Source organism: Microcebus murinus, chromosome 3 (genome assembly GCF_040939455.1).
Source record: "Microcebus murinus isolate Inina chromosome 3, M.murinus_Inina_mat1.0, whole genome shotgun sequence".
Classification (NCBI taxonomy): Eukaryota; Metazoa; Chordata; class Mammalia; order Primates; family Cheirogaleidae; genus Microcebus; species Microcebus murinus.
Window position 1 is genome coordinate 59,564,436 of NC_134106.1, and position 72,089 is coordinate 59,636,524.

Below are 72,089 nucleotides of genomic sequence, written 5' to 3' on the forward strand. Positions count from 1 at the left end.
ATATATTTTATTTCCTTTTCTTCTTTTGTTGCATTAGCTAGGACTTCCAGTATGATGTTGGAAAGGAGTGATGAAAGGGGACACCCTTGCTTTCTTTCTGATTTTAGTGGAAAAGTTTCCAGTTTCTCACCATTACATATGATGTTAGCCATGAGTTTTTTTGATAGATATCCTTTATCAAGTTGAGAAAGTTACCTTCTATTTTTAGTTTACTGAGATTTTTTATCACAAAGAGATGTTGAACTTTGTCAAATACTTTTTCTGCATATATTGATATAATCATATGATTTTTTTTTTGTTTTTTAGCTTGTTCATATAATGAGTTACATTAACTGCTTTTCAAGTGTTAAATGAGCCTTGCATACATAGGATAAATCTCATTCGATTGTGGTTTGTAATTCTTTTTATATATTGTTGGATTCTTTGCTAATATTTTGTTGAGGATTTTTTTCAGCTATATTCATGAGAGTCAGTGGACAATAGTTTTCTTATAATATCTTTGTCTGGTTTTGGTATTAGGGTAACGTTGGCAACATAGAAGGAGTTAGGAAGTATTCCTCTGCTTTTAACTTCTGACAGATTTTAAAGAATTGATATAATTTCCTCCTTAATTGTTTGGTAAAATTTACCAGTGAACCTATCTGTTTCAGGAGGTTAGTAATTATTGATTCAATGTATTGGATAGATAGAGTGTTTTCAGACGGTCTATTTCTTCTTGTGTGAGCTTGGAAGACTGTGTCTTTCAAGAAATTGGTCCAATTCATCTAGGTTATCAAATTTGTGAGCATAAAATTATTAATAGTATTCCTTTATTATTCTTTTAATGGCCATGGGATTGAATCTGTAGTGATGTTCCTTTTTTCATTTCTAAATATTAATAATTTGTATCCTCTCTCTGTTTTGTTTTTTTCTTTTTTACTAATCTTTTCAAGGAGCCAATTTTTGGTTTCCTTGTTTTTCTCTATTGGTTTCCTCTTTTCAGTTTCATTGATTTCTGCTCTTAATTTTTATTTTATTTTATTCTGTTTATTTTGGATTTAATTTGCTCTTCTTTTTCTAGTCTCCTAAGGTGGAAACTTAAATGATTGATTTTAGATTTTTCTTGTTTTCCAATACATGCATTCAATGTTATAAATTTCTCAGTAAGCATTTCTTTTGCTGCATCACACTAATTTTGATAAGTTATATTTTCATTTTCATTCAATTCAAAATTTTTTATTTCTCTTGAGATTTCTTCTTTGACTGATGTCTTATTTAGAAATGTATTGTTTAATCTCCATGTATTTTGGGATTTTTCCAGTTTCCAATCTTTCTGTTACTTATTTATAGCTTCATTTCACTAGGGTCTGAGAGCAGATAGTATATGATTGCTTTTTTTTTTTTAATCTGTTAAGTATATTTTATGGGCTAGAATGTGATCTATTTTGGTTACTATTCCATATGAGCTTGAGAAGAATGTGTATTCTGTGATTGTTGGATGAAGTAGTCAATAGTTGTCAATTATATCCAGGTGATTGGTGATGTTGTTGAGTTCAACTATGTCCTTCCTGATTTTCTGCCTGCTGGATCTGTGCATTTCTGATAGGAGGGTATTGAAATCTCCAACCAAAATAGTGGATTTATCTATTTCTCCCTGCAGTTCTATCAGCTTTTGCCTTGTGTGGTTTGATGTTCTGTTATTAGATGTATACATGTTAAGGATTATTACATCTTCTTGCAGAGTTGAACCTTTTATCATTTTTATGCCCTTTTCTTTTAATCTCTGAAAACTCTTCTTGTTGTGAGGTCTTCTCTGTCTGAAAGTGAAATAGCTACTTCTGTTTTCTTTTGATTATATTGGTATGGTATATTTTTCTCCATCTATTTACTTTTAATCTATATGTGTCTTTATATTTAAAGTGAGTTTCTTGTAGAAAACATAAAATCAGGTCTTGTTTTTTGATCTACCCTGACAATTTCTATCTTTTAATTGGTGCAGTTAGACCATTAATGCTCAAAGTACTTATTGGTATAATTGAATTAATATATGCCATATTTGTGACTGTTTTCTATTTTTTGCCCTTGTTCTTTGTTCCTATTTTGTCTTCTACTGTTTTTCTGCCTTTTCTAGCTTTAATTGGTCATTTTATATGATTTCATTTTCTCTCCCTTCTTAGAATTATCAGTTATATTTCTTTTTTTACTTTTTTTTAGTGGTTGCATTGCTATAAAAAAATGCCTTACACTGGATAATATGTAAACAACAGAAATTTGTTGCTTATAGTTCTGGAGACTGGGAAGTCCAAGATCAAGGCACCAGCAAATTCAGCATCTTGTGAGGGCTTGCTCGCTCCTTCAAAGAGGCACCTTCTGTCTGTGTCTTCATATGGCATAAGAGTAGAAAGTGTAAACATGCCCCCTTCAGTCTCTTTTATAAGGGCACTAATCCCATTCATGAGGATGGAGACCTCATGACTTAATTACTTTCCAAAAGGCCCACCTCTTAATACTATCACATTGGGGATTAAGTTTCAACGTATGAATTTTGGAGAACACATTCAGATCATAGTGACAACTGATCCAAGCTTACTTTCAAATAACAATATATTTCTTCACAGGTAGTATGAGTACCTTACAATCACAAAGTAATCCTAATTCCTCCCTTCCATATCATTCTCATTTATGCCATTTATTTCACCTATATGTAAGCATACATAAGCACATATATGTACATGTAATTAAATACATTGTTGCTATTGTAATTTTGAAAAAATTAATTATCTGTTAGATCAATGAAGAACAAGAACAAGAAAAATAAAAGTTTTTATTCTACCTTCACTTATTCCTTTTTGATGCTCTTCCTTTCTTTATGAAGAGCCAAGTTTCTGACTGACCTATATTATTTTCCTTCTCTCTAAAGAACTTTTTAAAAACATATCTTATAAGCCAGGTCTGTTGGCAACAAATTCCAGTTTTTGTTTGTCTGAGAAAGTACTTCTCTTTCATTTTTGAAGAATAATTTTGCAGGGTGCAGAATTCTAAGTTGGTAGAGTTTTTTTCTCTCAACATTAAATATTTCATTCCACTCTCATCTTGCTTACATGGTTTCTGAGGAGAAGTCAGATGTAATTTTTATTCTTACTCCTCTGTAGGTAAGATGCTTTATTTTCTCTCACTTCTTTCAGGATTTTTTTTAAATCTTTTATTTCCTATAGCTTGAAAATAATATGCCTATGTGTAGTTTGGGGGTCATTTATCCTGATTGGTGTTCTCTGAGCTTCCTGGACCTGTGGTTTATTTTCTGACATTAATTTGGGAAAATTCTCAGTGATTATTGCTTTAAATATTTCTTCTTTTCCTTTCTCTTTCTTCTCCTTCAGGCATTACTGTTACCCATATGTTACGCCTTTTGTAGTTGTCCCACAGTCCTTGGATACTCTGTTCTGGTTTTTTCAGTTTGTTCTCTTTGCTTTTCAGTTTTGGAGGTTGCTATTTATACATTTTCTAACTCAGAGATTCTTTTCTCAGCTATGTCCCGTCTACTACGAAGCCCACCAAAGACATTCTTCATTGCTGTCACAGTGTATTTGATCTCTAGCATTTCTTTTTGGTTCTTTCTTTCCATCTCTCTGCTTGCATTGCCCATCTGTTCTTCTATACTGTCTACTTTATCTGTTAGAGCCCTTAGTATTTTAATCATTGTTATTTTAAATTCCCAGTTTGGTAATCCCAACATCTCTGTCTGCCATGTCTGATTCTGAGGCTTGCTCTGTCTCTTCAAAACATGTGGTTCTTGTACGCTTTGTAATTTTTTTCTTGATAACTGGACATGATGCACCAGGTAAAAGGAACTGCTATAAATAGGCCTTTTGTAATGTGGTGGTAAGGTGTGGGAGGGGGGGAAGCATTCAACAGCCCTATGATTAGGTCTCAGTCTTCTACTGAGCTTCTGAGTTTCACAAGAGCTTCTTTGTCCCCTCTACACTCCCTTAGGTGGGACAGGATGGCTAGAATGGGCTGGAGTTGCCCCAGGTCAGCTAGGCTCTGCTAAAACCCTGGCAGGTTAGGCTGGTTAAATAGTTTCTCCTGAGGGCAGACCTTGCTAAGAACAGAATGCTCTGGAGTATTTCCGAATGGTTCCTTTTTTCCTCCTCTTGCCAGAAGCACAGAAGGATTTTTGCAACTGTGTGTGTGATATTTACTATGAGAACGAACCTGGTTGAGCTCTTGGAGGTAAAACTCCCAGAATTGTGGGAGCCCCCCATGACCGAGTCTCCCTGGAGTTTTTAACTCTGAGCCTCCAGCAATTCATCAATTATAATTCAGGTTTTGGTACCCTGGTACAAGTTCTCTTTGTGGTGTTTGCTTGAGTCTGCTCCAGGTCAAGAAAAGGAGACAAATTCTATAAAATAATTTAAGGAGGTTTATTCTGAGCCAAATTTGAGGACCATGGCCCAGAGCCACACCCAAGAGCCTTGAGCAAGTGGACTTACTGTGGTTGGGTTGCAGTTTGATTTTTATATATTTTTAGGGAAACAGGAATTACAGATAGAATAATAAATCAATACATGGAGGGAATACATTGGCTTGGCCCCAAAAAGGCAGGACATCTCTAAGTAGGGGCTTGCAAGTCATAGGTGGGTTTAGGGATTCTTTAGCTGACAATTGGCTGAAAGAGTTAGGTTTTGTTCAAAAGACCCAGAATCAGCTGAAAGGAATGTTTTAGGACCTTCTGTCTTTTGTGTGATGTTATACCAGAATCAGGTTGGGAAGTAAACAGCATCATAAAAACCTGTTTACTGAGTTTTTATCATTTGTAGGCGTGACTCACCAGGACCCCTTAGAAAGGAATTGGGGGGGGGGGCAAAGAAAAAGATCAGAGTTCAGTCTTCATCCGTAAGCTGTGACTTCTTGTATAGGCCTGTCTGTCTTTCTGATCTTGGGCGCAGTGGTTTGCTCCGTGTCCTCATCTCTCTTACAGACTCAAGAAGAGCAGTTGATTTTTCAGTCTGTCCAGGATTTTGCTTTTTGTTAGGAGAGAGTGGTGACTTCCAACCTCCTCACGTATGAGTCCTTACACGGTGTCTAGTTCACAGCAAGGACTCACTGGAGATGGCAGGTGGGAGGCATTTGAGGCCTCTCGGGTAAAGCATTTCTGGCATCTGGAATGCTCCATGGGAGCGAGGGAGCTCACTTCTCCCTCCTATCTCAGTCTGCACGTCTGTAAAATGAGAGAGTTGGAGTAGGGGGTCTCTGAGAGGCCTCCAGGAGGGCCGCCCCTGGCTCTGCACAAGACATCCTTCTGCAGGCAGTGTCGAGACTGGGCAGTGGAGTCCCATGGGGAAGGCTGAGAGCTGAGAGCAGGAGAAGCCAGGGAGTTCTCTCTGTTTCTAGCTGTTCCCTGGAAAGGGTTTCTGGGTGAAGAGAAATCAAGTGAAAAGGGGACCAGAAGTGATGAGCATTGAATTCTGTTTACTTTTTCCGACTAGTGTACCACTCTCTCACTGCCAGGAGGGGACCTTACACCCAAACCTCTGTTGGCCACTGAATGGCAGCCGAGGGCTTCCTATTCACAGCCCAAATAAAATCTGAACACTTTGCTGTACCAACGAGGTCCCGCGTGACCTGGTCCTGGCCATTCTCCCTAACCTCGCTCCCCAGCCCCAGCACCTGCCTTTGCTCTCTGTGTCCCGCTCCCCTGGTCTTCTACTTCCTGCAGGCCCCACTCGCCACTCACGAGGGCCCTTCCCCATGCTGATCCCTCAGCCGAGCACCCTACAGCCTCTGGCCAATGTCTGCCCACCCTTCAGGTCCCAGCTAACAGGTGGGGTCGCCAGGACCCCAACCACCACTGCTCCACCCCACAGATCCGGGTCACTGTCTAAGTAAGAAGATCCTTACTTAGCACTTCAAGGCTGACCACCCTCCAAGCCCCTCTTCCTCCCTCACCATTCTCTGCCCACCCCAGGCTCATCCTCACTGGGCACAGGGGAACGGGCCACTCCACATGGCTTCAGCTGGCCAGGACCTCACACTGAAGCCGGCAGGGCCTAGGTTGGTGCAGAATAAACAGTCCTAATCTAGGCAGGCGTCACTTTACCCAAGAACTGGGTTTAGACACAGAATTCTGTGAATCTGATTTCCCCAGACCCAGGCTCCTCCCCGAGCTGCTGCCTCTACTCCCCTGGCGGGGCCTCTGGACACGGCCCAGGACTATGCCACCCTCGGGGTCTTTTGCCTCCCACAGTTCTCAGGCCCCCCAGCTCATAATCTCTCCTCCAAGATGTAAAAATATGTTTCAAGGCACTAACTAGGGAGGTCATTACTTCAAAGACCCTCTTGGCAAATTCTTTTATTGGCCCCAGTTTAAAAAGCCAGAGTCTTCTTATAATGGGGCTTCTTAAAGCAAGGGCCCACCTGTGAAAATACTGCCCTCTTTAGGGATTGAGCCGGGCAGGGAAGGCCAGGCACCAGGCCCTACACTGCTCCCAGAGGAAGGGTGGAAAGGAGGTTCAGAAGAGTTTAAGAAATGGTCTTTTCCTAAAGAGAGGGAAACTCCTCCTGGCCAAAAACTCCAGATGGGAATTAACGCTTTCAGGGTCTCACTGAGGCTACCAGCCCTGACAACTCCCTAGGAGGAATTCAGTGTACTAATGAGACTTTGGCCCAGCCAAAAACATTCATGCCTCAGCTCCCAGACCTCCGAGCAGAGCCTTGCCTCCCACCTCCCGGTGAGGGAGTAGCAGAGCGGAAGTCCCTGGATCTCCTGCCCCCAGATGTACAAGGCTCCCTACTTCTGGCCCATGTGACCTCAGCCCCTCCTCTGGTTGACATGGGGGAGCTGTCTGCTGTAAGCCTCTGCCCTCCCTCTGGGCTCCATTCTCAAGGAGGGTCACACAGGCATCCCCTCCTGCCTTCTCTGGGATTTCTCTCTTGCAATTAGCAGCCCCGCCCCCATTATTCAATCTCTCGCTCTCCATCTGCCCCTCCCACCCGCATTTTCACTGCTCAAGTGTCTGCATGTCAGAACCCTATAGCTCCAGCTCCTGGCCTAGCTCCCTCCTCCCTCCATCCACAGCCCACTTCTTGAAAGCACACACACCGGCTGTCTTCCCTTCCTTACCCCTAACTTACTCCTCAATCCATGGGAGTGTGGCTTCTGTACCCACCACTCTCCTGAAATTGCTCTCTCCAAGGACCCCAAAGGCCTCTCCTTATGGCTAATGCCAATTTCAGCAGCGTATAGTCATGTGTCTCCAACCAGAAGTGCTGCTCTTCCTTGCCTTCTCAGCACAGCACTCCCAGAGCTGCTCCTACCCTCTGGCCCCACCTTCTCATTCTCCATTCTGGGCCCTCCTCACAAGTCTATTTTTGACAGTCCTCCCTTTTTCTCATTACTCTACACTCTTTCCCTGACGATCTCATCCTGTCCATCCATGGCCTCAGTGACTCGAGAACGTTTATCTACAGCCCAGATCCCTCTCCTGAGCTTTGGACTTGCACATTCATTCCTTCATTCACTCACTCACTCACTCACTCAACAGACTGAGCGTTTGCTGTGTGCCGAGCACTGTTCTCAGGAACAAAACAGACCTAGTCTCTGCTTTTGGGGAACTTAACAATGTAGCAGAAACAAACAGTATACAAGAAAACGAGATCATTCCATGCAACATAAGTCCATTGTGACTGGGGGCCAAGGAGGCTGCGCTGGTCAAGTTTAAAGCACAGACACTGTGAGCATTAAGAAATAGGGGTATATGGTAGGAATAAGACATTACCCAATTGTGGGGAGAGCTAGGGAAGCCAAGGTCCTGAATGTGGATTTGGAGGATCAGAAGGAAGTCACTCATCAGGCCCCCTGAAGCCAATGTGCCCAGCCAGGAGTGGGGGCTGAGGAAGGTCAGTGGATATGTTCCTGGAAGACTGTTTCCTCCACCGCTGGAGGTGGGTAGGGCTGAAAGTACAGAAGGATTGCTCAGAGACCTGCCGGCTCTCACCTGGATCGCTGCAGAGTTCCCTAATTGGCCTGCCTGATGCTATTCTTTTCCTCTTCCAATGTCTCCTTCATAGTGCAGCCTGAGCAGTCTTCCTAAAATGCAGGCCTGCCCGTGTCTCTCCCTTTCTTAAAGTCCTTCTCCTCCTATTACCTGCAAGATACCTTTCAGACTCCTTCGCAAGGCTTCTGGGGGGACAGGCCCATCATGACCCTGCCTCCCACCCAACGTCCCCTCTTCTTCCCCCTCCAACACCACCTGTCCTTTCCTGTGCTCACCTCAGCAATCCCAGATCCTCGGCAGAAAAACTTAGATTCTCATGCTCTCACTTCCTGCCAGACCTCAGGACACTCTTTGTCCCCTTGTATTCTTCTGCTGACCAATTCTTACCCACCCCGCAGGGCGAGTCCCACCTCACACACATGTGGGCCAAGATCCCAAATTTCCCTCCCTGGGCTCTTATCTCACTGCTGGGCACCTGCAGGTTGGCTTGCCCATGTTTCTCACTTCATTGTCACAGCCAGTGCCTGGGGCATTGTAGACACTTGATAAATATTTGCTGGATTAACAAAAGTTTACAAGAGCTGTGCAATAAAATATAAATATGATTACATAATGCTCATGTAAAAAGTAGAATACAAATTTTTGTGTACAGTAAGATTGAGATTTGTAAAACAAATAGAAGAAAGATGTATGCATAGTAAAATAAAAGGGAGGGATGGAAGGAACTACATGTAACTGTTAATAAAGGTTTATATCTGGCTGGTGGGACTATGAGTGGCTTTTATTCTTTCTACATTTCAGTTTCATACTTTTTTTTAAGTTAAAAAAATTTTAACCATTAAAAATTTTTTTAAAAGCAATAAATTGCTCTCTTACCACCCAATCCTATTTTTATATTCACATTCCTTCCTAACCACATTTGTTCTATACTTCCGAGAATGAAGATCTCTGTCTTAGACACAGAAAGCCAAATTTTTGCTGTCAGTAGGAGTTGACTGACCTGTCTTCTCTCTGTCATCTGTTCCCAGATACCATCTGCCAGAAAATATGTTCCCATCCTTCCTTATTCTTCCTGCTTTGTATGACAAAAAGTAATAATGAGGCTTTAAGTTGTATCAGAATAGCATACTCATGGATATTTGTGGAGACATATGGCCCAGGTATGGACTTCCAAATCCTGCTTTCAATGACAAGACTTCTCCCAAATCCCCAGAGGGAATGTAAGCACAGAAGATAAAATAAGGCAAAGAAGCCCTTTGTTCTCAGGGGGGACTTTGCCCCAAGCCTAGTGCAGAACTGAGCCAGGTGTCCCTTGGCCACACTGGTTATATTCTTCTCTCCGAATGAAGCCAGTCTCAGCTCCTGGCTCTCTTGCTAAGTGAGGAAGGGCAATCCTGATCACTCCAGGACAGGGAAGAAAGTGTTGGCCCTAAGACCCAGAGCAGCAGAAATCCAGGGGAGCACCCCAGCAGTGGGAGCAGCTACCAGATTAATCCAACTTGCTGGCCCAGTAAAAGTCAGTAACTAGCCAGAGACTGAAACCAGAAGAGAAAGCACACCACTCCTCTGGCTTGGAGGACCAAGCTTTGACCCTGAGCATCTTCATTATGGGAGGAAGAAGAGAGGAGAAAATGAGAGAGCAGCCTGGTCCTCCCACTAGAGACCAACACTTAAGTTGACTTTTTGCATGTTTCCCAAGCCTGAGCTCATTCTGGAATCTGGCTTTCTTTAGATCTACCAGAGATCTTTCTCTGATCTTACCAGAGAATACCCTTGGGAGCTTTGTATGAAACTATTTGAAATAACTTCTAAATACTTCTTCTCTCTCTTAGGTCACCTTCCTGTTATCATTTTTGTTGCCTCAGGCCATGTTAAGACATTTGAACTTGACCTTGTAGGAAAAGGGTGAGCCTTGAAAGTTGCCAACCAGTAAGCAGAGTTTGGTGGTTTACTGACCTGAAAAGAACGCTCTAGCATCAATATAAAGAGTGGGCAAGGTGGGATGAGAATTGTGGCAGGGAGAGTTCTAAGAGGTCATTATAGTAGTTCAGTGAGAGATGGCAAAAGCCGGAACCAGCGCCTTTGAGGAGGTGGGTCCAAAGGAGTAGGGGAAGTTTTGAGAGCCATTTCCAAGATAGAGTTGATAGGGTTAGAGGAGGGTGGTTAGAGCAGAGGAGGAGTTAAGATTGTATCCAAAGTTTATAGCTTGGGAAATAAATTACATAATGATAATTCTACTCAAGATGTGTAACACAGAAGGAGAAATAAGTACTTGAGGAGACAACAATGAGTTTGGGATGCCTGAGAGGCATCCAAGTAGAAATTTTCAATATACATTTGAAGATATGGACCTGGAACTTGGGGTAGAGATTGGGGATATAGATGACACATGTATGGATATTGATAGAGATACAAATACAGATACAGATAGAGGTGTACATATAGATGTAGATGTGAGTATAGATACAGATATTAATATAGATATATACGAAAGATAGACATAGACAGATCTAGATATATCTTAACACACATAATAAAATCCCAAACCAGGATGATAGCCAGAATTTTTTGATGTGGCCACTTAAGCATATCTGATAAAAACATGTAAGCAGTTAAAAATGATTTCAAATATTAGAGTCTCAGCATCTGCAACAATAGGAGTTCCACTGGAAGAAACATAAAAGACCAGACTGTGTGGGGAAATGATGACTGATTTCAGAGTTGTTGAGTTTGAAAGAATGGTGAGACATACAACTAGAACTGCTAAGCAAACAGACATAGGACCAGAGCTCAGGGTAAGTCAGCCTGGATATGTAGAATTTGGAATCACAAAAGCATAACATGTGAGAGCTGGGAGGAATTTTAGACCCCATCTAATCCAATATCCTCCTTTTGTAGATGAAGAAATCAAGACCCGAGTAGATTAAAGGTGCTCCTTGAGTTCATACAGCTGTTGCTAACAGAACCAGAAGTAGAACCCAAGTATCTCTATTCCCAGTCCAGACCTGTGAAGAGGTGGGTGTTGAGAGTATGAGGATGGATTAGACAACTTTCCGAGGGAGGTGTGTACAGAGCTGTCATGTCCTCAAATCATGGTGGCCCTGGGAGGTCTGAATGGTTAGAACACTTGGTTCGAAGTGACAGAAATTTATTTCAAAGCAACTCAAAGCATTAAAGGGGAAATTTGTTGACTGATGTAATCAACCTATAGCAAGAATAGGGATGGAACTGGCCTCAGGGATAGAGGGGTCAAGGGAACAAATACCATCTGGACTGTTTTCTTCATGCAGCTCTCTTATCTCTGTGTGAGCTCAATTCTCTCAAACTGGCTTTCATGCAAAACAAGGGACATGGTCACAGGCAGTCTCTAGACTCTTCTTATAGCTTTTGTCCTAAGAAGGAAAGGATTTGACTGGCTAGCTGGCATCATATCCCAATACTTGACCAAACTGTTATGATCCAGAACCCATCACATGCCATGGCTAAGAAATTATTTTTTTACTGGAAGAAAGAAGTTGGGAAAAGGTGCTGGGAAGAAAGTAGCAAAAGCCCCTCTAACATACTCAATGAAAGCTTTGAACACAGCTGAGAAAGCATGAACTTTAAATGATAAGTAGCATAACAGTATTGAAAAAGGGAAGGCTCAGAGAACAAGTTAGATTAAGATTCTTGGAACCAAGCCAGATGTCTATCTGCAAAAGATGATGAAGGAGGGTGGGAAAATAGGAAAGGATTAGGTGAACAGAGTGGGAGAAAGGAGAGAAGATAGATAATTAGTATGTGAGGCACCACTTGGAATACAGTTCACACTAATCCCAGAGAAGAGCCAGAAAGGGCTGATTGTTCCCTCCAGGGTAGGAGAATCTGGAGAGGGGGCCCTGAATGCCTAAATGGGCAATCAAAAGGATGAGTAAGCTAGGGAGAGGATACAGAAGAAAGATCTATGTATTAGTTTCTCCAGGAAATAGCAGTAATGGTAGGACCCATGAAATACGTGAATCATTCTTTGACAGGGTTACTAGATGCTATGGTTTGAATATATCCCCACCAAAATTCAGGTGTTGTCAATGTTACAGCATTAAGAGGTGGGGTTTTTAAGAGGTGCTTAGGTTATGAGGGCTTCTCCCTCACAAATGGAATTAGGTGTCCTTATAAATGGGCTTGAAGGGGCTGCCTTCCACAATGTGAAGTTACAGCAAGAAGGCTCTCACCAGACACCAGATGCTTTTGCCTTGATCTTGGACTTCCCAGCCTGCAGAATTGTAAGAAAATAAATTTCTATTCTTTATGAATAACACAATCTCATGGATTCTGTTATGGCAGCATAAAATGAACTAAAACACAAGGCTAGTAATTAGGAATGTGAAGAAAATACAAAGTTGCAAAAATAACAGTAACCCATAATCATCACAATTACCAGAGGTAATACGATTGAATTTCAAACATTGCTTTACATAAATGCTTGTATTTCTATAACAATATTTGTATTGACTTCATATAATTTTATTCTATGTAAGTATCATAATTTTTTAACCAATTCTCTAATAGCCATTTAGGCAATATTCAATTTCTTATAATTTTCTATAGCTAAACCTTTATGTACATAACACTTAAGACTTAGAAAAAATTTTTGGACATGCAATTTCTTAGAAAACAGTATGCATACTATATGCTCCCAAATTTCCCTTCAGAAAGATTAAACCAATTTACATTCCTGTTGGAATGTAAATATGTTGTGCCCTAGTTCTTTGTTCTTTTGCTAGCAGCATTCCTTTCCAGCTATTACTGCTAAAAATGACATGCTTGTCTAGTATTGAAAATATACCTTAAGAGTCCCTTTTCAAATGTTTAGGAACCAGATGAGGAGTAAAGGTAAAATATTATGTTTTTCAGGTTTTTATTGGGTTGTTTTTCTTTTTATCAATAGGTTCTAAGCCTTTTGGCTCCCTGAGCAGCACCATGGCGGTCGGCAAGAACAAGCGCCTTACGAAAGACAGCAAAAAGGGAGCCAAGAAGAAAGTGGTTGATCCATTTTCTGAAAAAGATTGGTATGATGTGAAGGCACCTGCTATGTTCAATATAAGAAATATTGGGAAAACACTAGTCACCAAGACTCAAGGAACGAAAATTGTCTCCGAAGGCCTCAAGGGTCGTGTGTTTGAAGTGAGCCTTGCTGATCTGCAAAATGATGAAGTTGCATTTAGAAAATTCAAGCTGATTACTGAAGATGTTCAGGGCAAAAACTGTCTGACTAATTTTCATGGCATGGACCTTATCTGTGACAAAATGTGTTCCATGGTTAAAAAATGGCAGACTATGATCGAAGCACGTTGATGTCAAGACTACCGATGGTTATTTGCTTCGTCTGTTCTGTGTTGGTTTTACTAAAAAACACAACAATCAGATACAGAAGACCTCTTATGCTCAGCACCGACAGGTCCGCCAAATCCGGAAGAAGATGATGGAAATCATGACCAGAGAGGTGCAGACAAATGACTTGAAAGAAGTAGTCAATAAATTGATTCCAGACAGCATTGGAAAAGACATAGAAAAGGCTTGCCAATCTATTTATCCTCTCCATGAGTTCTGGAAAAGCTACTGGTGATGAGACAGGCGCTAAAGTTGAACGAGCTGATGGATATGAACCACCAGTCCAAGAATCTGTTTAAAATTCAGACTTTTAATAATGACAAATAAAGTGTCCTATTTGTGATGGTTTGTTTCTGAACATTCTTTTTAAATAGTCTGACAGCAATCGGGAATCAGATATTCTGATTTGATAGCTGGTAAACTTTTCTGACTTGTTGTGTGGATTTTATTAAGTAGTTGAAAAGAGGATACTGTTTACCATTTTAAGCTGTAGTGATCTGGAAGTGTTATATAAATGGTTAATGAAAGGAAACTATTATATGTCTTAAAAATTTTAATGATTCTCATTATTTGGAAGGCTTATTAAAACATTGTTGGGCCCTGACCTCAGAATTTCTAATTTAGTGGTTCTAGGTGAGGCCTGAAGGTTTGCATTTCTAGTAAGTTTACAGGTGATGCTGATTGTCCAAAGATACTTTGAGAACCAGTGTCTCAAATTGAGTAATAGGCAAGAACCCATTGGCTTTTTGATTTTTTTTTTTTTTTTCCTTCGAGACAGAGTCTCACTTTGTTGCCCAGGCATCAGCCTAGCTCACAGCAACCTCAAACTCCTGGGCTCAAGCGATCCTACTGCTTCAGCCTCCAGAGTAGCTGGGACTACAGGCATGCGCCACCATACTCAGCTAATTTTTTCTATATATATTAGTTGGCCAATTAATTTCTTTCTATTTATAGTAGAGACGGGGTCTCGCTCTTGCTTAGGCTGGTTTCGAACTCCTGACCTTGAGCAATCCGCCTCCTCGGCCTCCCAGAGTGCTAGGATTACAGGCGTGAGCCACCACGCCCGACCTGATTTGTTTTTTTAAAATCCAAATACTATCTTCTGCCTCCAGCTATATATATAATAAAGTGAACAAATAAATTAGATGTAACTATAAAAAAAATAGGTTCTAAGAATTCTTTATATATTCTAGATACAAATCATTTGTCAGACATATTTATTGCAAATATTTATCCACCAGGCTGTGACTTATTTTTTCATTTTCTTAATGGTATTTTTAAAAGAGCAGAGTTTTTTATTTTAATGAAGTTTAATTTTTCAATTTTTCTTTTTATGGTTCATGCTTTTGTGTCCAAACTAAGAGCTATTTGTATACCCTAAAGTCATGAAAATTTTCTCCTACGATTTCTCCCACAAGTTGTATAGTTTTAGTTTTTATACATAGGTCCATGATCCATTTTGAGTAATGTTATATGTATGGTGTGAAGTAAGGATCAAGGTTCATTTTTTTTTCCACGTGAACATCCAGCTGATCCAGCATCATTTGTTGTAAAGACTATCATTTTCCCCACTGAATTAGCTTATCCTCTTTGTTGTAAAGCAACTAGCCATATATGTGCGGGCCTATTACAGAACTCTTTATTCTATTCCATCAATCTATATGCCAATATTATAGCATCTTAATATAGGAGGAGGAGGACGACGAGGAGAAGAAGAAGAAGAAGAAGAAGAAGAAGAAGAAGAAGAAGAGGAAGAGGAAGAGGAAGAGGAAGAGGAAGAGGAAGAAGAAGAAGAAGAAAAGTGACATTAAAACTGTAGTAAGTTTCAGTATAAAATTGTAGTAAGTCTTATAGTAAGTCACTACCTATTAATTTTTTAACTTTTTGAATTAATAGCTTTTCTAAAATTGGTTTTTAGGTTTTTTTGGTTTAACAATGAAAGCATTTAGGATTACAAATTTGCCTCCATAAATAAAGCTTTGGGGGCACCTTTGTCATATAGGATGAATTTGTACTACCAGGCATTAAAATGTATTTTAAAACTAAAATAATTGAAACTTATGTTAATAGTCTAAAAAAGGATATTTTAGTATAAGAAAAAATTTTGAAAATAACAGATTAAAAGAAAATAATAATAATTCGATAAAGTCCTACCCTTTGCAGCACTGGGCCTACCTTCCAGGATGCCTAAGACCCACCTAGCAGTGTTGTATATTTTCCCATGAACCTATTCAGGTGGCTGGTCACTGCTGGCCTCAGTTGCTCTAAAACACTCTGTTGGTAATGGTCTCCACTACCTCGCACTGCTCCTCTTCATCCCTACCAGGTGTAGTGCCAAGCTCTGAAGCTTAAACTGCTCCTTATTTCTCTGAACTATATTGCCAGTGGCGCCAGTGGTCCCTAGGGGGTCTCCTGTCTGCCTCTCACTGTCTTCCCTTCCCACAGGTGCTTTTCCCAATGATTCACCCTGGCAACTAATGTACCTCAATCCAAACTGTATTGTGATAGCTCAAAATCTCTTCCAGGGAAAGAAGAATGCTGCTTCCCAAGACAGTTTTGATACTGTGAAATATATATTTGGTCTTTGTCCTCATGACCTGGCACACCTCTCCTGAAACGCTTGGCATCTCCAGAGTGACGGTGACTTTTGTATGCTAACGAGATGACTGGTAGCTTGGGGACTCTAAATAGCTTCAAGATGGGGGCTGCTCACAGGAAATACCAAGGCATGATTTGAGGGTTGGGACTTTCAGCCCCATCTCCCAACTTCTGGGGAATGAAGAGAGGCCGAAGGTTTAGGTGATCACCAATGGCCAATGATGTAATCAATTATGCCCCCATAATGACGCCTACATTAAAAACCCAAAAGGCAGGGTTTGGAGAGCTTCTGGGTAGCTGAACACGTGGAGGGTGGCACACCCACAGAGGGCATGGAAGCTCTGAATGTCTTCCCAGATACCTCGCCCTCTGCATCTTTTTCATCTGGTTGTTCATCTATATCCTTTGTAATACCTTTTATAATAAATGGATACATATAAATAAAGTGCTTTGCTAAGTTCTGTGAGCCACTCTAGCAAATTAATCAAACCTGAAAAGGGAGTTGTGGGAACCCTATTTATAGCAGGTCACAACCTAGGGCTTGTAACTTGCATCTCAGATGAAGAACAGTCTTGTTGGACTGAGCGCTTAACCGGTGGGATCTGACACTATCTACAGGTAGACAGTCTCAGAAATAAATTAAATTATAGGACACCCACCTGGTCCACTGAAGAATTTCTTGGTGTGTGTCTGGAGAAACCTCACATCTGGTGTCAGAAGTATTGTGTTGAGTGATATGTGAGAGTAGAGAGAAAAGAATGATTTTTTTCCCTCATAATGGTGCTCCTGGGTATAGAAGGGCAGAAGGTGGGAAAGGTATGTCTTACATCAGGATCACGTGGGCTCCTGAAACACTACACAGTTTTGTGAAAGTGGCTTACTTCTTAAGCAGTTTGAGCCTTTCAGAATTTTGTTGCTCTTTTAAAAATACATAGTGTTATAAAAGTATGTACCCCAGTGTAAAACACTTGGAAAATGCAGAAAAGTAAAGAAAGACATAAAAATTATCTGTAATTTCACTACTCATATGAACACTGTTAATAGTTATCTATGCATATTTTAACTTAATTAAGAATCAAACTGTTTCTAGAGTTTTATATCCTGCTATGATAAGTTAGTACTATTGGGGAATATTGTTTTATTTTATTTAATTTTTTTGAAAACTCTTATTTTAATGTCGGTGTACTTTCTATTGAATACCATAATATAACCATCAACTATTGTTGATTATCTGAACTATTTTCACTTTGCTATTGTAAACAATGTGTTCTACTCATCCTTAAACACATTTGCATCATTTATTATTTCTTTATAATAAATTCTGACAAGTGGAATTACTGATTTAAAGAGTATAAATCTTTAGAAGACTCTTAATACACAGAGGACAAATGTCTTTCCAGAATATTTTTATCAGTTCACACTCCCACTAGCTGTGAACAACAGTGTCATACCACACTCTTGCAAGCACTGATAAGTAATTTGCATATTTTGATTACCAGTGGTTAAAAATTTTTAAATGTGTTATTAACTTTTTTCCCTGCAAATCTTCTCATAACTTTGTTTCCGAGATCTTAACGTGTTAGGAACGTTATCTTTTTGCCACACTTGTTGTAGATATTGTTCAATGTTCTGAATTGTCAATGGACATTTGAAAATAGTACATATTCTTTTTATCTAGGATGAAAATTTTGCATTATTATGTAAACTGTTTAGATGGATAATGGTTGATTTAAAATGCTTCAAGAGGCTGGGTGCTGTGGCTCAAACCTATAATCCTAGCACACTGGGAGCCCAGTGAAGGAGGATCCTTTTAGGTCAGGAGTTCAAGACCAGCCTGAGCAAGAGTGAGATCCTGTCTCCACAAAAAATAGAAAAAATTAGCATGTGGTGGCACGTGCCTGTAGTCCCAGCTACTCAGGGAGCTGAGGCAGGAGGATCACTTGAGCCCAGGAGTTTGAGGTTGCAATGAGCACACCACTGCACTCTCCCTGGCAAGACAGAGCAAGACTTTGTCAAAAAAAAAAAATTCCTCAAGAGATTTTGCTTTTATGAATCTCTTCCTACAGATCTACTGGGTTTTGCTCTGTGCCTTTTCATGCTATAGGAGTATTAAGCATAGATCTTGTCCTAGAAGGAAACAGATGGCTCACCCTAAGTGAGTAATTTGAGGAGAGAGACTATTTGCAAAAGTGTAGTTCTGGTGCAGGGAAACCACAAGTGGTAGCGTAGTATCGTGGGGATAGAAAAAGTAGGGGACCATCACTTTCTTTAGGCTAGAAGGGAAGAGGAGTGAGGCAGATATGGGAACCTAGAAACAGAGAGGCCACATGGAAGAGCTTCTCTATGGGGACTGTAACCTCAGGGAAGGGACAGCTAACCTGTGTCATCCCTGCATGAAGGCTGCTGAGGAGCTAAGCACCCCAGCCCCACCTTCCAACCTCCCCTCAACCTCATGCTGCTGCTCCCCACTGGCCAAACCCAAGCGGAAGCAGAGCTGTCAATGTGGCCCCCATGGGTCAGCCCTCTGGGCCCAGAGCAGTGAGGAAATGTCGGAAGGCTGGATCTGAAGGGAACATGGAAGGTGTTGAGCACAAAGACTCCACACTGTTGGGCAGTCCCTATGCAGTTCAACTGTCACCAGTAGAAGCCAACCATTTGTGATCCTCTTGTCTTTAACTCTGCTTTTTCTGACTTCTTATTTATGTTTTTCCAATATAATTCAGCCTATGCATCTTTTAATAGTACAGATGAATTTGATTTTATTACCCACATAGCTTGCAGTTATGTTTGAAAATTTCAACTGTGAGCTAAGAGTAAGGGAAAAATGCATAGACACTGGGCAGAGGGCGCATATTGTCCTCTAATATCCAGTTCCCTTTCCTCTATAGTAATACAACCCACAATGATCATCTGGGCACATGGCTGCTCAGAATAAAGACCACATTTCCCAGACTTTCTTACTAGATTGGCCATGGGACTAAGATCTGGCCAATAGGAAGTGAAGGAAAGTGACATAGGTAATATTGGTCATTTCCCTGAAGGATGGAGCTCGAGCCTTCATTCCCTTCCCTCCACCTTGCTTTGTGGAGCATGGATGTAGTGGAGAATCATCCTGGACCATGGGGATGGTAGAGCAGGGGGGTCCCTGGGCAACCTGGACTGTCTATCTCCAGAAACTAAATAACAAAGAGATAAACCTCTCCTTTAAGTCACTATTATTTTGGGTGTTATGCCAAACCAAGCCTAACTGCCAACTAGTACAGATATCGAGGGGCAGAATTTCAGCCATCTATTTAAATGGGAAAAGAGAATAGAGATTAACATTTTTTGAGCACCCACTACATGCTTTCACCTATATTATTGTATTTAATCCTTTCAATAAGCCCGCAAAATGAGTACTATTATCCCCATTGTTACTCTTGAAACTGAGGCTCAGTTAGCTTAGGAAACTTACTCATAGTCACCAGCTATAACCTGACTGGATTGAGGTTTGAACCAGGGCGTATCTGCCTAACTCCAAAGTCCAGTTTCCCTTCACGTCCCCCTGATCCCCTGAAGACGAGTGAACAGAAAAGAGACTCCCAACTGGGCCAAGAGAAAGCTTATGTTCACGCCTTAGTCACCTCAGTCTCTAGAACCAGTGTGCTTTTTTGGAAACAAATAGATAAATCATAACACCTTCTCATCTTAGCAACTGTTGTTTACAACTCGAATTAATTCTTCAGCTCTGAGGAATAGCCAGGGGCCCTAGGTTCAGGGGATTTATGAGTAATAGGAAATGCAAGAACTCTAGCCTCCTACTGTCAAAGAGAGAGGCTTAGAAAGACTAAGACAAATCATGCACAAAGTTAAACATTTATGACTCATATATCATTGCCAGCACCATACTAAAACCTCTGTTGATCCAAAACACCTAACATTCCCCGCTGTGGTTCCTATTTCTCTTATTTGCATATTGGTGGTCAGGCAACAGGAGAAAAGAATTATAGAAGCTTTGAGTGGTTTTTATATTTCTCAAGGATTGTAAAAAACAAATTGGGTTAAGAAATGTGTCCAGTGCCTGGATATCATTGGGTTGCCATTATTATTTAATGAGAGCTCCACAGTTGTACTTTCCTGGGCTCTCTTTCAGATGTCTGCTTTGGACCAGCACTTTGTGGGGTGCACTCTGAAGTTAGCCCATCTCTAAAAATCATCAAGTTGTCACTGCTATTTTTTAGCACAAGCTCACATTATTCATGCCAAGGTGCAAATTCATGTGCTACTGAAGCTTCCAGTCTTTGGAGGAACAGAACCTGGCTGGGTACTATGGGAAAATGGAAGAGAATGACCCTTCATCTATTTGCCATTTGTCAATCCCCCAAACAACTCTGAATGGTGGCATTGTGTTCAGGTTTCTCTTTAAATTAGCTAATTGACTTTCTCTTACAAGGTATAGGTGTGAGGTGGGTCCAGATTCATTTTTTGCATATGAATGTCAAATTGTTATAACACCATTAGTCAAAAAGACTATCTTTTTTTTATTGAAGTACTTTTCCACCTTTGTCAAAAATCAATTGACCAACCTTACACTACATACAAAAATCAACTCAAAATGAACCAAAGACCTATATAAAAAATAAAACTATAGAAATCATAGAAAACAACCTAGGTGTAAATCTTTATGACCTTAGTTTCTTAGATATGATAATAAAAACTTGAGCAATAGAAGGAAAAATAGATAAATAGGACTTTAACAAAATAAAACTTTTGTACATCAAAGGACACCATCAGGAAAATGAAAATACGACATACAGAATGGGTGAAGATATCTGCAAATTATATCTTTAATAAGCATCTAGTATTCAGAAAAAATTAAAAATTCTCACAACCCGAAAACAAAAAGACAAACAGCCTAATTAAAAATTGGCAGATGACCTGAAATTTCTCTTAGGAAGATATATAAATGACCAATAAACTCATAAAAGGATGCTCAGCATCATTAGTTATTAGGGCAAGACAAATCAAAACCACAATGAGATATTATTTCACACTCACCAGGATGGCTATAATTTAAAAAGTCCTAAAATAACAAGTATTAGTGAAGATGTGAAGAGATGGTAATTCTTATTCACTACAAGTGGGAATGTAAAATGTATAAAAAATGTACACAAAATATCAAGGCAGCACTGCTCACAATAGTCAAAAGGTAGAAACAACCCATATTGCTATCAACTGATAAATGGATAAACAAAATATGGTATATACATACAAGGGCATGTTATTCAGGCATAAAAGAAAATGAAGTACTGATACATGCTACAACATGAATAAATATTGAAAACATTATGCTAAGTGACAGAAGTCAGACACAAAAGCCAAATATTGTATGATTCCATTTGTATGAAATATCCAGAATAGGTAAATCCATAGAGACAGAAGTCAGATTAGTGGCTGCCAGAGGATCAGGAGAGAGGGAAATGCGAAGTGACTGCTTGATGGGTACAATGTTTCTTTTGGGTATGATAAAAAATGTTCTGGAACTAGATAGTGGTGATGGTTGCAAACTTTGTGAAAATACTAAATGCTAATGAACTGTACACTTTAAAATTTTTAACTTTGTTATTAATTTTTTTTCTTTCATTGCTTATGCTTTTAGTATCACATCTAAGACTCTTTCATCAAATCTAAGGTCATAAAAATTTGCCTCTATGTTCTATTCTAAAATACTATAGTTTTAGCTCTTAGTCTTTGATCCATTTTAAGTTAATATTTATATATAGTATGAAATTTATTAAAAATTTTTAGAACTAGCTTGTGTATATCTACAAAAATATCTTGGTACAATCTTGACTGGAATTGCATTAAATACATAAATCAACTTGGAGGAAATTGGCATCTTTGTTGAGTCTCTAAATCCATGAACATAGTATGTCTCTCCATTTTTACTAGTTCTTTTTTTTTCTTTCATCAGTGTTTTGTAGTTTTCACAGTTGGAGCCTATTTTGTAGGCTTCATACAGCACTGTATTTTAGAGCTATTGGAAGTGCTATTTTTTAAAATTCCAAGTTCTAACAATTTATTTTCATTGCTAGTATATATGGAATATAAATAATTTTTTTGTGTTGACCTTATATCCTCCATTCTTGCTAACTCACCTGTTAGTTCTGATAGTTTTTCTTCAGATTCCTTGGGAGTTTCTACATCATATGTGAATAGAGAGACTTTTATTTCTTTCTTTTCAGTCATATAACTTATCTCTTTTTGTTGCCATATTGCACTGGCTAGGACTTCTACTGCAATATAGAGTGGGAATGGTGAGAGTGAATCTTCTTGCCTTGTCCCTAGGAAAACAAGGGGGAAAGCATTCAGTCTTTCAGCATTAAGTGTGATGTTAGCTGTATGGTTTGTGTAAATTCCCTTTATCGTATGTCCACTTCTATTTCTACTTTGTTGAGAGGTTTTATTATGAAATGATGTTGAGTTTTATCAAATGCTTTTTCTGCATCAATCGATATGATCATAATGTTTTTTCTTATTTAGACTGTTAATATGGTAAATTACATTGACTGCTTTTCAAATAGTATTGAACCAATCAGCATTCCCTGGGGTAAACTTCATTTGATCATGCTGTTTTTCCTATACATTGCTGGACTCAGTTTGCTAGCATTTTGTTAAAGATTTTTGCATCTATGTTCATGAGGAATATTGATCTATAGTTTCCTTTTTTCATGCTCTTGTATTTAATTTGTCTGGTTTTAGTATCATGGTACTGCTAACCACATAAAATAAGTTGGAAAGTATTCCTTGCTCTTCTAATTTCTAGAATTGATTGTTTAAAATTGCTATTATTTCTCCTTTAAATGTTTAGTAGAATTAACTAGTGAAATTATTTGGGCTTGAAGATTTCCTTTTGAAAAGAGTTTTAACTAAAATTTATTTAATAGTTATGGAACTTTTCAGATCATCTACTTAATCTTGGTTGAATTTTGGTGATTTTTATTTTTCAAAGATTTTGCTCATTTCATTAAAGTTGTTGAATATGTGTATTTAGAGTTGTTTATTTCCTTATCATCCTTTTAATGATGGCAAATTCTATAGTGTTATACCCTTTTCAGCACTGATCTAGGTAATTTGTATGTGCTTTCTTTTTTTTTTCTGTCAGTCTTGCTGATAACAATAATTTTATAAATATTATTGATCTTTCAAAAATCAGATTCTAGCTTGATTAATTTGTTTTTCTTTTTCAAATTGGTCTGCTCTGATCTTTATTATATCTTTATTTCTGCTTATACTAAGCTTATTTTGCTCTTATTTCTTGAGTTTCTTAAATGTGTGGGATTAGATTATTGATTTGAGAACTTTCTTCTTTTAAAATATAAGCATATAAGACAATGAATTTCCTTCTAAAGACTGCTTTAGCTACCTTTCACAAATTTTTAGGTTGTATTTCAATTTTTGTTCATTTCAAAATATTTTCTAATATTCCTTGAGATTTTTTTATTTAACCTATGTATTATATAGAAGTATGTTGTTTAATTTCCATGTATTTAGAAATTTTCCTTTTATATTTCTGGTTGATTTCTAGTTAATTTTATATTGCCAGACAACATACTTTGCAATTTCAACTCCTTAAATTTGTTAAGGTTTATTATACGATCTAGGATAGGTAAATGTTAGCAAGTATTCCATGAGCATTTGAAAAGAATATGAACTCTGCTATTGTTGGGTAGAGTGTTTTATAAATGCTAATTAAATACAGTCAGTTGATAGTGTTGTTCAGTCCTTTTATGTTCTTACTGGTTTTCTATGTACTAGTTTTCTCAATTTCTCAGAGAACATCAAAACTCCTAACTATAATTTCTTTTTTTTTTTGAGACAGAGTCTCACTCTGTTGCCCAGGCTAGAGTGCCGTGGCATCAGCCTAGCTCACAGCAACTTCAGAAGCAATCCTTCTGCCTCAGCCTCTCGAGTAGCTGTGACTACAGGCATGTGTCACTATGCCTGGCTAATTTTTTCTATGTATTTTTAGTTGTCTGGCTAATTTCTTTCTATTTTTAGTTGAGACGGGGTCTCGCTCTTGCTCAGGCTGGTCTCGACCTCCTGATCTCAAGTGATCCTCCTGCCTTGGCTTCCCAGAGTGCTAGGATTAAAAGCGTGAGCCACCGCACCCAGCCAATAACTATAATTTTTTATTTATCCATTTCTCTTTTCAGTTACATTAGTTTTCGCTTTATGTATTTTGAAGCTCTCTTAAGTGTATATGCATTTAGAATTGTTATGTCTCCTTGATGAATCAAATATTTTATCATCATACAGGGCCACTCTTAATCCCCGGTAACTTTCTTTGCTCTGAAGACTACTACACCTGGTATTATTAAAGCCACTTTACCTACCTTTGATTGATGTTTTAGTAGTATGTCTTTTCCATCTTTCTACTTTTAAGCTACTTATATTATTATACTTGAAGTGAATATTTTCTATACCCTGTATACTTTTAAATTCATTTTTACAATCTCTTGTTTTAATTGATGCATTTAGTCTAATTATAGTTAATTTAATTATTTATCTATTGGGATTTAACATTTATTACTTGTTTTCTGTTTATTCTCTCATTTTTTGTCCTTCTGCTTCCTTTTCCTGCCTTCTTTTGAGTTATTTGAACTTTAAAAAATATTCTACTTTAATGCACCTATTGTGGTTTGAATATATCTTTTTGTGCTGTTTATTTAGTGGTTGTTATAGGGTTCCAATAAACATGCTTAACTTTTTACAATGTCCTCAAAATCAATATTTTACTATTTCAAGTGGAATGTAAAACATTATCACTATATAGGACCCTTTACCCTTACCCTTTATGTTTTAGTTATTTTATTACCTCTACATACACTAAAAACCCTATTAGGTAGAAAAGCACAATAACTAAAATTGAAAACTTAATAGATATGTTTACAAGTAGCTTGAGCCAAGCTGAAAAGAGGATTAGTACACTGAAAGATATGTACGTAGAAAGGTCTGGATTGAATCATGGAGAGAAAAAAAAGAATAGAAAATACTGAAAAGAGCATAAGGAACATATGAAAAGATATGACATGCATGTAATTAGAGACCCAGAAGGAGAGGAGAAAGAGATGGAGCAGAAGCAATATTTGAAGAAAACAGATGAAAGAGTAAAGACTCACTATGAACTCCAAGAATGATAACTGCAAAGAAAAAACACACCTATGCACTTCGTAGTAAAACTGCTAAGAATGAAAATCAAAGAAAAAAATCTTAAAAGCTCCAGACTAGAAAGACTCATTACCTTCAGGGAAGTAAATATATGCATTAATCTAAGTGAATATTGACTCTACATAACAGTATAATAAAGTTTTGTGGAGTATAAAACAGATGTGAAATTAGAACACATGGGAACAATAAGACAAAGCCAGAAGGGGAGGTCCATAGGGCCCTTACATTGCCTGAAATAGATGAATAATATATAGGTGATCTCTAGTGGTAATATATGTGGTAATCTTCTATAAACTTGATGATTTTCTATCTACTAAAATAATAATAAAAGAATGTATACAAAATAAACTAATAAAGAGAAATGAAAATTTAAAAAATACTTGTTTAACGTAAAAGCAGGCAATACAGTTAAGCAAACAAAAGCAGAACAAACACTATGAATAAAAAGTGAATAGTGATATGGTAGATATACACCTCAATATATCAGTAATTAGATTAGATGTAAATGAACTAAGAACTTTAATCAAAAGTTAGAGATTGTAAGACTAACTTAAAACAACAACAGCAGCTGCAAGAATATGTCTCATAAGAAACAGACCTTAAGATAAGAACAAAAGAATATTGAAAGTAAAGGGATGAAAAATGATATACTATGCAAGCTAACCAAAAGAAAGTTGGTGTAACTATATTAATAACAAAAAAGTAGGCTTTAGGGCAAAAACCACTATTAGATAGATATTTCATAACCACTAGAGTGTCAGTATAGCAGCAAGATATGCCAATTCCAAATCTGTAAACATCTAATAATTAGCCTTGAAAAATATAAAGCAGAAATTGACAAAACCTCCATGGGAAATAACTGTGAGTTCTAAATTTTAACATACCTCTCTCAGTAACTAATGGAACAAAAAGACAAAAATTAGTAAGAATTCTGAAAATTTGAAAAATGTGATTAACAATATAACTAATTGATGATGGAGTTCATTGTACTCAACAATTGCAGAATTCACATTTTTTAAAGATCATATAGAATATTTTCCCAAAAAGCTGGGCCATAAAGTAGGCTTCGACAACTTTCAAAAAATGGAATAAAATAGATTACATTCTCAGCCACAGTGGAATTTAGTTAAAACTCAGTAACAAAAAAAGAAAAGTCGAAAAAGTCCCTAAATGTTAAGAAATTAAGACATATGTATCTAAATAACTCATGGACTAAAAAAGAAGTAACAGTGAAAATTAGAAAAAAATTAACTAGGCAATGAAGATACAATACAACAGAATCTATGAAATGCAGCTAAAATTGTACTCCAAGGGAAATTGATAGTTTTAATGCATATATTAAAAAAGAAGAAAGGCTGAAAATTAAGTACTCATCTCAAGAATTTAAAAAAAGAAAAGAAAATTAAATCCAAAAAAGGTAAAGGAAAGAAATATAAAGATGAGAGCAGAAATCAATGAAAAAGAAAGTAAACATATAACAGAGAAATTAAACAAGAGTTCATTCTCTGAAAGTCCAATAAAAATTGATAAATCCCTGGCAAAACTTATTTAGAAAAAAGTGAGGAACATAAATTATTAACTAAGTAATTAAAAGGGAACTTTATTATAGCTCAATTGTGTTCCCTTTAAGGAGAGTCTTGGAACAGTTTCTCTAGGCTTTGGAAAGATAAAGAAATCATATTATTAACAACTTTATGCCAAAAAAAATTAGTTTCACTTAAATGAACAATTTGCAAGATAATATAACTTCCCGAAGTGGACGTAAGAAGAAACAGAACATCTGAATAGTACTACAGATATTTCAAACCTTGAATGTATTAATATAATTTGAAAACTTCCAACAACAGCACAACAAAAAAAGCTCTAGTCAGGCAGTTTTTACCAAACATTTAAGGAAGAAATAACACCAATGTTATATAAGCTCTTCCAAAGAATAAAAAGAGAGTAAGCACTCCCAAGCTAGTTTATGAAAAGAGATCAGGAAAATAAATGAATTATGAGCTTACTTTAAAATTATATTCTTCCAATTACTAAAACCCAAATATAAAATCCAAATTACTAGTAGATAGAGAAATACAGATTAAAGTAATAATGAAATGTCACTCCATTCAACAACACCTATTCCTAGAGATGATATGGAGGCAAAGGAACTACAGCATATTTTTGGTGGCAATGTGAATGTTATGGTTTGTATGAAAAGCAACCTGAAAGTACCTATAAAATAAATAAATATGTATATTTATGTATACATATGTATATGTATACATATGTATATGTATAAATATGTATATTTATTTATTTTATATATTATATTTATTTTATATATTATATTATATATTTTATATATATTATATATTATAATTTTATATATTATATTATATATTATATTTATTATATATGTGTGTGTGTGTGTCTATAACTTAATAATTTCACTTCTGGGAATCTAGACATAATAATAAGATCACTAGTATATAAGGATATATATTTAAGGACATTTATTGCAGCATTATTATTGTGGGGAAAAAGCAGGAAGTAAAATTAATGTCTATGGATAGAGGGATGGCTGAGAAAATATGATTCAGCCATACCATGGAATATTATGTAACTGTTTTGTTTTGTTTTTTGTAAAACGGGACTAGAAATATACTTTTTGCCCTAGAGGGATTTACCTGAGGTTTTACTGAACAAAACATATAAAAAAGTAAGTAATATGCCCTCTTTACATTTTTATAAAAAACAACAGATAAACAAAAGTTCTTGTTATATATATGTATATGTGGGGGGCTGAACACATGCACATGCAATGTAAATGATCACATTGGTATGGAAAAAAATATAGAAGGTTACATACTGAATGCCTTTGACATATTAGTTCTTAACGTGGGTTGCGGTGCTATTAAAGAAGGGGGGGAGATCAGAGTGGGGAAAAGATACCAAACAAAAACTAAAGCAACACATTATGACTTTATGTAGAACTAGCTCTGTGTGTGCATAAAGAAATTAAATAATGTTAAAAGACAAAGCCCAAATAAGAACTTTGTCATAGTCATTTTAAATAGTCATTTTATGGACGATTAAATAATTTCAATCTTTTGTTTCTTCCATCTTTCAGATATTTAAAAAAAATTTTAATCCAGAGTAATAAACCCCATTATGTGCTTCCAAACATAATTAAGCCACCTGTCTTCTTTTTCTTGTTTATTTATTTAATATTTATAACAGTTTTACTTTAAAATGCTCAGTGCAATAATTATCTTTCCTTGCTTTATTTCTTTCATAACATACATTGCCAACCTAGATCACGCCATATGCTGGTTTCTCTCCTGTCCCACACTGGAAAGCGCATGCGCTGAGGGAGGGCCTGGGTCTATTGTTTACCATTGTGTCTGCAGTGCCTGCAGGGGCGCCTGGCAGACAGTAGGTGCTCAGTCAATGCTTGAATTAACTTATGAATGAATACATTTTCTATTTTGACTTCTCTTTACTTGAGTTCGTTTCACTTACTCGTGAATTTATTTAGCACATGTTTAAAGAATGCTTACTATGCTGGCATAGGAATAAACACTGAGTTAGTGTTAGGAATAAAAGAAGGAAGAAGACGCGGTCCATTCCCTGCAAGCAGCATTTGTTCCAGTGTGAAAATGACCACAAAGTCAGTGATTAATTTATAGAATGGTATGACGGAGATAAGCATAATGTATTAACGGAGTGCTAAGGAGGGGTGCTTAAGTTCTAAATCAGCCTATTTGGGGGTGCAAGTGGGTGGAAACTTCCAGGGAGTATTAACCCCGTGAGGGAAGCCACCAAGGCGGCGGAGGGAACAGCTCTGGGGGCAGTGAGCAGGGCCTCATGGCTGGAGCCAGGGTTCCAAAGGGAACCCCACAGGCGCCTGGCTGGAAGGAGGGTGAGGGGGGCAGGCAGGAAGGGCTGGGGGACAGTATGACCTGTGGGGTCAGACAGCACTGGTGTGACAGTCTGCTGAGAGAGCCACATGGAATCATGGTAGAAATCTTGTCCTGTTGCCTCTGCCAAAGTCGAATTGTAGGAGAATGGGTCAAGGCAGCTTAGGACTAAATCCTTGACACCCATTGCTGGCAGAGTTTGTTGGGTCAGCCCTCTCTTTGGAGCATCTGTGGGTCTCCACAAATGGATTTCTGCTAGTGTGTCTTTATGTAGAGAAGGGGAGACTCAAAGCCTTGAAACGCTGCTGCAGAACCCAGTTCCATGGGTTTGCAGAGGAAGAAACAGCCTGAGAGCTTCCAGTGGGATTGTTTTCTCATTTCTGAGTCAGTGATGAGCTAAAAACTCCTCTTCTTTATACAGCAGTCCTATCTATGTGTGAATTCTCCTGATAATTAGTTTTGATGATTTTTTGTTTAGTGCACTAATTCCCCTTTCCCAGCCTGCCTGAGATTAGTAATCATGATATCAATAATCAACAGTTACTCTGTATTGGGTTATTACCATGGTTCGTTTAATCTTCACAAGAATCCTATAAGGTAGTCACTATTATTATCCCCATTTCCCAGATAGAGAAACTAAGACTTGGAGGAATAGGTAATTTGCACAAAGCCGTACAGTTGCATACCATGACACTCCAGACTTTAGCAATGTACAAAGCCACCTTTTCCTTTAATCCCCAAATCACAGAAGTCTGAGCTCCTGTCTCTTGCCAGCTCTGTCTGAATTCCCTGAGGAATAGTGACTAGGGTGTTCACCAAATGCCTCTTGTGTTCTTCCCACCTCAGGGCATCATCTGGTTCTGGAATGCTACTTGTACTTCTCCCTGCTGCCTTTGTAGGCTTAAGATGTGCTTCCCTCTAGGTGCTCCTGCTCTCCTTGTGCCATCTCTTCCCCAGTGTGCGAATGGCAACCTCCTGCTCTTCCTCTGCTGAAATGAGACTGGGATGTAGAGTTTAACACAAGCTGGCTGAAGAGTAGGCTATAGCAGGCAGGGCTACCACATGAAGGATTTGCACTGAGTACTGTGGGTGGCTGCCCTCAGAGTCCACAGGCCCAGGCCCCTTCCCAGGACCGCTACTGCCTTCCTCTTTTCCCAGATTCTGGCCTGTCTAGCTGGAATAGAGGCTGACCTCCTTGTCTTGTCCCAGGCTGCTATTTATCACTAGGTCCACCCCTAAGGAAGTGTTCTTGAATGTGACAGCCAAGGCAAGATCCAATTGAGTCATATCCCAAGGCCTACAGACAGGAGGCAGTTTTTGCTCACTTAATTCTAAAACTCGTCTTCCAAGTTTTTATTTTCTGGTCTTATGATTTACCCTCTATAAGCATGATTGACAATGGAAAAGCAACTTCCTTCAAGAAAATCCCAGCCTCACCCATGGATATACAGTCTTGCCTTTTGGCCCTTAAAAGATACTGAACCCAAAGTTACAAATCAAGACATTTCCCAAAGTCTAGTTTATTTAGTCTTGAAAAACACCATGTGTGACCTATCAACAGTACATGCCAATTCAAAACCATTTCTTTTCCATCTTTCCTCCAACCTGCACAGGCTTTCTGTCATCTTCAGGGTCCCCTCCCAGATCTGTGACCAAATGCTTGAAGAGTAACATAGAAACACCTCCTGAGAACAAGCAATATTATACCAAGTAAGACAGCCTAATCCTGTAGTTGTGAAAGAGGCATTTCTTTAAAGGAAGTAAATCTATTTGCAGAGGTGCAACTCTATCCTCCCCTTCCCACCTCCACCACTCTCCTTAAAGATAACCTATTAACATTGTTATGCAAAGAATCTTAACTCTTTGGAAATCCATTGCTTTTGCTTTGCTTAGTAAGAAGGGCCATTCCCAAGAATGAATCCAAGAAGCTACCTCCAGCAACAAAGGACATCACTTGAACCTTTGAAATCACAGTTCTGTTTCAGCTTCAGTCCTCCTCATCAGAACTAGATAAACCCTAGGGCCAGTTTTTTGTTTGGAGTATCAAGCTTAGGATGCCTTGACCTTCTCTTCTATCAATAGCCTCCGCAAGGAGGAAGCTTCCAAAACAGGTGGTTCAAGAGCACACATTCTATCTGGTTTTCCAGCAAAGAGAATAAAACCCCAAGAAGTTGAGTGGCTTGTCCAATGTCCCATAGCTAATACCTCGGGGAGTCATTATTTGAACCCAATCAGTCTGGCTCCAGCCCTTATAAATGTTTCCCAAGTGGAGAACAGGAGCCTACCTAGGAAGGAGAACAACTGCAGATCCATTCTCTCTTTACAGCAGACCGTGGGTACTATGGCATTCTTCTGGTGCAAATTGAGAAGTCAATATTCCTCCATGGTGTATATAGCCAACATTCAGTGTTTAGCAAAGAGACACTGAAACCTCCTGATCAGCCTCAACCTGCAAAATCTCTCCCCCGCCTCCATGCTAACCCTGGAGGAGAAAGCAGCTCTGTGATGTGAGCTTCCTTTCCCCACTGAGTGTGGTCCCTTTGGTCCTGTTCTTGACATTGGTATTTCTGATGGTGCTGGCTCATCTCCCAGACCTGGCATCTGCTACAGATGCTCACTTCCCACAGCTCCGTGGGCCCCCAATCTCGGCAGGCCCCTCACCTGTGGTTCCATATCAACAAAGCCTCTGACTGGAGGCTAGAGGAGTAAGTTGGGGGAAGAGTTTGATCAGAGGGAAGAAGAGATGGAACTAAATCCCAAGTTAGTGGAAGTTGCCATCTTAACTCATTTCTCTCTATTTCTGTTTTTCAGCAGAGTCCCTTCTTGTGTGCATGGGACTCTCCAAAAGTTCTCCTTCCCTCTCAGCTTGCCAAATATCCTGGCTATTTGTTTTGGATGCAGAGGTGGAGTCTGACAGTTCTTCCAGGTTTTCTTAATCCAGGCCCATAAGTCCTGTGTTTAGTGGACACTCCTTTGCATCTGTAGTATTTGGTTGACTAAGTATATACGCTCCTTTATTTAAATTCTTTTACACAAGAAGTAGCTTTAAATGATTTTAGCACTTGGATGAATTAAGGCTCAGAGCACCAAATATCATTGCGAATGTGTTTACTGAATCATTGTTGATAATGTTTGCGAGGTCATAGAGAGCTAGAGATGGGCATGAAACAGAAGACCCACAAATATTGAATATCATTCATGTAGGCAAGATGGAGGGTATGTGAAAATTGCAAACCAATGAATGTGACATCTCTTACCCACAAGACACCAGAACAGACTTATAAATAGACAGTCCTGCACACTGAAGCACCATGCATAAACACGAATTCTCAAGGGAATAGTTCACATCAAATGGCTAAGTCTGTTTCTACTTGGTTATTTGGCTTATGGACCAGGGAGCAGTATGGACATGACTCCTCTTGGCTTGTGAAGCATCTGAAGAAACTTCTCTTGAAATCTTAGTAGATAAGAATGGAGCAATATGAATTAGCCACTAGTAAATTAGGTGAGTTTTTACCTGGCTGAACAACTATACCTTAATGATGTTCGTAAAGTATTTTTAAATCAGCAACTCATACAAAAGTATTTATGACATGCTCAACAGATTTACAAGTGAGGCCCAACTGCAAGGGGTAGCTAACAATTTGGTTGACATAAACAGAGATCCAAAGTCTTTTGACATACTGAAACTTGGGTTAAAACTAACAATAACAAAGTAAATGGAGATAGTTTGAAGGTTTTCATTGAGGTTTTAAAATAAAGCAATAATATAAGCACAGGAAGGGTAGATAGACATGAATTAGCATAAATTAGCATGAATTGCATTAGATGGGGATGCTTTTTGCTGCAAGTAACAAAAATACCTGATTTGAGATGGTTATAAGGCATTTATCATCTCCTATAACAAGGAGACAGAGAAAAGCAGCTGCAGGTGTGAAAGCTTTATTTCTCAGAGATACTCTGGGCTAGTGGTTCTCAACCAGGGCAGTTTTGGAGACGTTTTTGGTAGTTGTGACTGAGGAGGTGGAGAGTGTGCTACTCGCACTGAGTGGGTAGAAAGAGGCTAGAGGTGCTGCTCAGCATCCTACAATGTACAGGATAACCCCTGGAGCAAGGAATTATCTGGCCCCAAAGGTCAGTAGTTCAAGACTGAGAAACCCTGATTTAGAGTAATCCAAATCTACCCTTGGAGCCCTAAGGGGTTGCCATCCCCAAGGTCACATGGGGGAGGGGTGGATATCTGAGCAAAATTGGGGTTTGTTAGGAAGGAAGAAGTGGAGAGATGGGTATTGAAGAGTCTACCATAAAGATAGTACATTTGTATTAAAAATATTGCTTTAGTTGTTTATGAGCTAGGGTCACTGTTAGCTTATAGCTGGTCTTTGTGTGAATTAGAAAAGGCACCCCCTTCCTCAGAATCTTTACTGCCATCTGCTGGAAAATCATGAAAGAAATACATAATCTACAATATGTTGTAAATAGAGCCCCCTAGAGTTGTGCCACACATAACCTCACAATAGTTTATAGCACCCCTTCTGTGAGTCTAATATGACCCAGCTATGTAAAATGGCTGTCAGAGGAGTAGCTCAGGACTTCACAAATAGGAACTGTATGTCCCAAGTAAGGAAAGTCAAAATTTCACTATATTCTTCATTCATCAAACCACAGCTGGAATTCCTGGGTAAATTCTTGGTTCCACAGTTTAAGATTTAAAAAGTGACCAAAGGAAGTAGACTTGAGGAGGAAAAGTAAGGAAGTTATAATAATATAATAATAATAATGATACGGAACTGGAGATGTAAAGTCTGAAGAAGAAAACACAAGAAGTGAACTGGAGAGTTTCCTCCAAGTATCTGAAGAATGTTAATGAAGAGGGATTGAAGTGAATCTGTGTTACTCCAAAGGGCAAAACTGAATCCAATGAGTGGAACCATAGACTCATGAGAGATCTCACGGCTAGTAGTGACCTTGGTAGTTAATTAATCAAACCCATTAAGCAAGCATTCCTCCTACAGGACTTCCCCCCAGCTATCCTGCCAGCATACCTCAGTGAAGGGGCAACCCCATCCACCTTTAGGTGACCTAAAGTGTCTTACATTACCTTGAACTCTCTGTCCTGTGACTCCCATCCGTCACCTTCTGTCTCCTTAGCTGCTCTCTTTTGACAAGTAGTTTTCAGAGTCAGATTTGCTCTGAAGGAAGGAAGTTTCACAGCCAGGGTTTCCACCTGAAGACTCAAATAGAAGCTGGATGACTATCGGTCAGGGATTAGATCCCTCATCTATAAAATAAAAGAGTTAAACCTAGAAGACCTCCAAGTTCTTTCCTACTACCCAAGTGGAGTGACCTCTGGGCTACAAAATTAGGAGTTTGATGTTTCTGCCAGGTTTTTCCTTTCAACTCCTCACCCTCCTAGTACATATTTGACAATTTGGTGCTTGATTTTACCATAATTTATTTAATCAGGCCCAACTCACGAACCTTTAGGTTATTTCCAGTTTTTCTTTATTACAAACCATACTACAGTAAACATTCTTTATATATCACTTTGGGGCACTTATGTAAATATTTTTGTAGAGTTCCCAGAAATGGAATTGCTGAGTAAAAGGGTTAGACATTGCAATCTTAATCCTCCTTAATGATTTGCATCAATGTACACTTGCACCCACACCAATACCGGACAATTGCACTCAATTATTTCTGTCAAATTGATAAATTTGTATTTTAATTTGAACTTCTTTGATTATTAGTGAATTTGAACATTTATTTCTATGAATTGCTCTTCATAATCTTTGCTTATTTTTCTATGAGTTATCAATATTTTTTAAAAGTTTTTTATAACCTGTGGATGTTAATGATTTGTTCAAGTATATGTATATCACAAACATTATTTTGTTTTGCCATTTTTCAGATCTACTAGGTCTTCTGCTGGACAGAGTTATTAATAACATCTAAGGATGTTTTATGTTATAACTTACATAATAGGTTTTAAGTTATGCTTTGAAAGGTATTTCAAATGGAAAGATTATGCAAATATTCTCTAATGCTTTTATGGTATATTTACTTAATTACTCTGAATTTTTTTAAGGTGGTGTCAAGTAATTATAGAGACAATTTTTTTTCAAATGGATACCCAAATATTCTGACCCCATTTATTTAAAAAAATACCTTTTCCCTATTAATAAAATTGTCACTTTTTTACAAACTTAGTTCCCTTAGGTATGTACATGCATCTGTTTTTACACTGTCAATTCTCTTCCATTAATCAACTTTTCTTTTTCTGTACTTCTATTATACAATTCCCATTCTCATTACTGTGGCTTTATAGTACTTTTTGATAGCTTGTAGAATAAATTTTCTCTTAATATTCTTTTTGTACAAAATTAGAATAGATTTCTACATGTTAAAATGTTAAAATCCCATTGGGCTTTTTATTGAAATTAAATTAACAGAGCAATTTGGGAGCAATTGACATTTTTATGCAATTAAATGTACCCATCCAAGGTAGATTTAATTCCTAATTCAAATATTCTTCTATATCCATGAAGAAAATTATATAATTTTTATATAAGTCTTATACATTTCTTTTTAAATTTGTTACTAGCTATTTAGTAGTTAAGCATGTTCTTTGAATTAATTTATTAAAAGTTTTCTTTTAAAACATGTTATTGTTGGTATGTAGGAAACTTATTGATTTTTGTTTTTTTTATGTAAATGTATTTGACTGCCTCACAGAACTCACTTATTGTTTACATACTTGCTGGTTGATTCTCTTGGATATTTCAGTTACATTACCCACAATGATGACAATCTTTCCCTCTGTATTTGCTATTGGTGATTCTTTACTTGGTTTCCTTATTGTTTTGGCTAGAATCTTCAGAACAATGATAAATAATCTCAGTGATGGTGAGCATCTTTTTCTTGTTCTTGATTTTAGTGGTTTTTCTAGTGTTTTACCATTAAGGATGATGGTTCAGTGATTTTATAATAATTTTATCAAGTTAATAAACTCTTCTTATTCTCATGGCTTACTGAGAATTTTTGTCAAGGACAGAATTTTAATTTTGCTAAATAACATTTTGGCATCTATTGAGATGATCATAATTTTTTTCTTTAATCATTAATATAAATTAATGTATGCCTAACACTGAATCAGTCTTGAACTTCTGAAATGCTTAGTCATGGTATTTTTTATCCTTTAATATGTTGCTACATTGAAATTTTCAATATTTTTTTACGATTTTTACACTCCCACAACTTGGTGTATATTTTGGTACTATCTTTGTCAGATTTTGGTATCAGGGCTTAAATGAGTCTCATAAATGTTCAGAAATGACTTTATCTTCAAATATAGATAAGAAATATTTGCCTTTTGGAGATACGATAGAACTTACTTATAAAACCATCTGACCTGAGGTCTTTTGGGTGTTAAATATTTTATTATCTTTGCACTTTCTTCTGTGGTTTACTGATCTTTTAGGTCTTCTCTGGAGCCCCTTTTGCTATTTACATTAGTCATGAAAAGTACTCATTTCATCTCAAATTTCAAATTTACTGGCAAATCTATACATGATACTAAACTTTTAATGTAAGTAGTTATACCTATTTTCTTATTAATAAAATTATGTATTTATATTTTTTACTCTTCTTTTTGCTAGTCGTGACAGAAGTTTGTCTGTTTTAAAAAATCTTTTCAAAGAAACACCGCAAGTATAGGAATCATACCTATTTTGTCCATCTCAGCATCTTCAGTGGCTTTGGGCAGTACTTGGACATTTGTTAGGCACACAATAAATACTGACAGGGTAAACCAATAGAACATTTTCTGTATTAATTTCCTTCCTTTCCTTCCTTCCTTCCTTCCTTCCTTCCTTCCTTCCTTCCTTCCTTCCTTCCACTTCAGTTTCTTCCTTCTACTTTCTTTGGATGTTTTGTTGTTTCTTTTCTAGTTTCTGGAATAAAACTCTCTGCCTATTCTTTTCAAACTTTTATTTATAATAAAATAATTAAAGCAATGAATTCCACTCTTAGTATAGCTTTGACTTCACCCCATAAGCCCTGATATATCCTATTTTCTTTATTATTAATTTTTAAGTAGAAAATAATTTTTAAAAATTATTCTCAATGGTTTTATTTTTAGATAACTCCTTATTATTCCCAGTTTTATTGCACTGTGATAGGCGTTGGAAATTTATTGAGAATTTATTTATATACTTGTACATGGTCAATTTTTGTAATAATTCCCAAGTATTTGAATTTTTTTCAATATATTAGGTATGAAGTTCTACTGTATACATTAAATAAAACTTAATAATTGTGTTTTCTAAATCCTTTTGAGTGCCTGTCCTATTCTGAGAGTGGTATGCTAAAATCCTCCCACTATTACTGTGGTTTCATTCCTGCATTCTTAGAAATTTATGTCTTTCTATACATACTTTTCAATACAAAAAAGTTTCATAAATATTGCATATTTTAGCTGGTTACAACTTTATAAATACAAATATTAGTTTTTCCCATCTTTTTTTGCTTTGAATTTTACTTATTCTGATATCAGTATTGCTATCCCTGCTTAACATTTTCCCCTAATTCTCCAGCCCCTATCTGTCTCATTCACACACATTTCTTAATGTATCTTTGTTCTTATTATTTTCCACCTTTTGCATCAGTTTGGTTTCAGTGTTTCTCTTATAGATAGCGCAATAGTGGATTTGGCTTTTACTGCCAGTCTGAGATTCTTTTTCTTCAAATAGAGAATTTTACTTGTTTATATTTATTGTTGTCATTTTTATGTTTGATTTCATCCTTGGTATTTTATCTTTCCTAAGTTTTACTGGATAAATTTTTTTGTTCCTTTTATTCTCAAGTAGTCTCAAAATCCTACATTCTATTTCTATCCTCCTATTGATTATCCCTAAATTTTAGCAAATAAATCTGAACAAAGTATGTACATCAATAAATATCGCAAAAAGCAAGAAGAATATTTTAATTTGCTTTTTAGATTGTCTTCTCCCATGTTTCCCTACCTCCCAGATTTTTACAATTATGTTTTTCTTCTTTGTTGTAATCCTTCTATAATATTTGCATTAAATTTCAAAATCCCATAGCTAACATTTATTTGGATTAAACTGTTTCTTTCCTTTATCTGAATTTATTTTTTTCTGATTAATTTTTTGGTTTGTGTCTCTACAACCCCTTCACCATCCACCCCTACCACACAGTTCAGAAAAGGTATACAGGTATCGTTGATTTCTATGTTCTAGAAATGTTCGCCTTTGTCTCTCACATATGAACATCAGTTGGGCAGGTGTACATTTCTAGGCTATCATCATTTTCCCCTAGAAAGGTAGGTGAGTGATGGCCATCAGGCTCCATGGATGGGCTCACCTGGGGTGGAGACTGAGGTGGAGCACACTGATGGGGGACTTCCTTTTAGGGTGGGTGGACTGAGAACACAGTTCCCCTTAAAAGGCTAATAGCTGTAGGCCTGGTGGTCATATACTCCACTGTGGAGCAGTCTGCTCCTAGCAGTATCCAGGAGTGGGGGAAAGGCTGGAAAGCACTTTGGCCAACAGCTGGGACGAGGGTCTCTGAAAGACCATCTGGTTGTTTCCTGATGATGGCTTCCTGGTCTCTTACTCAGAGATCTTAGGGCCGTGTGTGTCTGGGGCAAAGTCATTGATGTCAACAGGACAATGTCAACAGCAAGAAGGAAAGAGTTGTTGTCGTGGGTGCTGAGGCCTTAAGGGATTCCACCACCCTTGGGATTCCTTTCCATTCTCCCCATCTGTGGCACTGCTCAGAGTTAGCTGCCCCACCCCACTTCATTCTTCAGTCCACCCAGAGACTTGGAAAGGAACACACAAAATGAACCTGTCACTCTCACTGTGGGGATGTGTAACCCACTTTCCTATTCATGTTTTTTCAATTTACCAACTGGGACCGTCCTACCTTACACCCTCCCTAGTTGTCCCTGTCGCTCCAAGTGTTGAGTCCTTTGAGATTTGGTAGGGAAGGCTCCCATCCTCACTTTCAAGGTTACCTTTTTCACCTTATTGCATGTTCATCTGTGTGACAGCTCTTCTTGCAGTCTGACTCTGCTGCCTCGTTTCCTCAGGAATTTCCACCAATGCCTTCTCTTTGCACACAGCCTCCCCTGTTTGTCAGTGCTGCTGTGGACTTTTGCAAAAAGAACTTTGTTCTTTTTGGTCATTTTAGTGGATCTTTGGGAGGCAGAAGAGACCCAGCCTACCTTGAATCTGGACATCCTGGAATTGCACGGGAAGGTCCGGAAGGACAGCAGCAGTCAGAGGGAGCTGGACAGTGGGCACTGGGCGCAGGAGATCAGGATGTGCAGAGGGGAGCAGTGTGAAAGCATGTGGCCTGTCGGGGGAGACAGGGACATCTGCACCCTGGGCGTTATGTGCAGGCAGAATGGGGTGTGGCCTGGGTCAGGGTGGGGAGGCCCTGGCGGGCAGGGCCCGATTGTGAAGAGCCAGCATGCAGTGTGGAAGAGTCTGAACTTTGTTCTGTAGACTCTGGGAGTTGTAGAGATGGAAATGTGGTAACTGGGTTTTGTGCTTTAGAAACATCATTGTGCCAACAAGGTCGGGGAAGGTTCATGGGTGCTGGGAAAGCAGAGGTGGGAGAAAAAGACCACTGCACCGGAGGAAGCAGGAGCTGCTGAGCCCCAGAACTTGGGCAATGGCTGGGAGGCTGAAAGGAGGAGATGGATCCCAGAGATAATAGGGAATTAGAGTCACTTAAACCTGAGAACCTGCTGGATATAGGGGTAAGGCAGAAGGAAGAGTCAGGGATGACTCAGAGGTTTCTGGTTTGGGCAACTCACAGGATTATGTCGCTATTTTTCAAGATAGAGAAAACAGGAGGCGAAGCAGGTTTGGGGGAAGAAAATGAGTTCAGTCTTGAACATATTGCTTTCAAGTTGCCTGCAAAAATGACAAAGTGTTGCTCTCAGTAGCAAAAATGACAAAGTGTTGACGTCAGTAGGTTGGGCCACCAGTTGGGTCTGGGGCTCAAGAAAGAAGATGCATCTGGGAGTCATCAACGTGTGTGGTAGTCAATGCCAACATGGATGACATTGTCCCGGGAGCACACAGATTGACAAGAAACGGCTTCATGGGTGTGTGACCACACAGAGCCCGTGCTCAGAATGGCCCATGCTTGGTTTAATGCTCTGCTTCCATTTCTTCATAATTTTTGTATTAGGGGCCCACATTTTCCTTTTGCACTGGGCCTTGCAAATTATGTAGCAGTTTCTGAGAGTGAGAAGGACAAAGACAAACCCTGAAGCACCAAGCTCAAAGGTATAGGCAGTGCAAGAGAGGCCCAGGAAGGCTACATGGAGCCTGATTCCAGGTAGGAGGAGCTGCTGGAGAGGTGGGGCATGGGAGTGACAGAGGTGAGTGTGTGAAAAGGACAGGGACATGCAGGCAACAAGTGTAGACAAAACAGACTTCTACTTAGGTGATACAGTATGGAGAAAGATCCAGATGCTGACCACTTCTTACCTACTCTACTGCCACTATTATAGTTCAAGCTCTCCCTGGCTCTTGTCTGGACCACTGCAGCATCCTCCTAACTCCTCCCCGGCGTCACCCTTGCCTGCTAATAGTCACCGTGCTTGTGCTGAAACTTAATTCAGATCACGTCACGTCTCTGGCCAAACCCATCAAAGGTTTCTCATCACAGAAAAACGTCAAGTCTTTTCTGTGGCCTTCAAGGCCCTACTAGGTCCAGTCCCTGCTCCCTGTCACCCACCACTCTCCCCATCACTCGTTCAGCTCCAGCCTCACTGCCCCCTTGCTGTCCCCCTATATTCTCAGCTCGCCCGGGAGCCAGGTCTGGAATGCTCTCCCCTCATTGTCTCCTGACTTACTCCCTCTCTTCCTTGGGCTCTGATCAAATATCCCCTCTCGGCAAGCTGTCTGTGGCTGTTCCTCCTGACTCTGCTTCGTTCCTCCCAGCCCCGAGCACCACCTGACTTACTGTGTAGTCGTTGGTTTGCTTTTCGCCTTCCCGTCCCTCAGAGAGTAGGTGCTTGGCTTTGCTCACAGTTTATGTTTGGCTGGTTTTGTAGAAGAACAGCAGCTCAGGGAGACAGCAGGAGCTATGGGGACCCTATTTTCCAAGCCAAAAATTAAGATATGTTGTCCAGTAATAAGACAGAATATTCATTTGTTTGTCTGTTTGTATACATACCTCTTTGTTTCACAAAAGGATTTAAGGCAGCTTACAAAGATGCATACGATTCAGCAAGACGACATAAATTAGAAGCAGGTGAGAAAGAAAAAAAATGTAAAAGCAAGGGTAAAGCCATAAAAGGGAGCCAAGGATGGGACTAATACAAAATAAACATACCGTAAACTTTGATCCATTTGCGAGGGGTGGGCCACAAATTTGGTTTTAAAATTTCTAACAGCCAGTGCCAAGATGAAACATGATCAGCTGCCCCATTCCCAGGATCCTCAAGATTAAAGCAAACCACTTGCCCAGGAGAAACACAAGCATTCCTGATGTCCCCGAGAACAGAAAGAAATGGCTCCTTAATCCCTCCCAGAGACGACAGGGGCTAAGACAACGGTCGATGTGCTCAGAGGCATCTTTGCAGCGGACACAGTCATGAGCTTTGTTTCTTACAGTTCTCAGCCAGGCTTATGGAACTCTGACTAATGTGGAATGCAGTTATCTGGGGGGCTAGCAGTGTGGGGTTCAGTCAGCTACATGCATGCCCGAGCAAATGGTAGAGGGTGTAGTCTACAGATCCCCCCAGTGGTGCTTTCTGCGGAGAGCTTCTCTAGGCCAGGCTTCAGGCAGATGTTGGGAGACTGTGGCTTCTCATGACTGGCACATTGACTGAAGCCATTCTAGGTGAGAAAGCTTTGCGTGAGATCCAACAAGCAGCCAGGTATCAAACTGCAGAAAGGTTGGACATCTTGTCAGTTTTGAGTCTGAAATGTCGGTTCTTGGCTCACTCATGGCCAAAGAATGACCAGACCTACCAAAGTAAGGTAAGCATAAAAATGAGGTTTATTGAGGAGAGCTTGAAGATAGGATTATAGAGCAAGAGTGACATATAGGTTTACAGAGATGGTACATATGCCACAGATGACGACTGGACCCATTGTCACAGCAAAGGGAGAGCAAAAGGAAGGGCACAAAAAGGGACTTGGTTATGGTCTGCATCTTGTTTTATAGTGCCTGTATTGGGACCTCCCTAGTGGCTCAGACATCACCATGGAACACTTTGATTGGACAGTTGGGAGTTGCATCACTATGCATGCGGCTTGTTCTAGGTCAATTTCCAGACACCATAGTACCTATGCTGCTTGGCTCGTGGGCTAGAGAGTCCTCTGCATTCTTTTGCAGCTGGCGTGCTAAGTTGATTAACAGGTTCGTAGGGTATCCCCTCCTCCTCAGGTATGGCAGTCACTTGGGAGATTAGGGTGGAGCAGGACCAAGATGGGGGCCTTCTTCCTAGGTGGGAAGAATTGCACCAAAGCAACAGCACCCACTTTTGTCCCTAGTAGACCCAGAATCCCTCACTATCTACCTAACATTCTCGTGAAAAGCAAGGAGTCCTAACAAGGACTTGTCCTGTCTCCCAAGATGAACAAACAGAACCATGGTTCTTCCCAGAAAATAACGATGGATCCCATGGAATGTACTGCAAGTGACTTTAGCCTGAGAACATTCTAAAGCTGATCGAGCCAAACACCTACCTAATTTTTTCTAAGTGTCGGGAAAGTCTCCTTCCTGCTGTAGCTTCCAAGATAAACCATTTGTGAAACGCACGCCAAGTTAACTGAGAGTAGACCTGTGTGGGATGATAGTTAACTGTCGTTAAAAGCCGAAGGACAACTACCAAAAATAGTGGCTTTGCTGGTAGAGAACTTGATCTGAAGTCTTTCTTTCTGGCAATAACCAGATAGCAGGGCCAGCTGTGTCCTGGGACTGAATACTGAAATCACGCTTCCCCAGAAAATCCAGACTGCAGCCTGTGGGACACAGAGCAGAGCCGGTATGGCCCCTCCAGCGAGGCCGCTCCCTAGCCCTGTTCTCCACCCTTGATAAGGATCCCAGCTGCCTCCCTTCCTCCCCAGGGTGTTGAAAGTCTCCTAGATAACAAAGTGCCCCTCCTCTGAGATCCTGGGAAGGAAGGTGCTAGGCAAATAGAAAACATGGCACGAGGCAAAGAGCACCCAAAAGACTGGAACAGCAAGGCTGGCTCTGGGCCTGGCAGTCCCTCCACACCCTCTGAGCCCCGACTCATGCAATTAGGATCTCAGCTCCATGAGCAAGTCAAAGAAATGGGTTGGCAGCCTTTCTGAGCATCTTCCCTAAATTCTTCTTGATACAGATGAAAACATCCTGTCAAATCCATAAATGCTGAGCACATTCAACAACCAAAGTCCAGTGCATGGAAATCCCCAATAAGTCTTCTGCCTCCCTCCTGACCACCTCGCAGCTTCCTTGCTCTAGGAACCAGTTCACCACCTCCCGACTCCCTGCACTCCTCACACCTACTTCTTTTCCCACATCGGGCCCTGCAGCAGAATCGGCCCCGTAGAGACCTCAGTCCTACCTGTGTGGGTTCCAACCCCCAGCCCCCTTGGTCCTCCGAGCTTTGATCTGGCTGCCCTCTCTCCATGTCCTCACCCTCGCACTCGCTCTTGGGGTTAGTCATAATAACCCCTCATGCTAGCAGGGCAGGAGATCACCTTAGATCTGCCCCACAACCACAAGAAGGTGGGTGGTTGGAGGCTAATTATTAGCTCAATTTTACAAATAAAGAAACAGGCTCAGAACTGTCCCATGGTTTTCCCACAGTCAGACCACAGTGAGTGTCCAGGCAGGGAGCAGAACTCAAAACTCCAGGCTCCCAGCCTCAACTCACCACACCCATGCCTATTCCCCACACCAGCCACCCAGGACGAGTCAGCCTCGCCAACTGAGGGCAACCAGAGCGCACAGTGCGCAGGTGTGTGTGTGTGTGAGGGAGGGCGGGAGGCACAGGCAAGGGGGTAGAGGGGCTCTGGAACCCCACTACTTCCATATCTCCTGCTTCATGGTACCAGGGAATGACCCAGCCAGAGGGAACCCAAGAGTTTCCCCATTACAACCCTTTACTTTACAGGTTGGGAAACTGAGGCTCAGAGAGAGGGAGGGATCCTTGGTAGAATGCCCACTCCATGACTGGAGCCAGCACCAATACCTCTAGGTGAGAGCTGGGGGTCAGATTCTCACTTGGCCACACACACCTCCCCCCCACCACCTCCTGTACGTCTAAGCCGCCCTGGATGATGTCTTCTGGAAAGAGCATGCAATGGGGCACCAGCAGCCCTTCCTTCCAGCCCCAGTTTGGCAGCTGACCATGGGGTGGTCTTGGGCCTTTACCCTTCGAAAGCCTCTTCTCAGCCTTGCCCACGAAAGGGTTGACCTGAAGGAGCTGCTCTGTCTTTCTAGCTTTGATGTTCATTCTAGGATTCCAGGACTTCCTTCAAGAAAGCAGCACTCTTCTTGGACAGGTCAGCTGTGGCCACGCGAGGTGGGAGACCACGGAAGGGCAGAACTGACAGGGTGAGTGTTGGATTGCAGCTGGAGGTAGAGGCAGAAAGGATCCCTTGAAGGAGGCAGGAGGAGGCAAGGCTCTGCCAAGGAGGAGGAGCAGGATGCCCCAGCCAGGGAGAAGACTGAGGGTGGCTGGAGGCCCACTAGGACCATGAGGCCCTGGAGTCCTAGAACATCCAGCACCTTCTTCCTCTAGCTGGAAAAGCCAAGGCTCACCTTTAACATGATTCCGCCTCAAATGGTTCTCACCAGAAATTTTTACACACAGGGTCTCATCGCCACTCCACGACTTACCTGTGTCACTGGGATTAATATTCCCATTTTGCAGACTAGAAAACTGAGGCCAGAGAGGTGAGGTCAGGGCAGAGCTACAGCAGAAGCAGGGATTGCAGGGTCTGGGCTGAGGCTTTCTCCTCTACATCGGCCTTGGCCGAGACACACCCCTCATGGCCATATCCCACGTCTCTGCATTGATGGATACACGTGCTTAGCTCATGACCAGAGGCTGGGGATCTAAGACTGCTCCCAGTCCGGGAATCAGAAGCGTCCTGCCCCAAACGTCAATATTTTGTGTTCCATACTTACCTGTACACTAATCTTTTTATTCATTTCACCCATCAGATAAACACTTACTGAGTTTCTTTGTTTGCCGGGCACTGTGCCACTCTCTAGTTTTACAACTTGTTTAGGGCACAGGCTTTAAAATGCTCTTGTATGTGATTGCTGCGGTGCACTTGGGCGTCGCTGGGTTGTCTGGGAAGACGTTCTCCACCTGGACCCCCAAGGCCCTCCCAAGAAGCCGTGTCCTGTGCCCGATCAGGGCGAGGGCTGGAGACTGTGGGAGTCGAGGAGGAGGAGGGAGGGAGAAAGAGCCTGAGAGAGCTGTAAAAGTGAGGAGGTAATCACCGGAGAAGTTCCTCTCCATCATTAAAGAGGATCTTAATTAAGGTCCCTGAAACAGATAGGCTAAACAAGCAGAAGCTGTGGGAACCAGACCTGGCGGGGTGGCTCAGCTGCCCAGAGGTGCTGGGTGTTAGCTGGCCAGCGCCTCATCTGTCATTAGGGAATGGGAAATCACCCCACATCAAAGCCAACCAGGAAAGAATGTGACAAATGCCATTCACCTTAAAAACAGTGATGAAAATAAATGCCAAAGTCTGCCAACCATTGTGTATGAAAGCTCCTCCGGCAGAAGGGTGATCCCAAGAAAGAGAGAGAGAGAAAAGAGAGAGAGAGAGAGAGAGAGAGAGAGAGAGAGAGAGAGAGAGAGAGAGAGAGAGAGAGAGAGGCAAGGTGTGTCCAGCCAGGAAGCAAATGCGAGGTGTGCCTGGATCGGATGGGAGTCCTCCATAGACTGTGGCTGTCTGGACCCGAACTCACCTCTCCTGAACTTCGACCTTGGGTTTACCCACGCTGAGGCCCTGCCCTCTGTCCCACCACCCTGCACGGTGACCTAACGTGGTTGCTTCTTTCCGTTGGCCACCTAGAAGTCAGAGGACACCCCTGGCAGGGAGCCCTGCCACCCTTGAAGAGGGACACAGCCATTTCCTGTCTTGGACCCCACCCCCACTCCCAGTTTCCCTCTTCTAGGAGGGAGTTATTCTCTCTTTTTTATTTGTGAGATAGATAATCCCAGACAGAAAATAACCTCTGTAACAAGCATAATCCAGAATGTGAAGGCATGGCGGCAGGGTGGCATTTCAAGATCAGTTTGTGGCTGACACTGGCAGGAATTTGCCAGTGATGACCTGGAAAACGGATACCTAGAGTCAGCAGATCAGTCTTTTGCCCTGACCATGAGCTGATACATCTATATAATAGGGGTGTGGGGGGACAGGGTGGCAGAACACTCTTTGTGCAAAGCCGTGTCTACATACTCACCTGGTTACTATAGGACAATTATTCATCAAGGTGCTTTTGGGAGCCTGCCTTAAGCAGAAAACAGAGAAACAGCAGCCCAGAGACCAAGAGACAAAAGCAAGAGCAAAGAGAGATGCAAAGAGAACCAGGCAGGCAGGTGCAACGCGTAGCTGCCAGTCTTTACTGAGACCTCTGCGTTTCCCAGATAGCTTTCTCTTGGCACTTGACCTCAAGATTCAACACCAAATCTGTCCCAGTCGCTGTCTCTGTCCTCTTCTGTCCCAGTCTAAACTTCAAATCCTGTGAGCATCCTGTGGCAAGTTCAAAGCAAGGTCCAAATATTTTTCCCAGTCCTCCAGAAGCAATCGTGGCTGAGCTCGACAGGGCAGCAAAGCAGATCTGTTTTGTGGCCCACGAAGAGACTTCAACACACTCTGTCACCTCACCCTGGCCAGATTTCAGCCATCACAGGAGAACACAGTGAGAGGCTAGGATGGGCCCTAACCAACCTTCTACCTACTTCATGTTCACTCGGAGAGCCAGAGGACTTCAGAGAGCCATGTAGACTGAAAGGGTCAGAGAAGCCTTCTTAGTGAAAGTGTCATCTGATCTGAGCCTTGAAGGGTGGATAGAAGTTGACATAGAGCAAAAAAGACACCCTCTGCAGTGGCACCTTCATGGGCCATGAATTGGCAGTGGGGGAACATAACTCCTTCAGCCATAAGTGACAGATAAAAGCCATGTTAGAGGAACAGCTGTGTGGCACTTGCGGTCAGAGGCTGCCTTGAGGTGGGGTTGGGGTAGTGATACAGTGAGGATTTGCTTGCAAAGCATTTATGATCACTCCATTTGGGTTTGGAGTGGCTACTCTTGTTCTAAGGTCTGGGTCCAAAGAACCAGGAGGACCTCAGGTATTGGGCTGGAAGGCTGGCATGCCCAGGGACTGCCCTCGCATCTCCCCATCTTTTGTGCTCTGGTCACTGGGATAGCTCATAGCCTGGGAAACCAGACCATCCTTCTCCTCTGCACTGAGCACAAGAGAGGCCTAGAGGTCTGATTTGGCTGCAGCATGCAGGCTAGAGGTCTGACCTAAGGGGGGACTTCTTGAGAGGGAAAGTTTGAAGTTCTTATAAGAGAATCCTTTGCCCTGAAGACTTTTCACAACATCCTTGTGTGCTAGCTGTTGTAACCCACTCCTCACCTGTGAATTGTAGACTCTTTGGTTCCAGGAAATAAGACTTGGGAAGGTCAGAGTGTCACCCTGTGCTACTTTCACAATAATAGAAATAACAATTACTACAACAGCATCTGACATTCTATTTTTCTGGGCACTGTGCAAAATGTTCTTCATGTATCAACTCATTTAATCTTTATACAATCCTATGAAATACTATTCTCCCCATTCTATAACTGAAGAAACTAAAAAGCAAAGGCAAATAATTTTCCCCAAAGTCACAATAGCAAGTGGTAGGGTTGAAATTTGAACCCATGTTCCTAAGCTCTCTACAGACTTGACCATCTTTGGAAATCCTCCACTTTGGTCTCAGCCAAATTTCCCAGGAACCCTTTATATGCCCAGGTCTGTGCAGTCAGATGGAACAGAACTTAACATGAAAAAAATCAAAGTCTATAGCAATTTCATGGACATTTGAGGTGCTACAAGGCATCTATGTATGTGATGAAGTTTGGTATGGAACAAAATAAAGGGGCCAGGTTTCCAAGTTCTAAATGTGAGCCCAGCGTTTGACAAAGTGTTGAGCATTGACCACCAAGATTTGCAGGAAAGCCACTAGGTTCACATGGAAGAGCACGGCTGCTCAGCCAGGGCAGTGATCCTGGGACTGCAGACCCCCGAGGTGCCCTTGTGGCAGAAGGAGGAGGGGAACCCAGCCAGACCTGAGGGCTGGGAGGATGCTAGATGTAGGCCAGGCAGCTTCGAACAGGGGCAGCGGCTGCGGCAAAGTGCAGATGAACACTGTTGTCCTACAAGCCTGGTGACCTGGAATGTGGCCACCTCCTCTGCAGGAGAATGAGCCAGGCAAGGGGAATACCACAGTGCTGTGGCCTCAGGTTGGCACCACAGCCCGTGTTCTTGTGATTGCACCATCTTAGACCAACCTAAAAGAAAGCAAATAGGTAAGGAACAAGGAGTCTTCAACCTGTGAGTGATCTGGACAGCATCTGCAGGGCCCGTTGCTGGCACTCCAATTGCCAGCCTACCCTTTGGCTACTGGCCTTGTGAGATAAATCAGAGTTGTGTTAATGCTTCAACCCCCGAGACACAACTGTCAACTTCTCAAGTGTAAGCGCACGCGAAGAGAAGAGTGAAATAAATCACCCATGCATTTGGTGGCCACTCACGCGGCAAATACAGCATGAACTACGCTGCAGAATGCAAGTTTGTGTTCAGGACGGCAGGGGAAACCGGGCCAAGGCATTGGGACAGGCTTCCTGGCAGAGGATCCCACAACCTACTTGACAAGTGGAAATTCCACTCCCATCCCGGGAGGATGGCGCACACAGGCATAATTAGCTCACCTTGTTTTAACACTCTTGAAGTTTCCCCAGCTCAGAAATCACAGCTGGGCAGATCCCCAGCTGGGTGAATACAGGCAAGAGGGTGCTCATGGTGGGTGGAGGCCCTGTCCTTTCTCCGGTGGAGAAAGCCCTTTATGACTTCACGGGATGAAAGGAGCCAACCCAGGCCCGCTGAGCTGTTATTATAACAATTATCAAGACCTATCACCTCCCTTTGGGAAATGTTCCCTTTCAAGTTGCAGCGCTCTGGTGTACCCTGGCTCACAGTTACTCACAATCATTACTGGGTGCCCAGGGCAAATTATTAATGTGTTTTTCCCCAACGTGGAAGGATGTGACCCTATTTAAAGGGCTGTAGCTTTGCGAGGGGCTCACGAAAGCCACTGCAAGATGCTGGGGAGGGAGCGTGTGTGCATGGGTGTGCAGGCGCTCGGATTGCCCGTCCCACCGCAGCAGCCTCCAGCTCGCCCCCGTGATCAAACACGCCAGCCTCCTTGCTGGGTGGCTTTGATCCTGCTCAGCCTCCCTGCTCATGAGCTCCAGGAGGTGTGGAAGGGAGGAGGACAAGGGGAATGTTTTCCCAATTTTTTTCCCCTGCTGAGTGACTCAACCCTACCACGCCCAAGCAGCAGGAGCCCCCAGACATTTGGGTTTGAGGCTCCAGGGCAGGCACAGACCCTATTTCCTTCTAGAAGTTGACTCAAGACTGGAGTTCTCCCACCTGGGTATTTATTTATTTGTTTGCTTATGTGTTTATTTATTTATTTTTCTGTGCCTCCAAGGCTGCTTGGAGAAGGAGGCTCCCTCCCCGGACTCTGCCACAGCTTAACTGTCCTCACCGCCAGTGGGAAATAAACAGTGACAATGGATTCTTGAGGAAATAAGGTCAAACCTGCAGGAACTTTAAAGACATCTAGTACATCTATATGTTCTGTTCATCTTACAGAAACAGACAATAAGGTTCAGAGAGGCAGATGTCTTGCCCAAGGACACACAGCCGTGAGCAGCAGCAATGGAGTGGAACGCAACGTTTCCATTCTGGGATACCAAAAGGCAGTAAGATTCCCGGGCAATTGCTTATGAGGCTGTTCATGCTTCACTTTAAAATGTTTTTGAGAAATGGACCACTTTCTAGAAATGTCCTTTTTTTAAAGTGCACTGAATCCATTGGGACTTAGTCATTTAAGCCTCATACTAGCACTATGAGATTAGCATTAAATATGAAAATTACCCCTGTTTTGAACATGAGAAAACCAAGCCCTAAAGAACCACGTGTTCGGGTTTACACTGCTAGAAAGCGACAGAGCTCCAGGCCTGCCCTTGACACTGAACTGCAATTCTTCCTGTCCCAGCAGCGGACAACTGTTTTGAGAAGCCTTAACCACTCCCTGTGGTGGGAACTGGATTCCTGCCTCAATCGGGGAGCCCTCCAGGGCTCTGCTCTGCTGGACGTGAGCTCTGGGGGATGGGAGAGGCTGGCTGGGGCTCTTGACCCTCCCAGAGCCGGGCAAGGCATTCGTACGTAGTGACACCCCATGGGTGCCCACGGAGCAGAGCTGGTGGGACAGACGAGGCAAGCAAAAGCAGAGCCTTTCTTTATTGTCACACTCATTTCTTACCCCCAGTTGTCAGCTCTACCTCACCTCATACACCATCTAGATCACAATAACTTGGGGCTTTTTAAAAAAAGATCAATTTTGTCCCCAAATAAGCACAGAACAGGAGATTTATTTTAGGAACACACCCCAAAGAAAGTACTGCAGGCTCTCTTGGGTATCTGAGCAACATTTGTGTCTTCTGGTGGACTCACCCGCCTTCTCTGGATGGTCAAGACCAGCAGCTGCTGACCTGCCTGGTCTAGGAAGTCTAGAAGCTTCTGTCTCCTGCAGGTGTAGTGGGTGTCCCTGTCTCATTCTGGGAGTGGAGGTGCAGTGGGGGTTCAGGGTCCAGGACAGGGGCGAAGGCAGAGGAGGGAAGGGCTTGGAGCTGGAAGACAGGAGGGGTGGGTAGGAAACAGAGGCAAAGGAAAAGAGGGAGGAACAGGAAGAAAGGCCAGGGAAACAATAGTGGATGCAGAGGACCACAAGGTCCCCAGGAAGGGACAGTGTTGTACAGGGGGGCTGCACATTTCCCCAACAGGTGCAATGATGGTCAATGCACCTTTGTGAGGTGGATGGGGCAGGATTCTTCCACCCATTCTACAAATGGGGAGATTAAGGCCCTGAGAGGCACCTCTCCCTGCCTGTCAGCAGCCAAGTGCTTAGTACAGGGCATGGGCACACAGTCAGTGCTCAATAGACATCAACTGAGCCTGTTACTGCAAAGCCCGGGCTCTCTGCTTGCTTGAACCCCTCCAGGGTGTGCTGTCTCCACACTTCCCTGGGCCCAGCCCCTGGCTCTGTTGCAGGGGAGTGGGCATCGGCTGGAGAGGTAGGGGCAGACGGTGGGCCCTCAGCAGAGCCTGCCCGTGGGCTCTCGGTCCAGGCTTCAGGGGTCCGTGTGAACTTGGGTAAGCTACTTAATTTCTCTCAGTCTCGGTTTCATCATCTGTAAAATGGAAATGCTGATACAGTCCTGGAAGGATTACAGAGAGGAGCACAGTGCCAGCACCTGGTTCCTTCCCCTTCCCTGCAGGTGGCCCTTTCCACGGGCAGCTTGTAGTGCCATCTAGGCACAAGGACATGGGCCACCTGGGACATCAGAGGCGGTGCAAAACATGGGAGGCAGCAAAGGACCACCGGGCTTGTCTTGCTCCCCACTGTCCCCCGACACCCAGTGCGGGGCCTGGGCTGAGGAGGTCAACACAGAGACAGCCCTGTGGGCTGGGATGGATGAGGAGGAGTTTAAGCACAGGCTTCCCTCAACATGCAAGTTGTGAAATGTCAACATAATTATGAAAATGCAAACACAGGAACATTTGCTTATGGGAACTAATGGTTTTTAATGAAGGTAATCAGCTTAGTTAAATCAAATTATTAACTTTGACAATAGATGTGTAAACAGGCACTTAATGAATTTGTTGATGGCTCTTACCTGCTAAAAAGACGTTACAGTAGTTGTCCAGGATGCACACATCTGGGCTCTCCTTCCCTGGTTGGGCAACACGCCCCCTCCACCACCACATACACGCAGACACGCAGACGCAGACAGACACACTGAGAGCGCCCCGAGGCAGAGACTGCATCTCTCCCATCGACTCAGGGGATCCCACACGGTGGGGCCCCTCTTCCTTTGGGTCCCAGCACTTCTGCATATGTGATCTCCTTTAATCCAACGCGGACTCTTCATCCTGTCCTTCCCATCTTACAGTTCAGGAAAGCAAGGCACAGTGGGGGCGGTGGGCTGGGCTGGGGGTGCCACACAGCTGGTGGCAGGGGTCCAGCCACCATGGTTTGATGGCATCATCCCTAGTCTGCTGTTACCATGGGAGTGCCCTGGGGCCAGGAGGGGGTCCTCGTCAGCTGGTGGGAGCAAGAAGGAATCTCCCAGAATGAAGAGACGGGAGCCCACTGGAGCAGAAGAGGGTGCTGGCAGAGGGAGTCAGAAATGGGGGACCGGAATTCAGGGATTGTCACCGGGATTCTTTGTGAGCCAGAAGATGGAAACTGGGCCTCCCTTCTCAGACACTCTAGGAGCAATTAGATCCCAGAGCTCCTCCTTAGGGATGTGTCAGAGGAAGAATCCCAGGGGCTGGCTCAAGAGGGGGTGCAGGGAAGCCCCCTTTCCCTGAACCACACGCACTCACACAGCCTCCCCAGTATCAGCGGGCAGGTGTCTCTCGCAGTGCTGGGGGCAGGGTGCTCGTCCTGCGGTTCTATAAATAATGTAATGAGCCCAGTGGGGGCTGAGGCAAGCAGCAGGCAGACACTCCCAAGAGACAGCTCACCACACCGCCCTGAGAGATACCATCAGGCAGTTACACCGCAAACACAGCCACTCGCTGCCGGGGCAGCAGCAGAGACAGAGACGCTGCCGTCTCTCACCTGGGGCTCGCAGATGGGGAACATTAGTCAGAAAGATGGAGGGGGGAGCATGCTGAAACCACCTCGGGCCCTGGCCAGGCTCTCCTGGTAAACAGGCCAGCCCCAGAGACTCCACAGGCTCCCTCCTGATCTGGAGCTGGGGAGAGACAGAGGGTGAGGCTGCAGCCCCAGGCTGATGGGGCAGACACAGCCCCTGCCATCTGACCCCCGGGCTATTGGCAAAGGCAGTCCTGCACCACCCAGCAGCCTTGAAGAGCCTGGTCTTCTGTAGGGGAGTCACACTTCCTGCACTCTGACTCCTGCGCCTGCAATTAGTTAAACAGGCAAAATATTCCCTGCCAGGATGCCTGAGACTGAGAGCCATTATGAAGAGACTTAAACCAAAGGCCGAGAGGTGTGGTGGAGGTTGGGGGCAACAGAGTAGGGAGCATAAGAGAGGCTCCTGGCCCATTGTCCACCACCGGAAGTTAAGGGCAGTGGAGATAGCTCCAAGCTGGGGACAGCAGTGCCGTGTCCATGTGTCTTGTCAACCCAGCAGATGGAGGTGCCCGGACACTCTATGTCCACATCTCCCCAAGGAGTCCTCATCAGGAACTGAATCTGTCGCAGAGAACTTGTCCATGACCTCAGGGTGCCTGGCCAGGTGTGGTGGAGCTATTTGGTAACTCCAGAACTCCTTCCCAGAAGGAACAGGTCTCTTCTCAAGTTGAACCTGGTGATTTAGAAACAGGAAACTGAAAAATTAGCCTGCCACTGGACCCAGCCCTAGGACAGGGGTTGCCAATGGGACAGAAGAGTCAGTCAGGAAGGTAGAGGGAGGCCTCCTTTCCAGCCCCTGGCCCAGCTGTGAATGTTCCCGCCCTCTCCAGAACTCTCATCGCACATTGTACATTCCTGTCCTAGCACGCTGTGTAGTAATTAAATACGTACCTCCTTCGCTAGATAATGAGCTACTTCAGTGCAGGGATGGTGTGCCCGACTCAGAGTGGGTGCTCGCTGTTTCTTGTGGTGACTGGTGGGTGAATGAATAAGAGGATGGATGGAGGGAGGGATGGGTGCATGGAGGGATGGTTGGCATATGGACGGATAGGTGAATCCTACACTCACATCCACCCACATGCCTTGGGGCCACCATACGGTTTGCCTTATTCTTGGGCTGGGGTTGTATCAGCCCCTCCCCATTCTAGCTCTAGGCAACTGATCCAAATGTCCACACAGGTGAACTTGCTTTGAAAAATTTCCTTCTCAGAAGTTATTTAGAGGCCAGGACCCATTTCCGTCCACCCTTCTACATCCCCACTCAGGATGGTGGTTGTGACAAAGGACTTCCATGGCCCTGTTGGCTCATGGGCAAGGAAGGGGAAGGGTCTGAGTCAAAACTGGTTGAAGAATGAGAGCCTTCCAAAGGACAGTGAGACATAGCTCCTGCTCCCATTCAATCCCTACCTGGGCTCTAGAGAGGAAGCAAGAGAAGGTCACTTCAAGGGAAGGGTGACCCCAGCACTTCCCACTCCCATCCACCCCCAGACCATGAGGCAGAACATCCAGTAATGGGTGGAATCCTGAACTAGAGTTACCCTTGCACTGCAGCTAACCCAGCCTCAACCCCTAGTCTAACTCCAATCACAACAGAATAACAAACACAGCGATTACTATGTGCCAGGCACCAGCCCAAATGCTTTACATACTCGTTTAAACCTCACAACCACCCTATGAGGTAAGGGTTCTTGTTATTCTCATTGTACACATGAGGAAACTAAGACAGAGTGAGGTTACATCACTTGTTCAAGATCAACAGCTAACAAGTAGTAGAACCATGATTTGAACTTAGAAAACCTGGTTCCTGAGTCTTTGTTCAGATTATCCTACCAAATGCATTCAGCTCTGCCCTGAATCCAAACCCAACCCAACCCTAATGTCTCCCTCCTCACTCAATGCAACCCTGGCTCCATCCCAAGTCTCAGTCCTTTATGCCCTGACCCCATCAATAGTAGAGTCCTTCTAGAGATAAATTCCATTGCCAGAAAATACAGGGGACAAAGGAACAAACCAGAAGGAGGCAAATAGACAAATCCAGAATGTGGGACATTCCACAGGGCAACTGACCTGTTTTCTGCAGCAAGTCAATGACATGAAAAAAAGAAAAATTACAAGGGGAGAGAGAAATGTTCTAGATTCAGAAACTTAAGAATCATAACAACCTAATATGAAATGTAGTTCCTGTTTGGATCCTTTCTTGAATAAACCAATCATAAAAAAACATTTTTGAGACAGGGTAGTTTGATAATAGGCTAGGTATTAATGATACCAAGAATTTAGTGTTAATTTTTTTTTTCAATTTCATTTCAGAATATTACAGGGGTACAAATGTTTTGTTAACATAAATTGCTTTTGTACAGTTTGAGTCACAGTTATGTGTGAGACACAGTTATGTGTCCATCACCCAGATAGTGTGCATTGTACCCGTTAAGTGCGAATTTACCCATCCCCTCTTCCCTGCTCCCAACTGCTTGATTTCCTATGAGTTTTATTTCCATATGTGCACATAAGTGCTGATCAATTAGTTCCAATTTAATAGTGTTAATTTTGGTAGGCGTGATAATGGCATTGTGATCCTGTAAGGAAGTGTTCATAATACTGAAGTGCAATTGACGCTTGTTGTTCACAGTGATTATGTTCTGTAAAGTCACCAAAACACCTAGTTAGTGCTTACTAAACCCTTGCTCCCTGGGGAAATACGGGCTTGCGTTGCTGTGAGCCTCTGCCACGGCATTTTCATCAACTGATTGATACATGACCTTGTCTTATGTGTGTTTCTGTTTAAAGGTCCCTTATTTGGTACATACTGTTGATTCCTTCACCGCAAGCTCGTGGCGAACAGCGCTACAATCCATGCAGAATGAAGCTTACCTCACACCCGCATCTCCTCCACAGGCGCATCACGTCTTCCTGTGCTGTTTAGACAACAGCACTAAAGCACTAAAACGGAGAGAACCAGACAGCACTAAAACGCTATACTTGGGGGTCATTTTAAACAGCGAAACCGCCCATAAAAAAGCACAAAAGTGTGAAAACCGTGGCACTGACTAGACCCGGAAAGGACCCCTGTTTGCGGCGTGACGGCTGAGACCGGAAGCAGCGCATCGCCCTGCCTGCCCTCAGCTGGGGACCTACGCATCGGGAGACACGCTTTTCACCGGCCTGTGCGTGTGGGTGAGTGACCGGGAAAGCACTGCCGAGTGTTGATTTTGGCATTCCAGATAAATGTTTTAAAAAAAGTAGGCAAATTTGCAAATTCAGAATCCGTGAATAATGAGGATCAACTGTATATTTAAGAATAAAATTGCAAAGTATCTGGGATTTGCTTTCAATCACTTCAGTGGGGAAGGAGAAAAAGCATGAGGAAAAGACAGATAAGCAAATGGGGGAAATTATTGCCAATTGTTGGTGAGGATGATGAATGTATGGGATGGGGGTCTGTTGGTTCAGATCCTCTAAGAAGCAGGAACCGAGATGGGATTAAGGTTTTATTTTATTAGGGGAAATGCCAGGGAGAAAGGAAATAGAGAAGGAGCCAGAAAGGCTGGGAGAGCTGGCCATTGATTGAAATGTGAGTCTGACACCCGTGGAGGAGGGTGGGAGGGAAGTCCAGGTAGCTGCAGCCCGAGCTGCAGTGCAGGCTTGCTGGCCTGTGGGCAGCTGAGCAAAGGCGTGGTGCTGTCCTTGAGCAGAAGTCTCCATCAGAGGGTCGCACGTGTCCCATGATGGGCCCTGCCTGAGTATCCATGCCACGCTGGACAGGTCCAGCCCCAGGTACACGCACCCTTGGCACAACCAGGGCAAGGATCCAAAGCCCCACAGCTGCACCCAGCGTCCATCCCAGCTGCAAATCGTGCTCTCTCAGTGGCCACATGAAGGTGTATTAAACTATTCTCTTGAATTTCCACTATGTTCAAAATTCTTCTTAATGAAAATTAAGAGAAAAAAAGCAAATGGAGAGAACAGAAAAGCCCCGGGAAGAGGAAACTACAACCAGGAGACCACACTCAGCAGCACTGGGAAGCCCAGAGGCCGGCTGATAGGCAGCAGGCAGCCCCTGCGCAATCCTTCTCATTTTAATACTACCACTTTGGATGATAATGCCACGCAGTTTCCAAATCACTTCCGCTCCTCTCCACTGAGCCCTCACACCTACTTCAAAAGATGGGAAGGGCAGGTACTTGAGTATCATGATGCCCATTGGGCAGATGAGCAAATCCCTGAGTACTCAAACCTGGCTTTGGCAGAAAGAGTTACCCAGAGTCTTTCAGCAGAGCAGCGGAAGGCCGTGCCCGAGTCTCCATCCAGTGACCTTCCATTGCCCTTCCCTGGTCCACCCTCCAGGCATCAAGACTCAGGCTGTGAGCTGGGTCCCTCCAGACCCACACGGAGCTGCCCACACTGCTGTGCCCAATCTCCCTTGGGATAAAGCATGCTTATTTTGTGGGATGATGAGTGGGGTTTGAAGGTCAGCCTGGAAACAGGGCTTAAAGCTCTGTCTGAGGTCGGGGTTAAGAGTCTGAGGCTAGAATGGGGTCACTCTGAGGTCAGTGTCAAGGGACCAGCCTGTGAGGGGAGTGACACTCCTCAGCCCACCACTGGCCCCGTGGAGGGATCAGGCTCCTACCTGGCTGGGCCCTACACAGCCTTCTTCCCTCACCCTCCTCAGCCCCCCTGGACCTGAAGACAGGAGGGGTGACTGCATCCACCGCAGAGGTGCCCTAGGTTCATTCCTCAGGCCCATTTGCCACTGGCGCACCTTGGGCTCACCCAGGAGGATTTCCCAGGAGCATTTCGCAAGCCACCCACCTGGGTTTAAGCCCATTGACAGCAAGAACAACTTTGGGACAAGATCTGTCCAATCCCCCGCCCATTGCTACAGACTTAATTACAGAGCCCGGCCACAGCAAGTGGCCACCTTCCGCCCCCACATGGGACGGAGCAGGGGGGCCGGTTCGAGTTCCACTAGGAGGTATCAGCGAGAGAAATCAAGAAGCGTTTCCCAATAGCACAGCCTGGGAGTGTGATCAGTCTCGGTCGAAACTGTGACCACGGTGGTTCCTTTTTCTCAGTCGCCTCTCGGTCCCCTTTCGTGTTCCTCCCGCACTCCTCGTCTCACCCTGGCCCCTTCGGGCACCCTGAACCGAAGGTCTGGGTGTCCTGGCACTCTGGGAAAGGCGTCTGATGCCCAAGACGGGGCGACCAGCCACGGGATGGCCGGCACGGTGGCGCGGAGGTGGAGACGAGCTCTGGCCACAGGGGCTTCCTGGCGCCCCACAGAAGCAGGGCCGACCACACTATGGCAGGACCATAGTCCTTAGTGTCTCGGCCCCTCACCCAGGTTTCCAAATGGGCCCCCCTTAGGCCATCTGAGAGAAACACAAGCGCGGAGGGCGCTGCTGACTCGGTGCTCAGCGACTGCCCTTCACGCCCCCACCCTACGCTGTGTGTGAGCCTCTGCCTCACCCCATGCGCAGTCACCAGCCTCAGAAAAATCTAGCAAGTGCATGCACCTACGCTGCCCTGGCCCTGCAGTGGGGCCTTCTCCCCTCTCTCCTGGACCCGGGCAGCAGCTTTCTACCCCTTCCCCGCTCCTCACCCCTCACCTCAACGCGGCCTCCCAAGAACAGCAGGTCTAAAGCAGGGTTGGCAGCCCGAAAGAGACCCACAGGCCACGTCCAGTCCGAGGCCTCGTTCCCTGAGCCCCCACAAGCCTCCTGGTTTGTACAGGTAAACATTTACAATTAGTGCGATGACAGGGACCACTAACTTTAAACCCCAACTAAGCAAAATGTTATACCCTCCCCTCCCCAAAATTCCACTCTTCACATTAGTAGACCTATTTTTTTTAATGTATTCTATTATTATATTTTAAACTTCACCACTAAAAGATTTGTGGAAATATGTTTTTTCTCTTGTTATATAAGTGCCTATAATATTCTCAGCTTTTCCTCTTGGCCTTCAAAGTCTAAAATATTTGCTATCTGGCCCCGTACAGGAAAAGTTTACCGGCTGCTGAGTCAAGTCTCATAACCACAAGCAGGGGGTGCTTTACCCTCAATCCAACCAGACTTCCTGGGTTCAAATCCTGACCCTTCCTTTTAACATCTCGAGTAAGTTATTTGTATTCTTTATGCCTCAGTTTCCTCATCTGTGAAATGGGGATAATAATAGTAGGACAATAACTCAGTAAGTTCTGAGGACTGAATGAGTTAGTATTGATAAAGCACTTAAAGCAATGCCTGCCGCGTAATAAGCATATGTGCGTTTCTGGTAAACGAATAAAACCTCTCACAGCCCAGTGCAAGCCTGGGCACTCCATTAAAGTCCCAGCTGCTCCATGCAGCTTCCTTTCTCTTTGGCTGAACTCCTATCTGCATATCTTATCTTCAGCACACAATGGGAGACGGGGACTCTTGTTTCCTGCAAGCTCCTTGAGGGCAGGAATAATGTCTTCCCTCCAGTATTTCCCAGGTGACTACAAAGCTAAATGTAGAATGATAGACACACTCATACACAAAGGAAGAAAACAGACGTGATATTCAACAACTAGAATAAAGGAGAGCTTTCTTAAAAGTGAATGCAGCAGGTGTGAAGGAATGCTTATGCTAACGATGTAAGTCTTCTCTATGTCCAAAATAATGATAATAATAAGCAGAATATAAAATCAAATAAGAAACGTGGAAACAATATTTTAAACAAACCTGGACAGTAAAGGAAGAGTTAATGTCCTTAATATACAAAGAGTTCTCACAAATTGGTATGAAAAAAATCCTACAACCAAAAATAAATAAATGGAAAAAGGACTTAAATAGAAAAAAATGGAAATATAAATGGCTAACAAAAAGTAAAAATGTTTATGATCATAAATGATACACAAATGCAAATTTTAAAATGACAATAATTTTGTACATGAAATTAATAAATAGTTTTTAAAATAAGAGTATGCAGACTTAACAAAGGAAAAAGAAAACAAGCACTGCTGGTGGGAGTATAAATTGATCATCTCAGCACATTTTGCAATGTGAATCAAAGGACTTTTTAAAAGTCTTACCCTTTGACCCAGTATCCTGACTTCTGGGAGATCCACCCAAGGAAATCATCAGAGAGGTGTATAAAGATTTACAGTGTTGTGAAAAATGGAATACAACTTACATGTCCAACAATAAGGGATTGGTTAAATAAATTATGGTCCACCCATAAGAGAGTGGACTATGCAATGATTTAAAATGATGCATACAGAGAGTGTTTCATGGCATGAGATACAAAATCCTATGGACAGTTCAAACACAAATATGGTTTTTTAATGTGTAGGAAAGAGACTGGAAGGAAATATGTGTGACCCCCCCCACACACACACACCTCTCCAGGACAGGATTAGGGAACCGCGCCTGCACATGGAGACTGTCAGTGTCTGAAGCACGTGCATCTATCTTTGCATGTGGGTCTCTGTGCACCAGTGTGCACTGGGGCCCAGTTACGTCTGTGGTCACGTGAGAGAATGTCTTCATTTGTGGACGTGGCTGTGAAAGCACACGCAGGATATACTCTGAGTATGTGTGCTTGTGTCTTACGTGCAAGTATTTGCATTCAAGCAAAGCAATTAGCAAGTGATCTGGACACTTCTCAGACAGCACACCTCTTATGTAGCCACGTCCCACATAAAAAAGTGTCCAGAGCACTTGGCCTCCAGGCTGACCCTCAGCCCACCCTCACCTAGTCTGAGCACTGCCCACGTGTGGGGCCTGCAGAAAGAAGGCCCACCTGTCTTCCCCAATTTGAGGGGAGCCTGAGTTGCCTCCACAGGCCCATACACTTGGTGGCAGCCCTCTGGCCCCTGTCTCCCAGACCTTTCTGCTCCCATTCCCAGGAAGGGGCCGTGCAGTGCGGTGATTTTCCACTGAGGAGTGCCCGTGTGATTGCCATCTCTCCAGAGCCAGGCTGGCTCCACCTGCTGGCCTGGTTGGCGATAAGTGGGCCCCACCTGCCGCCTCCACCCCAGGAGCAGGTGGGGGCAGGCTGCAGGGGGTGTGCCAGGATCCTATCTGGAGCACCCAGCCCAGATCAGGGTGTGGAACTCCCTGGACACCCCAGCACCTTCCCCAGAGCCAACTGGCCCAGGATCGAACCCTGTTCTTGGGCATCTGGCCTGTCTGTTCCCTCCATCGAGGGCTCACCCTCCCCTAACCAGGTCATCTGTCCATCCCTCTGCCTCCAGCCTTGGCTGACATCCAACTCAGCACACGTTTGTTGAGCACCTACTCAGTCACACTGGGTCTGAGTCACCAGCAACCCTCCCACAAAACGCGGAAGGGATGACTTAGCCAGTTAGTGGGCCAGCAGCCACAAAACCCACCCGAGGGAGTGCAGACTGTCAAGAGGCAGGGGAGGGGACACAGGAGCTGTAGGGCTTTTCTGTTAGTGGGGAAAAGAGGGAGCGAACGTTCCATTAATAGCAGCTGTTGAACTCCTGCTGCATGCCGGGACATGCTGGATACTGGGCACCGACGCCATATTTGCCTCCTTGAAACTTAACAATCTGATAGGAAGATGATGCTCATCAAAGAAAAGCACAAATGCAATGGCAGTAGGGACCCTAAACCAAGAGTTCATGGTGCCAGGAGAGCGCACACAGGCAGCATCTGCTCCCGTCCACCACGGGCCTGTGTGCCTGGGTTCCCAGCCCGCATTGGCGTCACCTTGCGGGCCCTCAAAGCTCCTGATGTCAGCACAAGCCTCGAGCCAGAGTTCTCCTGGGCTGGCCAGTCCTCCCAGAGGGTGGGTCTTCACAGTACCCCCAGCCCCTTTGTAGCATCAAACGGCTTCCCACCATCCCCAATATGAGAGACAAAAAAAATGCACGTTCTAACAAACCAGCCTTGGGCAGAGTGGCGGGCATGGAACGGGGCTCCACAGAGAGCAGGGATGGCTCCTGGTGAACGTGATGTCTGTGTGAGAGCTGAGAGTCCACACGGTAAGGACAGAGCGGGCAGCACCCTGGGCAGAGTGAACGGTGAGTGCCGAGGACAGGCACACGGCATGAACCAGCAAGGGGAAGGTGGCCTGGGCAGTACAGAGGGGCCTAGTGGGAGATGGGGGGTGGCTTGGGCCAGCCCTTGGGGGAATGGCTCTTGTTCCTACTCAGGAGCCAGTGAAGGATTTTTTTTTTTTTTTTTTTTGAGACAGAGTCTCACTGTTGCCCAGGTTAGAGTGCCGTGGCATCAGCCTAGCTCACAGCAACCTCAAACTCCTGGGCTCAAGCAATCCTCCTGCCTCAGCCTCCCGAGTAGCTGGGACTACAGGCATACACCACCATGCCCGGCTAATTTTTTCTATATATTTTTAGTTGGCCAATTAATTTGTTCCTATTTTTAGTACAGATGGGGTCTCGCTCTTGCTCAGGCTGGTTTTGGACCCCTGACCTTGAGCGATCCTCCTGCCTCTGCCTGCCAGAGAGCTAGGATTACAGGCATGAGTCACCGCACCCGGCCACCAGTAAAGGATTTTATGCAGAGCCATTTAAGAATTGACGATGAACTTTACAACTTAACTTCCCTCTGGTTACCATGTGGAGAAGCAATGGGAGGCTGCCAGAGAGGAGCAGGGAGACCTCAGGGGACTCTGGCAGCAGTCCAGGCCCAAGGACCCAACTCAAAGGGGCGTTAAGGGGCGGGGGGCAGGAGTGGACAGATCAGGTTGCCATGAAGCAGCAGCCACCAGTGTAGAGTGTACACAGGTGTAGACAAGGTGTGTGTACTCTAAGGAATGGGTCAGAGGGACAAATGCCCCAAGGGGAGTCCAGGCCTAGAGCCTGCCACTCCGGGCCCTGTGAGCAGGGATTACGCCTTCGAGAGCTTCAGGGCCATCTGTCCTGATCTGGGCTCCCTTAACCCCTTGGAAGTCCAAGGAGAGGATGTAGAGGGTTTGGGAATTGGATGGGGAGAAAATTACACTGTTATTTTCACCATCCTCTAACTGAATTTCCTGTCAATTATGCGTGGAGTCAACAAACCACAAAAGTACATGGAAGTACTTATAATTTTGTTACCAATAGAAATCAGACATTTTCAAATCATTACAGTTGGGACAATATCTTGAAATACTCAAAAATGCTTTTTACTACACTGAAATGACATTAATAATTAGACCTGCTGCTGGATCTTGTGAAAGCACTAATGAGAAGCACTTATGTTACTGCCACATCACAACCCTGAGGCTGCAGCATTGCCAAGCAGCGACCACCCCACCAACCAGTCTCACCAGGGAAGAAAAGGCAGCTGGTCAAGCCATGGAGGCTAAGAATGTGGTAATCCTAATAAGCCATTAAATTTTTTTGTTCATCTTTTATTTAGTAGAAATGGAGAGAAATAGGTTTTCAACTAATATATACTTTTTTATGTTCAGAATAAGGAGTCAGCAACTTGTAGTAAGTGTGACATATTTTAATTTACTTGAAATTGTCTTTATTTCACAATCTTCCCACTTTTTACAATGGGTCACTATTAGCCAAATCTTCCAACTTATATGCCTATCGTTACAAAGGCTTATTTGCGATGTATTTTAAAACTGTTTTATTTTGGTTCATTGCCAACGTTCTTTAAGTTCTTGGTCTTTGTTTTTCTAAACTGGACCTTTTTCTGAGTCATGTCAAAGACTTGCAACTATATTTAACAAGACGAATCACTCCTTCTCAGGAAACAGTGCTGTTTGCACGAGGCATTATTTGGTTACAGGATTTCAGTTGATTGCAGCTTTGACTCTGGGTCCCAGCTGAGAGGCATGGCATGTGATTGTGCCATGCAATGTGCACATCCTTACTGCAGAAATACATGATTGAGATAGGCTGGCACAGTGCTGTTTTAATTCTACTTGAGGGCACTGTCTATTTCAGTGGGAGTGGAGCTAATCTGCATTTTTTAAATTACAGTTGGGGTCGCAGGTGAAACCTGAGTTATGTGACATCATATTTCCAGCCTGAATCATTTACCTGACAGATGCCCAAGTTGGCTTTCCCCAAATTAGGTTTTTCCTGCTAAGGGGAACTGGGCTCCAGGAACCCAAGCCTCCCTGACTCCTTCATGGTCCTCCCAAATCAGCCCCTACACCCACTACACTACAAAGACTTAGTCTTATTGAAAGAGAGAACATTTGACCTGGCTGTTGGGGCATTGGAAGAACGTGGGTATGGATTATTGCGAAGACTCCAAATAAACAGTCCTTCTATAACGTAGGTATGAAGTGGCCCAAGGTGCCTCTGCTCCCCAATCTTTCCTTGAGGTTCTCAGGCCACCTTCCTCTTTTCTGCTCCTCCTTCCCCTACCCCTACCCAGGGAATAAACTATTTGTTTAAGGCATTTACAGTGATGGGTGCAGTGATACCCCTCCCAAGGAAATTTGTCTATAATAAAGGGAAGCGCCTTAGTCCAAAAGGCTGAATCACATCTGCTGTTAATAGAATTCCAGACGCCATAACATGCAATCAGGGGCTCTTTGGAGGGAAGATTCCTTGAGTAACACACAGTCTACATGTCTGTGAGGCTGACCCTTCTCCCGCGCCTGAATCCTCCTTGGGAAGGACTTCCTGACACCCCACAGCTTCTAATCAGTGGTGTAGACATCTGTGAGCCATCCCATCCCCTGTGCCCTGTGCCCTGGCAGAGAGGGCATGCCCAGCAAGTCTCGAACTTTCCTTCTGACATACAGGCCGTGCTGGGGACGGATGGCCGGCTGGGGCTGAGGAACCAGAGGAGTTAGCGCAGGAGCCTCCTGGGGGAAGAGGCAGCAGCCCTCGGCCCCTCACAGGTACTGCCCAGACATTCCACAGGCACATTCAGAAACTCCTACCATCCCACCCCTCCCCTCACACACACACCCTGTGTTCCTGGCCCCTGAATACAAGTTCATTCCATTCCTCTGGCTATCTCCCTGCCCAGACGCCTTCTACTCTGCTTGCTTCTCTGGTATTCTGGTGGCTTCCACAGCGCTGCTGCTAAGCACCCAGCCCACTCGAGACTTCTCCATGGCTGCTCTGCAAACCCCAGTCATCCTCCAGGTGGCTCTTCAGTGCCCCAGGTCTCCTCCTCCTCCCATCCTCCGCGGCGCAGGGATCAAATTCTCCTAGGTTGCAGCTTCCTTCCCTGGAGCGTAGATCTGGAACTGAGTGGGAAAAGGGCGACCAGGTGTGGGGACAGTCATGACTGTAAGTAGGAGAACTCCCAGTGTCGGACGAGCCTGGGCTGCACCCTGGCTCCCCTCTGTACCAGCTGGGCACTCTTCAACCCTTCCCGCCTCTCAGCCTCAGCCTTCTCATCCACGAAATACAACTACCTGTGTTTGGAAGAGGTTTGCAAACTGCAAAATACTGAATATCTGAATGAAGCTCGTTACTCAGAAATTGCTGGCTGGCTGGCTGGCTGGATAGATAGACCAGTGAGTGAATTCCAGGCCAGGGCAGGGATTTGGGGCAGGTGTGGGTGACTACCTGCCTTCCCTGTGCACAGGGCCAACCCTACGCAGGAGTTCCTATTTCTCCCCTCTGGAATCCAGGAATTTGCCAAACAGGCAGCTCTCGCCTGGAAAGAAAGTGACTCAGGCCTCCAGGAGAACTGGGATGAATCAGGGAGGCAGGGACTGAGTGTGGGGGCCCCCACCCAGGGGCCCAGGCCTCTCCCAGCAGAAAGAGCGTGAGCTGGTCCCCCGCGCTCACTGGGTGAGAGGGCAATCCTGCCAAAATGTTCCCCCGGCCAGCCAATGGGGCACAATAGTAATCACCACCACACTCATTCCCACATTCCAGACCTGTCAGGGCGCCTTCACCAGTGCTATCTTGTCATGCAAAATCTCTGCACCCCACCCGAGTCAGGGAGGCCTGGGTTCTAGCTCTGCCGCTTGTTCTTGGCACGCAACTAGGCAATCTCGGGGGCCTCGGCTCTCTGCTCTGTTAAAGGGGGTGGCAGACTCAGCCCGCCCCAGCCCCTTCCCGTCCTGGCTGTGGGTGGGAGGCAGTGGACACAGGAAACAGGGACACCTGGTGAACAGCTCAGAGTCCGAGCCCCAGCCCTGCCATCCACCAACAGAGTGGACTGGCCTCTCACTCTCCTCCCCGGCGCTCCCCAGGGCCTGTCCCGCTCTGACAGCAGCGGGACCCCGAGTCAGTCCCTGGCCCTAGAGCTCTGCCTAGAAGGCACAGTGGGCCGCTCAGACTCCACGTGCCCTAGACTGAACCCTTGACATCCCCCAAATGCCACCAAGAACCTCCTCCACCCTGCTTCTCAGGAAAAGACAGAGGGGGTCCCTGAGGCAGCCAGCCTCCTCTTCTTACAATAACACCAACTCAGTGTGCGGGGTGGGGAGGGGGGGAATAAAAAGGAAAGGCCTTACAGTGGCCCACAGGGCCCTACAGGCTCTCGCCTCTGTGACCTCTCTGTCCTCCTGCCCCTCCCCTCCCACTCCAGCGGAAAGCACCCCCGCTGTCTTCAGCACCTCTCTCGGGGCCTGGGCGTCTTTCTCACAGGCAGCCCCTGCTCCCCCCCCTCCTCCTTCAAGTCTTGGCTGAAGGAGGGGGGCCTCTCGTGTCCACCCCCGCCCCCTTGGATTGCAACATCCTCTCCCCACAGCAGCCCAAGCCACATTACTGTCTTTTGTTTTCTCCCATCCCAATTATTACTTCCTAACATCCTCTATAATTTACGTGTCTATTATGTTTACTATTTAGTCTTTCTCCTCCCTCTAGATTGTGGACTCTAGGTGGGCAGGGCCTTTTGTCTGCTTCCTTTACTGATTGATCCCCCACATCTCGCACATAGTACTCACTCAATAAATACCTGTGGAATGAATAATGAATGAGCATTAATAGATTGTAATGGTAAAGAGAATTTGGATAATTTGCCATTTCCTAACTGTGTGACATAATCTCTTTGTGCCTCAGTTTCCTTATTTGTAAAATTAAGCTAATAATGGTACTTGACTCATGGGGCTGTTGTGTGGATTAACATGTACTTAATAAACTTAATAAACCATGATGCCATCGGCACAGCACCACTGGGAGGCAGTTGGGTCAGGGCCCACTGAGCCCGTTTCCAGGTCAAGAGCTGTCCAGGAAAGCTTCTCTCGGCTCGATCAGCAGGCTCCCCTCACCCGGGGCCTAGAGAGGGCACCCCACTCTGAGAAGCAGGACCCTGCTCCACGGAAGCCTGATACACATGCTTGGTCACCCACGGACGCTGGGAGTGTGCCGTATGCCGTGGAGGAACCAGGACATTGAGGGAGGCAGTGGCCCGAGGGCATGGGGTCTAGGTGGGAGTATGTCTCTCTCTGGGATCAGGTGACAGTCATCTTTATAACACAAAGATTTCCCTTCTAGGAGCTGGAAGGAGCAGCTGCCCTTCCCAGACCTGGAGTCTGAGCACACACTTCCAGTTCCTTCTCTGAGCCGCAAGAGCAGTGCACAAACCAGCCCTGATCAGAGAAATCATAAAAATCCACCCTTTGGCTCAGAGGAGGCTCGAAGAAGCCTCATGAGAAGCAAGGTCAGGCCACTCATGGAATCCACTTCACACCAGATAAACAGCAGCCCACAGGGGCGAGAGAATCTGCCCAGGGCCCCACTGCCTGAGAGGTAGAACTGGACCAGCAGTCAGGGTTTGAGACCCCACCCTCCCACTGGTGTCCCTCCTCAGGGAGCCACAGTTTGAGGCAAGACCCTGCCACTCCTTCTGTCCCCAACTGAAGGCTGCAGCTGCAATTTGTTTCCAGGTCTTCAGGCCCCAGAAGATTCACTTTTCTGTTCCCTTGGGGTTACCTCCAGCCAAGGGGGAAATACCTGGAACGTTTCCACGAGTCCCTCCAAGGGTCTGTGAGCTCCTCTGGCCCCTGCCATTTGACTTATGATTTATACTCTACCTTCCTCCAGAGCGGACGGGAAGTAGCTTACAACAAAACACATGCCTACGATGCTGCTACTGACAGAAATAAGTCATAATAAATAAAAATTCAAGAGGAGAAAGACCCAAACATGCCAAACATAGGGGCTGACACAGATTGTGTGATGAAATTTATATCTGAGCTCCCAGCAGCCAAGGGCGTCTCCAGGAGGCATCGAACCATCTTTCATCCTCCCCCAAAACCTGGCAGCTACGAGACCCCTGCAGAATGCCTGGGGCTGGTTGAGAAACAGGTGGCGGCCTGAGTTTGCACCTTGCTCTGGCCAGCGACCCCATGCGCACCAGTATCCTTAGACCCTGTGTCCTCCCCCAGAGGTCAGGGCCAGGGCATGCCTGGGGTGCCCACACTCGCTCTTCTCTCCTCCCACAGGAAGCGTGCCCCCCGGCTCATGAAGTCATGGCTGACTTTGGCATCTGTCCTGTTGCCTTAATGAATCAGGCCTCACTAAGGAAAAAGCCCCAAGTGGCCAACAGGAGTGATTCAAAATGACTTAATTGATTTAATTAATTGAAAAGAGAGGAAAAGAAACCAAACCCTTCTGAGGGCAGGGTGGGTATCTGCTTGGGCAATGAGAGCCATGGAGATGTCCCCTGCATGGCGGCACTGGTTCAGGAGGCTCCCCCGCCCGGGCCCCACCCTAGGGGCACGGTGGGAGGGGCGGGCTGGGCCCTGGGTCCTCACTGTCTCAGGAACCAGGCAGCCAGGGATGACAGCAAGGCCATGCACAGGAGAGGATCAGCCCTGGCTTTTGTGACTTAGCCTTAGAGAGCCAGGCCCTGGCAGATGTCAAGCCGGGAAGCTTCCTGGAGTGGGGCGAGCAGGGTCAGGCAGCTCAGGAGGGATAGAGAGGTGCAGGGAGGTGAGGCCAGGGAGAAGAGGCCTTCTTACGGTCAAGGGTGGAGAGGAGCTCCGTGGAGGGGTTGAGGCAAGCCCTGGAGGCCCAGTGTCCCTGAGAAGCTGCAGGAGCCGGCAAGGGAGGCAAGAGAGGCCAGCTTCAACACTGCCCTCTGACCCCTCCACAGTGAGAAAAACCTGGTTCTCGGCCTCACTGAGTTGCCCTGCCCTGCAGAACCCCTGGTATGCTAGGGATACACTACCCATGACCGGTGACATCTGCTGAGCACTGACACTGTTCAGTGCTTCCCAGAGCATATCCCATTTAATCCTCACGACTCTGTGAGATAAGTAATGCCACTGGCCCCAATTTGCAGGTGAGGAAACTGAACTCAGAGATATTAAGAGACTGGCCCAAAGACACACAGCTAGTAAATGGTGCAGCCAATATTTGACTCCAAATTTGTTCATCTGCGTCACCCATACTCTCCTTGGGGACACCCCTCAGGTGACTGAGACACAACTCTTGCTCATGGAGATCCCCCAGTCTGATGGAAGAATTCTGCCCTTAAGAAACATGGACCACCTGGGGAACCCTGTTGCTGCTATTGGGAAGCCCTGTGCTAATAGCTAATGGCACAGGTGGGGTACCTTTCATCTGGAAGCTGCAGCCAGAAAGGGCGGAGGAAGGATATTCCCCAGGACATCACTGGGAAGTGGGCTAAAGGGATAAAGCCAGCAGAATCCATCAGCGTCCTCTCCAGAGGGCCAAACCCCCTCTCCATGGGGGCCACTCCCAACAGGGGGGACTGGACAGGCACTCCCATCTTCAGGGAGCTGGACTGCCAGGCAGTGGAGCACTCTGGTCTGGAGCGGGGCTCAGAAGGGAGGGAGATGTTCTGAGAGAGACATCAGCCCCAAAACACCCTGGGCAATTTATGTGTCTGTGAGATGGGTCCATCTGCAGCCAGGGCCAGAGGACAGCCAGAGGCTGGACTGGGACTGTCTGAGTCAGTCCGTGGCCAAGGTCAGAGGTCAGTCAAAGGTCAGGGTCACACATAAGTCAGAGGCCAGCCTGAGGTCTTGGCTGGAGGTCAGGGTTAATGGTGCGCGTGAGGCTGGAGTGGGATCATCGTATGCAGCAGGCTGCAGAAGGGAGGGGCTGGGAGGCTCCATGCACCTGGGTCTGGATCAAGAGGCCACAGTGAGTCACCAGGGTGACCCCTGGAGTCCTGCTGCCCATGGGTCACCTGCTAGGGAGCAGGTACAAGGCGAGGCCGGGAAGGCTCCAGGGGTAGGCAGGGGCCTGCACCCAGCCCTGCAGCCTCCGCGCCCCTCATTCCTCCTGGCTGAGGTCATTCCATGCGCCCAGCCACCCTGGGCCTGGGAGGGGAGGCAGAGGTTCCAAGGCAGCTCCCCCACAGTACCTGTGAGTCAGGATCCCTGGGACTGCAGTTCCTGGGCCCAGCAGAGGATCCGGGTACCCCAGCACACTGCTCCCAGCCCCAGCGCCTCATGTGTCAGCAATGAAGAGTCAGTTCATGGCTAAATCATATAGAGCCTTACCTGCGTGCCAAGCACAGCTCTAAAGCTTTATATACATTCTTTCTTTTAATCCATTTGGTTACTGTTTTACAGATGAGGAAACTGAGGCACAGAGTGGTTAAATATGGGGCTCTGGCACTTAAGTGCAGGCACTGTTTTAAACCACAATGCTTGGCCTCACTCTTAACCACAATGTGATTTAAGAGCAAGACAAGACTATCTCCCATCCCCGCACTCAAGCAAGCTGTGGCATTGCCAAAGGTCTCCCCACCACTGCCCTGCTTCCTCCTAGAAGAAGCTTAAAGGCAGGGTCTAAATCTCTAGGGACGGAACTCCAGGCAGTAGCAAGATTGGTCTTCGGGGCAGGGTGGGCTCCAGGCAACGTTGGCATCATCTCCACTCTTTCTAATCCATAAGATGCCTCCATTTCCATTTATTCCTTTTCTTTTGGACACAGGGGCCTTTTGGCAGGCAGCACACCCTGGGAGGGGTGCCCAAGAGGACGTGCTGGCCTCCCAGGAAGGCAGGTTAAGAAGCATCACAGTGTGAAGGAGTTGTAGGATGCTTTGGTAACTGCGCATCTTTTAGATATCATTGGCATTAATGAATCTGGGGCTAAATACAGGATTGTCGGGACAGGTGTTCCTGATGGCAGGGGCAGGGGTCAATAGAGGCAGTTAAAGTGTGCAGGACCCCAGCGCATCACGTTTGATCAGCAATTTGCTGTTTCCAGGCACTTTCACAGTTACCTTCATTGGAGTGTCATAGACTGAAGGTGGCTGAGACTGTCAACCTTTTCCACGGATGAGCAAACTGAGGTTCTCATTGGGTAAATGCAGCAGAGGCTTCCCAGCAGTAGAGCCTCCACCTACCCCCTTTTCTGTTGCTGGGACCCCCCAATTTTGTCCTAAAGTTCATCATCCCTGGGGCTCTAGGAGAATGTCCCCCTCAGCCCCAGGGACTAACTTATCAGCCGAGGCCAGTGGCTCAGGACCCTGCCAAACCCAATCCCCCTTTGACAGCAAATATTTTGAGCTATCCTCTTTACCATACCGAAATGAAATCCATAGATAATACAATTACAAAGAAAATAAATCAGCACAATGCCTTAACTAACATAAAGAATTAATGCAAGAAGAGTCATTTCCTATAAGATAACCGTGCTTCTGTGTGCAGACAACCAATCAGGGCCACTCCCGAGGCTGCACCATGACAACGGCAAAGGCAGACCGTTGCGGTCACTCATGGCCCCGGAGCTGCGCCGCCCAGGCCTTGGGACCTTCAGAAGTGGTGGGTGGCTCTCAGTCAAGTTCCAAAGAAAACCACGGAGTACTTTCCCTCAATTCACCCAGCAAATATCGGGCAAGAACACTTCTATAAAACGAAATTGGGGCCTAGGCTTGGATAATAAAAAGCAGGTTTCTCACCTCCGTGAATGACTGTATGATATTAAAGGTCATGGAGGGGACAAACCATCGCATGCACCTCCGGACACTCAAACTCCCCCCACCCCAGCCACCTCCAAATGTCACAGCATCCCCATCACCGTGGCAGTCAGGACGTGCCACAGCTTTCCCAAGAGAGCCGGTGGTGTAGGCTGATGGCAGGGTCTCCCTCCCGTTGCCGGCGCAGGTCAGCCAATCTTGGTCAGTGGGACCTGGGGGCTTAGGGCCAAGTTTTCTCATATTGAGAGGAGAGGGAAG

General features: G+C 44.0%; 1 pseudogene; it reads left to right on the forward strand.

The window, feature by feature from the left end:
- Positions 1–12,916: 12,916 nt before the first annotated feature.
- LOC105863274 (small ribosomal subunit protein eS1-like) lies at positions 12,917–13,694 on the forward strand (annotated as a pseudogene).
- The last annotated feature ends 58,395 nt before the right edge of the window (positions 13,695–72,089 follow it).